The sequence below is a fragment of the Lactuca serriola genome, unplaced genomic scaffold, assembly GCF_051521515.1.
Source record: "Lactuca serriola cultivar US96UC23 unplaced genomic scaffold, Lser_US96UC23_V15 Lser_V15_Un014, whole genome shotgun sequence".
Lineage (NCBI taxonomy): Eukaryota > Viridiplantae > Streptophyta > Magnoliopsida > Asterales > Asteraceae > Lactuca > Lactuca serriola.
In genome coordinates, this window is record NW_027629680.1 from 69966 (window position 1) to 142054 (window position 72089).

The following is a 72089-nucleotide window of genomic DNA, read 5'->3' on the forward strand; positions in this document are numbered from 1 at the left end:
ATATGAGTTCTACGTGTTCTTAATAGGTTGCATAAGGGCAAACACCTTGTTCAATGAAAGTACATTGACTAGCATAGGTGAGCTGCTAAATAACTTGGAAGCAATGGTGGGATCCTTGATGGCAAGAAATTAAGTATGAACAGGTTATGTCCATAAGAGTTTGGATTTGTCACAAACATTATCTTGTGACTATGGTCATGACAAATTCACATGGATAGGAACACATGCACCATAAAATCTAAGTTTCATAAGGTTTCTCTCCTTCATGAAAATGATTATGAGGAAACGCTTTCACTAAGAGAGATTTTAAGAGGATAACGATTATGTATGTTGAATTCTCAAATTCGATTATGATTACGAAATCCCTCTTCATAGTTCGAATTGTGAGATTTGGCAATTGGTCTGAACATTTGGGACTTAGTAATATAAGCTCAAATTAGTTTAGACACACATGTGAGCTGTCTGAGGAAAGGTGTATGAGTTTGAGAAGCTTAGATAAAGGATTATCGAAGCACATCGTATTGGAAATATGAACTTTGGAAGTCAATAAGTATTGTCTTCTAGAAGTCTAACTGTTTTCTGAATACATGTCAAAGCTAGTAGGAGCATAAATGTTATGCTGGAAAGGATATAATCATCATGTTAGTGGGAGCATGATTATTATTTTAAGTATTGCAAGTTGGCAATATTAATTATAGAAAAACAAAAGTTTCACTTTGCAAAGTTACAGGGGTTGAAAAGTTGTTTTTGCTATAATTAAGGGAGAGAATGTTATACTTCTTTTTCCAATCTAAAAGCTTAGATCAAGAAATTTTAATTGAATTTAGTCAAGGATGTATTTATTAATTGCATTCTCAAAGTTCGATTATGATTACAGCATCCCTCTTCATAGTTCGAATTTTGAGAACACAACTAGAAATATTATGACAATATTATAATAAGAAATTGGTAATTATATACTACAAGAAAAAGACCCTTTTATGACGCGCAAAACACGACGCTCTTTGATCTATGTTACGCATTAGAGAGCGACATTAAAAAAGTGTCATCTCTTCAAAAAATTTAAGGATTTAGGTCGCGCATTACTGAGTGCCCTTAAATTAATGTCTCATGTAAAAATATTAAAAACACGGAAGGCACTTGTGCGTCGTCTGTGAATGTCATTTTATATTTTTTTTAAGAAACGCGCGTCTTAGAGGGAAAATGAAATCCCCAAATTTTTTAAACCCCCACCTTCTTCTCCCTCGTCTCCACCCCTCATCCACATCCACTACCTCCAATCCTCATTTCCTCTTCTAGCTAGCCTCAAACTACGGCGATGCACCTTCCTTCTTGAAAAACGCTTCATTTACCACCATCGTCCGATTATGTGAACGCAAGGAATTGATGGAGACGAAAAAGATTATGGATCAATTGCTTCACATCATGTTTAAGGTTAAGGGTTTGAGATTTCTTCCAAATCGACCCTCACACTAAATGGTTCGATGTCCTCTCTTTTTACCTTGTTCCCTCTACTAATGCCTCCACCTTCTACCATCGATGTTGATCTTTGAATTAGCAACAAGAAGCCCTAGGGCCTCCGCCTTCACCCACCTCCAGCGCCTCCAACAAGAAGCCCTAGCTCCCCTGCCTTCACCCACGTTCTCACAGTCGATTGTAAATCGGTTTTGATGTTCTTCCAAGATTCATGGCTTACACATCTCTCAATTCTCTTTCTGTTGGTGGATCTGCTCTTTTTTGCTCTCGATCGAGGGTTTTTTTGGCTTCAGGTCTCAGATTTCTTTTAGGCCTTCTTCAACTGTACTCATGCATAAATTCTTTGGTAAGGGTTTTTAATCGCTCTTTAATTTCGATTCTATGTTGTTTCCGTTAGTTAGTTTGCTTATTTTCTATTCAATTTTCGTTATTTAGTTGTTTTATTAGGGTTTTTTGGGCTTCAGGTCTCGAATTTCTTCTGTCACCATGTCGATGTGTACTTCCCCCCTCGATGGTGACACCTAATCAAGAAGCAATCGATACATTCATGAGCATCACCGGTTCATCTAAATCGGTTGCTATATAGAAACTCACGGTAATTACGCCAAATCTTCATCTAAATCGCATCACTGTTCATATAGCTTTTGTTTTCCTCTTCCTTCTTGATTAACTGTTATCGTTTATTTGATTTATTCTGGTACATATTAGCAGTGTTAATTCATGCTTATATGTTATATTGAGCTTGATTTTGATATTATAATAGAATATAGGGGTTAGTTTTTTACTATTCCATAATTTTTTGTTTGATTCGAATAAACTAATTCCATACAGATGTAATTTTGATTTACTATGTTATCGTAGAAAGGGCTAGGGCTTGATTTCAAAATTAGTACTTATATACACAAAAGTGGTAGGGTTTTCTGTCATATCAAATCTACGAACATTACTTGTTATGAAGTTCAATCAAGGTAGCGATTTTTTGTTGGTACGTGTTTGTAAGTAACTTGTTTGGCATCAAAAAGGTCAACAAGTGAGATTATTTCAAAATGGTCTAATTTTGAATTTGCTTTCTTGATGATTTGTTGCTTTGAGTATTTTTGCTTCATGTTTTCTTGGATTTAATTTTGTAAATTTCAAAGTTTACTAAGATATTTTCTATCTATATTTTTGTCAGGAGCATGGTGGAGATCTTAATGTAGCTGTTAATGCACATTTCACAGAAGGAGATAGAAACATCTTACTTTCTTACATATATTTCACTGATGTTGTTATAGAAGACATACAACCTCCATTGCTGCCCCACCTGAGGATTTCATGGACATAGATGATCCAACTATTCCACCTCAGAGACCTCCTCTCTCCCTCTTTCCTTCTGCTAGAGATATCAACATGAACCTATTATCTCTTCTTGATCCAAACTTCACAAGAAGTATGTTTGATAGTGGGCCAAGGTTCAGGGGTAGTGAACCATTTTTGCCTCATCCAAGAGAACTAAGACATATTCTAGTTGAGGTCGTGGATGGGCCAAGTACATAATCAAATCATTCCGGACATGATCCATGAATTGAAGATGTCACAGAAACAACAACAGAAAATGTCCCAGAAACCCGTGCACATGAGATAGCTGGTAGGTATCATGTTACAGAGTATCTTATTGTCTTATTAATCTTTATTGTCTTCTCTTGCATCTAAAATTACCATTTTACCCTTGATTTTTGTTTTTTCTCAGAACTGGATTTGAGGAGGACAAGAATTTCCATGTAGTTTTAAATTATGTGATAGCTGGTAAGTATCATGTTACAGAGTATCTTGGTTCTGCTGCATTCAACAAAGCTATTCAAGCACATGATCTTCACACTGGAATGGATGTGTGTGTGAAAATAATAAAAAAACAACAAACTCTTTTAACCAGAGTCTTAATGAGATAAAGCTTCGAAAATATATCAACAAAAATGATCCCAGTGACAAATATCACCTTCTCATACTTTATGATTACTTTTACTACTGAGTAAGTCAAATTCATAACTTTTTTTATTAATTTGATTTTCCCTTTTTGTATTATTAACTTGTTTATAATAAATACTTTCAGGAGCATTTATTAATCGTTTATGAACTTCTCAAGGCAAACTTATTTGAAATGAAAACAAAATTTGAATGTTTTCTCTTAAAAACAGGACAAGTCTTTGCGTGTTCGTTATATAGTTGCTAATCAATTGTACGAACTATGTGAAGGTGTGGGCCCTGAACCCACCAAGTATGTTCAATTTTCAAATCCAAAACAGTTTCTTTTCTTTTTTATTTTTCTATTTTCTTTTTCTATTTTCATTTTTTAACATTTTCCATCTAAATTATAACAGGGGTGAGTTAGTTCCAGCATACGCTGAGGCTACTTTGTGATAATGAAGCTGAAGTACGTATTGCAACTGCTGAAAAAGTCACCAAATTTTGTCGTATTCTTTCCCCACAACTTGCAATTCAACATATTCTTTCATTTGTAAAGGTACAATCTTTAATAAAAAAAACATGGTATCTTACATTTATATTTCTTGTTTTTTTTTCGTTTTTTTTTCATTTTTTTTCAGGATACCAGGAGAGATTCTACTTCAATCCAGGTGACATTGGCTTCAAGGTCCGTTTTTTATACAATCATACCCATGTTTCATATTAAATCGGCACTTTGACTTTTCAATGTAAGGGTAAGATAGTCATTTAGTCTTTTGATAATTTATATTTTATTGTGCAGGTGTTCCAAACCAAGTTTGCTAAGATAAGCATGGGTATGAATTTCTCAATCCTTTTACCTATTGCTCTCCTCCCAACACGTTAAAATTAATGAATTTTTTGATTTTTTTTTGGCACTAACACTTGGATGATGCTTACTTTGACTTGCTGTTGGAGAGGGTAGTGGAGTGGGCTTGCTGAGTGCTGATTGTGTGTTTGATGGATGAATTGGTCCTGATTTGTGGCTGGATACTAAAGGTGATGAATGCCACAAATTATTCTCATTATTGTTTGTTTTTTTATGTTAGTGTTGCGAGAACATATGTATTTAGCTTTCAAGGAGATGACTGCCTCATCTGTTGTGGGTCACGCTCCATATTACTGCTTGCAGCAGAAGCAGAAAACGGTGTTGATTTGTTTCTTTCTACTTAGTATTTCTTACTGGTTGTGAACAAGCCTCTCATCTCACATTTGAGTTTATAGGAATCAACAATCACTATGAAACTTCTAGTGTTTAGATTTCTTACTGGTTGTGAACATTTGTTTCTTCCCTTTCTACCCTTCACTTGTAGGTTGATGATTTGTCAAGAATGTTCAGACTATTTTCCAAAAATACCCCATGGATTGGATCCTGTCTCTAGTATGTTTAAAAAGGTTTGTGATTTAGAAGCTTTGGAGGAAACGAGACTCAAGCAAAAGTAAACACACAGAGAGTTGTTGGCACATAATAAGCTAGATAATGCAATTGTATATAAATGAGTTCATTTTTTATAACATTTACTCACTATTGGAATAATTATTTGTATTTGACATATTAGTGAAATGAATTATCTTTGTTATTTATGGTATTTTATTTTGTATTATGAGATTTTTAATGTATTATTTAAATTGAAAATTAGTAAATCTATAAATAATATTTTTTTTAAACATTTAAGATTATGATACGCAAAAATGTGTGTCATCTTCATTTATGACATGGCCTTTCTTGACAGGGGCTTTCTTGATACGCATTGCGTGTCATTAACACGCGCGTCGTAAGGTTATGACACGCGAATGCGTGTCGTCTTCCTTTATGACAGGGCCTTCCTTGATACGCATTGCGCGTCGTAAATGCGCGTCGTAAATGAGCGTCGTAAATGCGCGTCGTCTATAGACGACGCGCAAAAGCGCGTCATCTCTCTTTATGACAGGGCCTTCCTTGACGCGCATTTGCGCGTCGTCTGAGCCTTTTACGACGCGCAATGAGCGTCGTAAAAGGCTGTTTTTCTAGTAAAAGTATCACGTTTTTCCATTATGAATTGTATTCCATACGCTTCGGGTATAGGATCGATTGCATATGCTGTAATATTTGACCATTCTAAAATTTTCCAAATGCCTAGGGCATTTAGAGGGAAAAAGGAAATAGAACCGGTTTTGACTAAAATAATTAAACAACGGTCAAGGACAATCTAAGGTTCGCCAAAGATTGGTCGCTTGTGGACAATTGGAAGTATAGTCATGGATGGACCATATTGACATTATTATGAATAGATAAGATTCTATTTAGAATAAGTTGTCATATTGCAAATATGTAAATGTTTCCATATTCGAAGTTGGATATCGAGAATCAATGTCTAGATTAGAAACTTTTATGCAAGAAGGATGTTCAGAGGAATGTACTTTGAATGTGAGACTTCATGACTATGAAATTGTCTTGTAACAATATCCAATATAGCACTTTGTAATTTCATTGGCAAAGTCTTGGTGACTTTGGCACTGTGATATTACGAAAGGACCGTTGCATAAAATGTTAGAATCTAACATATTCTAGTAGCGGCGAGAATTTTGTATTCTTACACTAATGGATTAGGAATTGTGAAATAAGCATCATTGGAAATGTGTTAATTTGATCTATTTCACAAAATAAGGACCATAGGTAAACATAGTGTGCATGCTAAGAGCAAAGGACAATTGTTGTTATAATTCAAGTAAGATGTTGATTACCTGAAACAACAAATAATGAGTAATCAATATGGTGATTAAATAAAATGTTTTATTTATACTCAAAGGTTTGGGACCATATAAGATTAGTATTATTCTTGTGTTTCACTTTGCATGTTTTGACTTCTCGGATAATAAGATTATTCAAATCCTCCACAGTCTCTTATACTTTGGAAGTAGGTATGAATGAAGACTGTTATGAACCTGTCTGTAGATTGTCTAAAGTGTTTAGACATAGCACAAGTTTGCTGCAGATTTCATGAGTGCTGCTATAAGATTAGAGTATTGGATTAAACCCACGCTCACTAGGAACGCTTCATGGATTTTATAACGAGTGATTGGTGAGATGATAATATCTTATATTCTTGAAACCGAGATGTGTAAGTTGTATCTTGTGAGTTGGTTACACATTGATAATATGTAAACACACCAGTAACTTGGTGTTATAAAACGTATTGTTGTGTGTGATTCGGTGAGTGAGTACAAGCGAGCATTGACTCGAAGTTTATCCGTTCCTTTTACCCAAAGTGGGATAAAAGTCATATCTGTGGGCCCCTTGATGATTTAGTGATGACACCTTAAGTGCTTGGCCAAGCCGGGACTAAGTTGATGTGTTCAATTGTAGTCCGTTGTCAGTCGTCATAAATCGGAAATCGGGAAACAACACGTGAATAGAGAGTATCATTAAAATTCATGTCTCAGTTCATACGATATCTAGAATGGAGGAATAAATGATCCTTTATCTAAAGGACAAGTTGCTGATAAGATCAAAGTTCGACAACGGCTTTGAGAGCTACGATTACTAATCGGATTGTACTTACATTATAGTTACTAGACTTATCCAAGTGGGAGAATGTTGGATTAGTGTCTAAGCCCGTAACTATATTTGGTATGTACTTGACCCGGTTGTGCATGGTCCTTTTGGGTTGCCTTCACCAAAGCAACTTGATAGCTAGGATGATTTATGGAGAAAAAGGATTAATTATGATTTATTAATATATTATATGAATAATATATTAAAGGAGAAATCATATTATTTAATTTTATATTAGTCAAGAATTAATTAAGAATTAGTTTTGTGACTAAAAGACATTAATTAAACTTAGGGGACTAAAATTGTAATTATAAGATAGTTGCAATTGGGCGATGGATCACCTTGGAACATAGGTTGGGCGAATTCTAAGGGAAGACCATAAGGAATTCATCCAAGGGTGTTCTAAAGGGAGTCCATGGGCTAGAACGTTTTTGGTGAACTCTTTTGTTAGAACCCAAAAATGTGGTGAACTCTTTTGGAAGAACCCTAGGACGTTTTTGGTGATCCTCCTCTTTCTCATAAGTCATTCTCTTGCTCTTAGTGTTTGTAAACCATTAGAGGAGTGACATTTGTGACAATAAGCTCCAATGAAAGAAGATTGAAGAGATTCAAGCCATTCTATAAGAGGTAATCATCTAGATCTGTTCATATATGTCAATTTCGGAATTAGTATGCTAGATCTAGGGTTTATAAGTCTTGGATGAATTGCATGTACAATAGAGAAACCTAGATCCAAGCTTTAGGGTTTGCATGAGCACATAGGATGTTCTTTTGTATAAACCCATCATCATGTACTTCTGGTTCTAAGGGGAAGAGCTCAGGATGACTACATCGCACACACCATTGGGATTCTGTTATGATGTTTTACTATGATTTATGACAATTTGATACATTGGTTTATTTCAAATGTTTGGATGATATGGAAATTTACTATTTTATCTAATATTAAATTGAGAACTTTTGGGACCATATTTTTAGATGTTACAATATTGGTGTGGTATATTGGTATTCCAGTCCGATGACTGAGTGGGTTGGTTGTAATCCATCCTGATGGTTATGGATCCAAGGGTATTCGAGTCCGATGACTGAGTAGACCCGTTGTATATTAGCATTCCAATCCGATGACTGATTAGGTCGGGGGTAATCTAGCCCGATGGCTATGGACCCGAGGGTATTCCAGTCATCGGACTGAGTGGACCTGTGGTATATTGGTATTCCAGTCCGATGAATGAGTGGACTTGTTGTATATTGGCATTCTAGTCCGATGACTGATTGAGCCAGGGGTAATCCAACCCGATGGTTGTGGACCCTTGGGTATTCCAGTCCGATGACTAATTGGACCCAACATCCTTGTTTGTATATGTGTAACAACCCGAAGTTGTTCAACACCGAAAACCGTTCTACCCGAAAAATTCGCCGTTTATCAAATTCGTTCCGTTTTCGTTTTGGGTTAAGTTATTTAAACTTATATGTTTATTATAATCTAATGAGTGTCCAAACCCCTTTAGAAATATCCTCGCTGGGTTACGGAAACTTAATCGGGTGCGACCTAAAACCCCGTTTAATGCCGGTATCGGGTAGAATTCCACCATGTCCAAGTTTTGAGACCTATATAAACATGTTTAAACATTCATTTGAAGCTTTTTCTTCCTCTCTATACTCTCTCTCTAACCTCTCTCCTAAATCTAAGTTCAAGGGTCCAAAACTCAATTTTAAGGCCTCAAATCTCTAAGGTACCTTCCTAAACTCATTGTGTATCATATTGTACCTTCAAATTCGAGATTTATTCATGATTTAGAGGCTTATATATGAGTTTACGGCCCAGGATGGTGCTTAGGCCGTAAACCCATATTTAAAGGGTTTTTAAGCCCTAAAACCCTTCCAAACCACAACTAGACTTTAGATATGGCTAAATGACTTCATGGAATGGACTTAGAACACTTTAGACATGAATTTTGGGGGATTTGTATGAGTTTACGGCCAAGTCATGAGCTTGGGCTGTAAACTCCTCAATCATGGGTGTAAACTCATTTTCAAGGTGTTAGAAAGCCATCCAACACCACCAAAAGCCTTGGAATAAATCATAGGACCAACCAAAAATAGTTTAAGGGCTTTAAACATAACAAAACCTCTCATATGAGAGTTTACGGCCATAGAACATGCTCCAAGGCCGTAAACTCCTAAAAACATGTCATATTATGCCCAAAAATCATTTCAAGGCTTGTAGGAATTTTTAGAATCACATATGATTAACTTTGGAACCTTAAAAACACATATTCAAAGGAGTATGAGAGTTTACGACCATAGGCTCCATGCCAAGGCCGTAAACTCCCTTAAGTATTGTCATTTGATGTTTTAAATTAATTCCAAGCCTTAGGAAAAATTATTCCAAGCATTCCCAAGTGATATTAGCCATTTGTGACCCATTAAGCACCATAAACCACCCCACCATGAGTTTACGGCCGTAAACTCATGGGGAATGGGTGTTATAGACCAAAAACTCTTGTATGAGTTTACTCTTGGGGAGTAAACTCAAATTCCAAGTCCCTAGTGCCATTACACGTCCGTAGATGTCACCCGGGTCCCTCCAAACACTTGTAATGGGGTGTTTCCGCGACTAAAAGTGTTTGTCCCTAACAATTAAATAATCTAAGTCCTAATTAGATACAAATGTGAATTTTTGCATTATACTTAGGAACCTCGTGCGTTTGCAAGCCCCGAACCAACGTTTAGCATCCTAAATCGTCACGTTTCTCGTCCGATGAGTTCATACCCCTACGCTCTTTCCGTGTTTTTCAATGTTTTCAGGGGGGAATACAAGCAAACTATAACTGTTTTCGAATTATAATATTGATATGTTTCAAATAATATCTGGCAAACTTATAAACACTTTTACTCCTTATGTATTATGCTGAGCATAAGGGATGATTTATCAATTACAACTAAAGTGGATTTTAGTTAAGAAAATAACCAAACTAATCAAATTATTATGAGAATAATTTGGGGTTCTTTAGTTCTCGTTTATCATGTACAGATATGTATATAAAGTTATTAGATAAACTATGTCTGATTCAGTTTATCTCTGTATCATTTGAATGTATTGCCAGATAGCTTCATTGTGTGTATCTATATTCACTGTATTATGTTTCATAATCTTTTATATGTTTGATATCGTATGAGAACCCCGTGAATAGTTTAGTACTAGTTTGTGAGTTAGTCACTACCCTTTATGGATGATCAGTAAATCCTCCTCGGAAGTGTAACCAGAGTCTCCTGGAGGGAGAGCGAGGAATTTGTGAATAGATCTATTCGGGACTGACAATCCCACACCTTAACTGCTAGCTACAGTTAGGCGGGCACGCCTGGGGTGACAAATTCTGGATATCGTCCGACGTCTGACAAGCGTCAAGGAGGTCTCGTTGTCGTATCAGCATGGTTACCCGACTCACAATATGTATTAATATAATTTTATTCATGGTATCGCTTTGGGTTTGGTTTTGACTTTGATTCGATTTCATATCTACTTTCTATCTATAGTTTCCATATCTAGTACGGGATGGTAGTCCCATGGTGTTCAGTTTATTGAACTTGTATCTAGTGCGGGATGTTATTCCTATGGTTTTCAGTATGTATATATCTTATATCTAGTACGGGATGATAGTCCCATGATTTCAAGCTATATCTAGTACGGGATGATAATCCCATGGTTCTGAATCTATAACTAGTCCGGGATGGTAGTCCCATGATATTCAATCTATATTTTCATGTATATCAAACTATCTTGTATCTAGTTCGGGATGTTAGTCCCAAGGTTTTCAGACTACTTTCTATCTACAGTTCGTGTATATTAAAGTATTTCATATCTAATTCGGGATAGTAATCCCATGATTTTCAATATATAGTTTTGTGTATTAAACTATACTCTGTGTTATTCAATCAATCTTGTATTTAGGAAAATATGGGATTTTCCTGGGGTTAACATATAACGCGTAATTGAACTGTAATGAAGGATAACTAAACTGTTTAACATAAAAAAATATGGGATTTTCTTGGATAACAGACCTTTTCGGAAAACTAAAGGAAATTGGTACATTTTTAGAAAACAAACATCTTATGAACTCACCAGCTTTATGCTGATTTTCAAACCGCTTGTATTCTCAGGTCCAAGTTAGACAGGTACCCGGCGATACCTTTTGGTGAAGACGGAGTGCTCAGAAGACCCGTCTCAACTTTTGTTTATATGATATATGTATAAAACTTGTACAATTTACTTTTGAAACAAATGTAAAACTTTCAAATATATGTAATGTAATGGTTGTTTACTGTGATTACTATGTACATTGGATTTGATTCTCAACGTGGAGTCAACCCCGGAAATGTTTCCGCCTTTGGTTTTCGGGGTGTGATAATATGATATCAGAGCCCTTGTTTATAGTGAACGGAGTATACCAAACCTTACATGGTATAAAACTATAAACACTAAAGGGCCTCAATGCTCTGAACTAAAAGTATCCTTCAAACTATAAGTATTTTCAAAAGAATACAAGTATACCGAACCGTCGAGATCCGTAACTACAAGTAGAACAAAACATAAGTAAATGGGTGTTGTACGCTACGGTTAAACCTAGGCAGTTATGTAGTCGTGTCTAGGATCAATATAGCCTGTCCAACTATATTCATTCGAGACACGGCCAACATGTGCTTGGGAGTGACTGTGGTATGCAGCATGCCTAAAACTTACCTAATATCCCAAACAACGAGTCGTCGCTGCAGCGAACCATGAAATACTATTGGAGTATTTCTCGAGTCGATCCTTGGTAGAAAGTTCTCGTATATGCGTTGTTCCTTGATCATTCCTCTAGCGATAAAATGTTCTGTCTTGATAACTCCTTCCTGCTTTATCGCTTTGTATGATGTTATATCTGTCTTGATGAGATATCCTCTGTTCCTTGTCTCTTGATTCAATTTAGAGGACTTATGACCCTCTCTTTCCTGATCTTTTTAGATCAAGATGCCTCCAAGAAAGAGACTCAGCTCAAAGAACAACAGAAACCCTCCTTCGCCACCACCTCCTCCTCAATTTGATCTTGCATCGCTTCAGACAGTTCTGACTGCTGCAATGGTAGCAGCCATGTCACAAATGAACCCTGGTAACTCAGGAGGTGGTCCCCAGCCCCAAAACCCAGAAGATAGCCAGGGACACCAAAAAGGGGGTTCCTATAAAGACTTCATGAATGCGAAGCCCACATCCTTTGATGGCACTGGAGGTGTCATTTCCCTCACCCGATGGTTCGAGAAAATCGAATCAATCTTTGAAATATGTGCCTGTTCGGAGTCTGACAAAGTAAAGTTTGCCGCCTACACCTTCCTTGACAAAGCCCTAACTTGGTGGAACGGCCGAGTCAAATCCTTGACTCTACCTGTAGCAAATGCTATGGGTAGGGAAGCTATGAAGGAACTTCTACTTGCAGAGTATTGCCCTCGAGGCGAAATACAAAAGCTAGAACACGAACTCTGGAACTTAAAGATGAAGGGTTTTGACATAGCCTCTTATACTTCAAGATTCGATGATCTGGCGTTACTCTGTCCGGGAATGGTTACCCCGGAGAGTAAAAAGATTGAGAGGTTCGTCTGGGGTTGACCCAGCCAACCAAAGGGATTGTCTTAGCTGCAAAGCCAGACACCTATGACAGCGCTAAATGTCTTGCGAAAATTCTGATCGATCACGAAGACAACTCTGATGAGGAGGCTACCACCCCCGAGCCAGTCACCAGTGGAGGCGGAAGCAAAAAGAAATTCTGGAACAAGCGGAAGGCCCAGAGTACGCAAGGGTTTTCTAAGAAACAACAAACAATAGCAGTCCATGCTGCTACTGCCCCTGTTGCTGTTTTAGCTGTCGGGTCCACGGCCCAAACTCCTACCAGTGGATACACCGGTACCCTTCCTTGGTGCAGTAAGTGCAACTACCATCACCGTATTCCTGGTCCATGTCGCGAAAGAATCTGTGACAACTGTGGCAATAAGGGCCACCTTGCTCGAACCTGCAGAAAACCAGCCAAATCAACAAACCAATCATCTGGAGCGGGAATCAGTCCGGCCTTTACAATTGTGGCGAAGTAGGGCACTTCAAAAGGAATTGCCCCAAAGCAGCTACAACCACTGATCCCTCTGTCGCTGCAGGTATACTCCTCTTTGACAATTTTTATACCTGCAACTCTTTTCAATATTAGAACAAAAAAAAGGGAAACCTGTTACCCATCCATTCGAACATTTTCTAAGCTCAATCCTTCATTTGTAATCGAAATGCGCACCATCGAGATAACTAACCAGTGAGATAGAGAGCACTAACTTCGTACCTATAGATTGTATCCTCAGTCCGGAGGATTATTCTGTTCCATTCGATTTAAATGGGGGAAACTCTTCACGAAATACTTTGATGCTATGTTTGACATGAAATGACCGAGTCCCATTCATGTTGTTATCCTTGGTTTCGAAAGGGTCACTCGTCTAGATCTTTTCCTCGACCCGGTTCTCGTGATCTTCGGCATCAAACCTTCGTATCATTCCATGCCTTAAAGCTCAAAAGTTTTTCCCGATATGAATTACCACGCATCCCTCGTTTCTGTGATCATCGAGAAATGGGAAGTTAACAGCTCTTTCCTCTAAATGTCTTTCCCGAAGGATTCCCGAGAATTTCTTCCGAACGTCTAGCTTAGTCCCACATCAGGCCTTTCGAGATCTTCATAGAAATCGATTCTGCAATCTTCAAATTTCGGATGCCCTTAGAGCTTGGTAACATCTATCCGGTACATCACGTCTCGAATCCTTAGAAGTACCTACCCGACGAAACCCTAGTGATTTCCTTTGAGGAAAACGAAGTCGTCCAGGGTTGAAACTTTCATGAGAAAATCAATCGAGATCATAGATTGAGAGAGAGTCAATGTACGAAACAAAGACACGTCCCGATAGTGAGAGTTCGCTGGAACGCCCAGCGGAGACCCGATCCCACTTGAGAACGTGAAGATTCGAGGCGACAAATCCATTCGTATGTCATTCCAATTCATGATCTATATCTTATTCTTTGAATTTCGGGACGAAATTCCCTCTAACGGGGGGATAATGTAACAACCCGAAGTTGTTCAACACCGAAAACCGTTCTACCCGAAAAATTCGCCGTTTATCAAATTCGTTCCGTTTTCGTTTTGGGTTAAGTTATTTAAACTTATATGTTTATTATAATCTAATGAGTGTCCAAACCCCTTAGGAACTCATGAAATTAGCCCAAAAATATTTATTTCAGAAATTTTAGAAATATCCTCGCCGGGTTACGGAAACTTAATCGGGTGCGACCTAAAACCCCGTTTAATGCCGGTATCGGGTAGAATTCCACCATGTCCAAGTTTTGAGACCTATATAAACATGTTTAAACATTCATTTGAAGATTTTTCTTCCTCTCTCTACTCTCTCTCTAACCTCTCTCCTAAATCTAAGTTCAAGGGTCCAAAACTCAATTTTAAGGCCTCAAATCTCTAAGGTACCTTCCTAAACTCATTGTGTATCATATTGGACCTTCAAATTCGAGATTTATTCATGATTTAGAGGCTTATATATGAGTTTACGGCCCAGGATGGTGCTTAGGCCGTAAACCCATATTTAAAGGGTTTTTAAGCCCTAAAACCCTTCCAAACTACAACTAGACTTTAGATATGGCTAAATGACTTCATGGAATGGACTTAGAACACTTTAGACATGAATTTTGGGGGATTTGTATGAGTTTACGGCCAAGTCATGAGCTTGGGCCGTAAACTCCTCAATCATGGGTGTAAACTCATTTTCAAGGTGTTAGAAAGCCATCCAACACCACCAAAAGCCTTGGAATAAATCATAGGACCAACCAAAAATAGTTTAAGGGCTTTAAACATAACAAAACCTCTCATATGAGAGTTTACAGCCATAGAACATGCTCCAAGGCCGTAAACTCCTAAAAACATGTCATATTATGCCCAAAAATCATTTCAAGGCTTGTAGGAATTTTTAGAATCACATATGATTAACTTTGGAACCTTAAAAACACATATTCAAAGGAGTATGAGAGTTTACGGCCATAGGCTCCATGCCAAGGACGTAAACTCCCTTAAGTATTGTCATTTGATGTTTTAAATTAATTCCAAGCCTTAGGAAAAATTATTCCAAGCATTCCCAAGTGATATTAGCCATTTGTGACCCATTAAGCACCATAAACCACCCCACCATGAGTTTACGGCCGTAAACTCATGGGGAATGGGTGTTATAGACCAAAAACTCTTGTATGAGTTTACTCTTGGGGAGTAAACTCAAATTCCAAGTCCCTAGTGCCATTACACGTCCGTAGATGTCACCCGGGTCCCTCCAAACACTTGTAATGGGGTGTTTCCGCGACTAAAAGTGTTTGTCCCTAACAATTAAATAATCTAAGTCCTAATTAGATACAAATGTGAATTTTTGCATTATACTTAGGAACCTCGTGCGTTTGCAAGCCCCGAACCAACGTTTAGCATCCTAAATCGTCACGTTTCTCGTCCGATGAGTTCATACCCCTACGCTCTTTCCGTGTTTTTCAATGTTTTCAGGGGGGAATACAAGCAAACTATAACTGTTTTCGAATTATAATATTGATATGTTTCAAATAATATCTGGCAAACTTATAAACACTTTTACTCCTTATGTATTATGCTGAGCATAAGGGATGATTTATCAATTACAACTAAAGTGGATTTTAGTTAAGAAAATAACCAAACTAATCAAATTATTATGAGAATAATTTGGGGTTCTTTAGTTCTCGTTTATCATGTACAGATATGTATATAAAGTTATTAGATAAACTATGTCTGATTCAGTTTATCTCTGTATCATTTGAATGTATTGCCAGATAGCTTCATTGTGTGTATCTATATTCACTGTATTATGTTTCATAATCTTTTATATGTTTGATATCGTATGAGAACCCCGTGAATAGTTTAGTACTAGTTTGTGAGTTAGTCACTACCCTTTATGGATGATCAGTAAATCCTCCTCGGAAGTGTAACCAGAGTCTCCTGGAGGGAGAGCGAGGAATTTGTGAATAGATCTATTCGGGACTGACAATCCCACACCTTAACTGCTAGCTACAGTTAGGCGGGCACGCCTGGGGTGACAAATTCTGGATATCGTCCGACGTCTGACAAGCGTCAAGGAGGTCTCGTTGTCGTATCAGCATGGTTACCCGACTCACAATATGTATTAATATAATTTTATTCATGGTATCGCTTTGGGTTTGGTTTTGACTTTGATTCGATTTCATATCTACTTTCTATCTATAGTTTCCATATCTAGTACGGGATGGTAGTCCCATGGTGTTCAGTTTATTGAACTTGTATCTAGTGCGGGATGTTATTCCTATGGTTTTCAGTATGTATATATCTTATATCTAGTACGGGATGATAGTCCCATGATTTCAAGCTATATCTAGTACGGGATGATAATCCCATGGTTCTGAATCTATAACTAGTCCGGGATGGTAGTCCCATGATATTCAATCTATATTTTCATGTATATCAAACTATCTTGTATCTAGTTCGGGATGTTAGTCCCAAGGTTTTCAGACTACTTTCTATCTACAGTTCGTGTATATTAAAGTATTTCATATCTAATTCGGGATAGTAATCCCATGATTTTCAATATATAGTTTTGTGTATTAAACTATACTCTGTGTTATTCAATCAATCTTGTATTTAGGAAAATATGGGATTTTCCTGGGGTTAACATATAACGCATAATTGAACTGTAATGAAGGATAACTAAACTGTTTAACATAAGAAAATATGAGATTTTCTTGGATAACAGACCTTTTCGGAAAACTAAAGGAAATTGGTACATTTTCAGAAAACAAACATCTTATGAACTCACCAGCTTTATGCTGATTTTCAAACCGCTTGTATTCTCAGGTCCCAGTTAGACAGGTACCTGGCGATATCTTTTGGTGAAGACGGAGTGCTCAGAAGACTCGTCTCAACTTTTGTTTATATGATATATGTATAAAACTTGTACAATTTACTTTTGAAACAAATGTAAAACTTTCAAATATATGTAATGTAATGGTTGTTTACTGTGATTACTATGTACATTGGATTTGATTCTCAACGTGGAGTCAACCCCGGAAATGTTTCCGCCTTTGGTTTTCGGGGTGTGACAATATGATATGTTTATTGTGTGCTGGTACTTTGGGGGAACTCAGTAAGCGTTGGCTTACAATTTTAGTTTTGTTTCAGGTACTTAAGAGGATTGTGGCAAGGCGAAGACATGACCTTACACATCCTAATTTTTATGTTGTTTATCTTGGGAGACTCTGTTTTTTGAATAATGTTTAAAAACAATGGTTATGTAAACATTTCATTTAGTAAATGGGTTGTTTTGAAAAGTTTAAATTCGTTGTGATTTTTGAGATGTTACATTTGTGTAGGAAACTTAAATGGCATGGTTGTGATCCATTTAATGCTTGAGCATCATCTAGATATCGTTTATGATAAGATTGTGATTCAGGTCATAAAAGGTGTTGATCTCAAATATACAACAACTTGGAGAATGGTTTATAACATGGACCTTTCAAGCAATAAACTTAAGGGAGAAATATTGGTCGAGCTAACTACACTTTCTACGTTGGTAGGTTTGAATTTGTCTAATAATCATCTGAGTGGGGGTATACTAGACAACATTGGAAACATGACACAGTTATTTTCTCTTGGTTTCTCAAAAAACAAGTTGAACGGGAGGATCCCTTCGATCATGGCATCTTTGAACTTTTTAAGCCATTTGAATTTGTCAAACAACATGTCAGGACAAATTCTGATAGGAAATCAACTGCAGACACTTACCGGTCCATCAATATATGTTGGGAACAAACATCTATGTGGACCTCCATTGCCAAACAGTTGCTCAAATCATCAAGATCCAACAACAACAAGCAAGAAGAAACACAAAGTAGCTAAGCAAACCAAAGTATGGTTGCTTTATGTGGACATAATGAGTGGTTTTGCAACAGGGTTTTTTGTGACATTCAAGTTTTTGTAAGTTTCTCTTTTAGCCCCTAATGCAAATTTCTTTCAAAATTAGTCCCTTGGTTAGTACATGGGGTGTACTCAATGGGTACACTTAGCGTACTAGCCATAAAAGTGGTCGTGGGACTTAACCACGTACGCAGGGCGTACGTAAGGCTGAGACAAACCATAATATTTAGGATTTTCACCCTATTTAAACCTCATTATAGCCTCATTTGGAAATGTTAACCGGCCTACACCTCTCCTTGTCCTAGAAAACGAAACCCTTGAGTGTTTTGGTGAGTTTTTAGTTTGACAAAGAGATTTTGGTGTCTTAAGGTGAAGAAGAAGAAGAGGAGCACTTGAGCAGATTGTTTGAGCTTGTGGATCCAGGATCACCTCCACATTGGAAGCTTTTTGAGGTAAATTTAAACATTATAAGAACCTTTTGTCCTAAATTAAATACAAATGTAGCTAAAAATACTAGGATAATGCAAAAAATATATATATGAGTAAATATAGCAATATCATCCATGTGTATCACGAATTAATCCAAAGCCTATCCCATACACATGTACCTACTACATCTTTCCTTTTACATTGACCATTCTCCACATGAGTTCTTGAAAGTATTGCAATATACATGTATGTACCTAATGCATCTTTTCTTGTACGTTTCCATTATTGTTTAAGACCTCCGATATAACACAATCACCGGGATACTCTTCTAGAATTTCAAGATTGATGGCCCTGCAATGAGCTTCTACCAACCTTTGGCTGGTCCAATGGTCACTATATCTGCATGACAATACTTTTTAATATTTCCGATCATAACGAATGGATCAACGTCCCCAGTCACCGTCATTTCCTTTTCATTCATGTCAAAAGCTATGGACTCAATCCCTGTATATATTTCAAAACAAAGTTTAGTCGAACATATGGTACTCAAGTGAAAATACAGGAAAAACAAAACAAACATAATATTAACCTGAAAGGCTGGAAACTGCCTTCATAACCTTCAGTTTTTCTTTATGATCGTGTACATCCACTTTGACAACAACTTTCTGCAATGGAATACAAATTAATTACAACCAACCATGAAAGTTAAACTCGAGAATGAATTTAAACGAGGCTAAAACGAGTAAGTTTGGTTTTATTTTGGGAACATGGTTTTAGGCTTTCTTCTGCAGATAGAGACAACATGTTCTCATCTGTAATAGATAGGTTCAGAAGCAATTCTATTTACCTCTCCTAATTTTTTACTTCAGTTTTTGGACCATAGGTATATGATCCCACAAGTCAACAAGTTTTTTTTTTATGAAATCTCCAATTGAATATGTAGAGAATTAATTCACAAAAGTATTATATGTTGGAATGTTATGTGACAAAAGTCTTTTTCTTTTTGAAGTACTTATGCAGTTTCTGTAAAAAAATCAATTTTCAGAAAAACAATTTAATAATTTTTATAATTATCTGAATTCATTGTCATTAAATTATAAATGAAGCAGATAACTACTTATATTATGAAAGTAGGGCAATTTTGTCATTTACCATAAATAAATGTCAAATCCTTTGAAAGATTTACAAACCAGATCCAAATGAATGGACTTCAGTTCTATTCCAAATCCTGAGGGTGTCCAAGAAAACTAACCAAACCAAAAACCAAGTAACCAAAAATAAAAAAAATAAAATAAAATAAAAACGTATTTATTTGGAAAAACCGGCGGTTGGTAAGATTTGGAACCTCTAATGTGTTTGGTTGGTTGGATTTGAAAGATCCTACCAACCAAACACAAATCCTTCATCCTTCCGGTACCAAATCACTTGACAAGTTCTGAATCCCGCAACACAAACACCGCTTAAGAAGTTAAATGATGGTGGAAGAAACTGCTAACAGGAAATAAGCCTTAAAAAAAAAAAAAAAAAAAAAAAAAAAAAAAAAAAAAAAAAACACTACAATAGTAGGCAAAGCAGCAGGGAAATGGAGGCAATTCCATAATGGTCAAATATAAGGGAATACTGAGAAAACCAAAAACTTGTGAACATCTCACTACATTATTGAGACTAAAGTGATTCCTCTACCATTTACCTAATCATAATGGTAGAATCAAGGGATTAGTGGGAAACGATGGAAATGTCATTTTGTAGACTTCAGTTTTCACTTTTCAAAAAAGTACATGTTACCGCTGATTAATAAATGAGAACATGCAAAAGAATAAGTTTCCTACAGACCTGTAGGTAGTAGTAAGGCCGCCATAAGATCTCGACAGAAGACTTTGAATCATGTGGTCGGATTGTAAATGTGTTTGAACCATCTTCATTTTCCTTGTCCCAAAATAATTCTGAGCAATCTGTTGTGTGTCTCAGTGAACATATCCTACGATTGACACACATCCAACATATTCAGGATCTGCTGGTGCTTCACTAGACCCCTGCCAAGGCGCAGATAGAGTATCTTCATCTACCTCCTGCCTGATGATTATATTTATACGTGGATGTCTTGCTTTGGTAACGATGCATATTACGAACCCACAAAAGTCTTTGTACCAATCATATGGAAGACGCCGTGTAAATGTTGTCCCCCTAAACAGCCTACCTACAAACCCCCTTGGAATCATCTGATGATCAAGCGTGACACTGATAAAGTGATCTTCAAGAGCATGTCCTTGCCATGGAAAACACATTCAATTATTCTTCTTTATGGGTTTTATATGAAGAGTGAAATTCCAAAAACATAAAGATAAAGCAAACCTGGAGCATGGAGTGTAGTAATATGTTACAAACAAGTGGACCAAGATTGTTCGGCCCCCAAAGTGAAACCTTCCACAACCATATACAGTTTGAAGTATCTCCAAAGCTTTCAAGTGAGCTACAACCATCCGCTATAACAACAGCTATACTTGATGGCAGATCTGACAATTCTACAAGGCCTGTGCACCATGACACATCCACCATTTGAGCCGAGGAAGTCGCCAGCGACTAAAACTTAATCGTGAAAACTTATTTCCTTTTAGATTGAGTTCTTCCAAGTTGGGAAACTCCCAAACAGCAGAGTCAATGTCTTCATCTCCCAGACTGCAGTACCGGAGATTTAACTTTCTTAAGCCTCTGGGAAAAAACCGTAACACTGTTTTGTTGTTGCGAGGTAAACAAGGCTCCTCTAAACAACATTCTTCTACATCAACCAGGTCCTCTGCTGGGTTTTTAATTTCTGTGTCACCACCACATGTCCAACAAGTAACAACAAAGTTTGAAGAATACTTTTTGTAGGATGCAACTTCTTTCCCACTAATATTCGAATGAAGATGCAGTAGACCGCTCCTTTTGTGTTGGATCCCCAAGAGCTTAAAAAGTTTGGGGCAATCTGATAATGAAAGGGTCTCGAGTTTCTTTAGTCGCTTAATGGGTGGAAATATCTTAAGAGCGGAACAAAATTCTACAGATAGGAAAACAAGCCTTTCCAACTGTCCAATTGATGGCTGAATCTTTTTTAAACGCCGGCATCCACGAAGAATGACTCTTTCAAGATTTGGAATTTCACCAAAATCTGGTGTCATGATTAGGTAATTCAATCTAACAAGTTCCAAGATTTTCAGATTTGGCAGATTCTGTTGCATAAAAGTGCAAACAAGTCAGTATATCAAGGTAATAAGAATTTAAAGTAAAATTCAAAATTATATACACGTGAAACAAGTCAAAACATATGAATTATATATTAGAAAAAAAAGTATAATATTTGCAAAGTTTGGAATTCAGGCGGTCCCCCATTAAAAATACATAAAGCTGGGACTAAACCATTCGACCAGCTATTTATTTGGTTTCACCGGAAAATCAAAGAACAACGTAATCCAAATAACCAGTTTTAACAAATGAACTGGACACGTTATTTAGTTGACCTGAATCGTGAACACCTCTAACTTGAAGAAGGGAGATTCCTATTTGACATGATGTGGATTTTTTTAAACAACCCTTTAATATGACAGGTCTTTTTGGCCGTGTTTATCAGCACCACAAATATGTTGGTGATTTGTATTACCAATGCGTATTTAAATGTAATTGATTAATTAGTTGACCAAATACAATCTTGATGAACATTAAACAAGTAAGGGAGGTGCGGAATGCACACTTGTTTGAGTTTGTTCAAGATTCAAAGTACATTGTCATTTAGGGGCGAAGCACTAAATGAACGGGAGTCCGGGGGCAGCGCCCCTGGTAGCGGGGTCCAAGCCCCTGTCTGGGGTCAAGCTGGAAATTTTTTATTTGGGTGCACGAGGAACAAATGTCCAGGTACCATTCTTGAGTAGTGTTGCATATTCATCAGCAATGGCTTGTTGCCAATGAGGTTGTTTAACAGCAGCCGAGAAGGTCTTTGGTTCCTGTTCAGATGTAGTGGTTGTGTGAAAAGCTGCTGGATCAAATCGGGTCGTTTGTTTTGGATTCTATCGGAGCATAGCTGCTCTAACTCGGGTTGCAAAGGTGTCGGTTGGGGCATCGGTAGTTGGCAATGATGACAGATTCATAGCCTGACCAGTTCTGGTCTGTCTGCTGCGAGCATATGTGAAACGAAGGGGAGGAGCAGCAGCAGTCGGTGTCACTAGAGAAGGAGGTAATGTAGTAGCTGGTGGTGTTTGTGGTGAGGAAGTTAATGTAGTAGCTGGTGGTGGTGAGTCATCGTCAATAGTGGGAAGTGGGTAGGTGGAGATATAAGGGTCAGATGTGGAGGGTGTAGGCTTTATAGTGACAGGTATCAAAAAGGGAAAGTGGTTTTCGTGAAAACGAACATGACAAGAGATGTAAATCTTGTCTGTGGTTGGATCAAAACACCGATACCCATGACGAGAGGATCTATACTCAAGAAAGACACAAGGGGTGGAGCGAAAATCCATCTTATGACTTATGTTGGTTATAAGGCCGAAGATGCGGAAAGCATTGACACCCGAAAATCTTTAAAAAAAGAAAAATCAGAGGGTCATGAAAAGATGGACTCAAAGGATGAGGTATTAGAGGTGGTTCGAGATGGCATTCGATTGATAAGATAAACTGCAGTGTCAAATGCAAAACCCGATTGAGCGAGAAGGGTCAGGCCAGTTTCAACATGTCGATGGCGTCGCTCAACCAGGCCGTTTTGTTCACTTGTATGAGCGCAAGACAACCGATGAATGATGCAAAGAGAGCTAAAAACTAAAGAAGTTTTCGAAACTCACCCTCCCCCCACCCCCCAACTCAGTTTGAACCGACTTAAGCTTGGTTGAAAACTGACATTGAACAACTGCAACAAATTGTTTGAAAATCTCAAAAGCATCAGATCTGCGTTTAAAAGGGAAGATTCACATAAAGCGGTAAAAGTCATCAACAAACAACAAGAAATAATTGTGACCGTCACAAGAGGTCACAGGTGCCGAACCCCAGACATCACACACGATAAGATCTAAAATATGTTTGCGATTAAAATTGGAAGAAGATAAATGAAGCTTGCAAGATTTCCCAATATGACATGAATTACAAAAAGCATCAGACATTTTATGAGAAACAGGAAGACAATACATAGAACACATAAAATTGAAAAGTTGTGAATGAGGGTGCCCCATCCGTTGATGCCAAATGTCAGAAGGGGCTTTAAAAGTAGTGAGCGCAACTTTGGGAAGACTCTGAAGAGACGGAAGACGGATAGAGTAAAGACCATGAGGTTAGTTTTGGTAGTATTGTCCTTCACAACAAAAAAAAAGTGAAACTCAAAGAAAACATCATTGTCAAGACAAAATTGTTGAACTAAAAGAAGATTCTTTTGATTGTTGGAACATGAAGAATATTGTATAATGAAAAGGTTTTAGAAGTTGAATAAAAACGAGTAGATCCAATATGTAAAATAGATAAACCTGTACCATTGCCGACATCAAGAGAATCCTCCCCAAAGTAAGGAGTGTGACTGTCAAGAGAGGACAGATCATGAGAGACATGATTGTTAGAGCCCGTATCACGAAGCCATGTAGTGGTTTGAGAGTAATTTTCAGCAAAGTTAGCAGTTGGCTGTTGATGAAGACGAATGGTGATGGGGTCACGGTTAGGACATTGAGAGAGAATATGTCCAATTCCACAACGGTTGCATGCAACATAGACCGTGTTTTTGTGTAGAAGCCCAAGAGAATTGGTTATGAGTTCCTCCTGATGATTGAGAATAGCTACCGCTACCACAAAGATTGTTTGAGCCGCAACCTCGAGAAGATGAAGACCAGTTGGCGTCAAATGATTGATGTAATGTGGAAGGGGCTGGTTGAAGTTGAAGACCCAATTGTGACACGAGTTGTTGAAGAGCTTGTAATGTATCAGGTGCAGATGAAGATGCAGTAGTGGAGCGGGTTTTCGCTGTGGTGGCAAAAGCTTGAACCGGTGTTACAGTGGGCATATTTTTCTTGACCATGAAGTCATGGTCAGCGAGGAGCCCGTTCAATTCTAGGAAAGAGGTGGGAACTTGCCGAGTAAGAAGGGTGGTAGGGTAGGAGTGGGACATGGAATAGGCTCGTTATAGAGAGAGCCAAAGATCCTTTGTTGTCGTTCCTTGTGCATGAAGATAAGATGCTTCAGAGATGGTATATAACAGGAGTGTGTGCACATAGGCATCATTGGCCAGCCATGCAACGTAAGACGGGTTCGGTATGGGTTTAGTAGCGGCTTTGTCTGTGGCCGGTAGGGTAGGAGTGGGACATGGAATAGTGTCATCAACATAATGAAAAAGACTGTTGCTAAATACAAAAGGCTGGATCATTGTTTTCTAGAAACCATAATTGTTAGGAGAGAGGGTAAAAGGAAACTTATGAGAGTTATGTGAGGTCTTCTCGATTGTAGAGAAGGGAGTAATGGTCGTCGATATAATCATTTATGAAGAACGATACCTTACAGACAGATCTAATTGTTAGTGGCTAGGGTTGTAACCCTAGGAGGATCCGACTATGGTAGGCTCTGATACCACAATAAATGTGATGTAAACGTATTGTATTACTGATGATAACATAATACATGAGGGATATATATATATATATATATATATATATATATATATATATATATATATATATATATATACACACACTAAAATATAAGTACATAGTAGACCCTATACTAATATAACTTGTCTAATAACCCTTATCTAAAACCAGTTTTGTGATAATTTAGAGACAGTTTGGAAACTGCCTTGTGACAGTTTCATGTCGGTTTTCAGAAAATCATAACAATCTCATTCTTTGTTCTTGCATTTTTCCCGAGTCTTATCCAATTGAGATTTCGGGAGTACCATTGAAATACTTCAATTTGAAAGTGTTTTCATGGTTCTCGAATTCCAAACAATCTTTTATCCCTAAATTCTAACAAAATACAGAAGGTTATCTTTTATATTCAATTAAGATTAGTATTTCCTTAATAGTTATCTTTTTATATTGGTATGTTTTTGTTTTTGGTAAGTAGGATTTGACAAACATTATAAGTATGGTCTGACGATTGATTTTATGATTATGAAATAAACATTTTGAGTCTTAGACTTTTCTAGACCACTGTTTTCGAGTTACCCGGTACATTTTTGGTTTTTTTGTGCTTCTTTTTTTATAGTTCGTATCAAATTGGTATTAGAGCAACGATTCTGGCAGAATCATTGTTAATTCAAGAACTATTTCATTGGAAATATTGTTCATGATGATCTGTTCATCAGAAGAATTGTTGACACGACACTGTTCACAGCGGATTCTCATATCGAGATGTCCAACAGCACATCAAAAGTTGACAATCCATACAGAGGCTGAAGCAACTAGGAAGGAAAATTCTCAGCAATTTGGGGATATTCTGAAAGCCATCAACAACTTGACTGTGGCAGAGGATAGTCAAAAATGGAACAAGGATTCTGAAGTCAAGGAACCCTCATTAGAGTTTGGATCCTTGGATTCTCGGATGATGAAGATTCATGCACAAGGAAAATGCATGAGGAAGACAAGGCCAAGGGCCAAGGTCATCTCGTGGATGATTTCAAGAAACTGAAGGAACCTATCTTTGAAGGGGACGATGCTTATGGTTGGATCTACCGTATGACTCGCCCCGGCACACACCATGAAGACCCGAGGTGGTTCGATAACAGTTTCCAGATTTCAACCTTGAGGACAAGGTGCTTGTTTGGGTGGGGAGTAATGATAAAACTGGTTGTTTTGGTCATGTTTATCAGCGCCACAAATAAAGAGGGTTATCTTTTATATATTAATTAAGATTAGTATTTTCTTAATAGTTATCTTTTTATTTTGGTATGTTTTTAATTTTTGTAAGTAGGCTTGACAAAGATTACAATTATGACCTTAGGATCGTTCTTAAGATTATGGAATAAACATTTTGAGTCTTAGACTTTTGGAGACCCTTGTTTATCGAATTACAGGAACGTTTTCGGTTTCTCTTTGCATTCTATTTCTGATTTGTATCATCCTTATGTTTATAATCAGATTGTTTAATAGTTTAATTGTGCATGGCATGTAATGTTGAGCTTACAGTTCAATCATCACATTTATTCCTCTAACAATTTAATATTTCTCAGCAAAAAAAAGAAGATAATCCCATATATAACAATTCGCCATCCATCAAACTAAAAAAATAAAACCAGGCTAAAAACCAGAAACACGATCATAAAATAAAAATAGAGGTTTACTACAAGTGATATTGCTTAATGACACCAATGACCAGTGACATAACTATGTGCTCGTATCCATATAACTATTTATACTTTGCTCTCTGAATTAGGCAAGTCAGGTCTATGATTATTCATCCACTTTGTTTTAATTTGTTATTTAGATAGAGTATAAGAATTAACTTATAACCCCTCCAAAGTCGTTTCTGCGAGATGTCATCCAATATCAAACAACGAAGCTCCCATGGAGGAAAGTTAGTAGGAAATGGACTTGCAAGATCACCTCTCCAATCAATCCACCGGAGGTTTTTCAGGTTTGCAACCGAAGGAAGCTCTACTAGATCATAGCTATCGCATTCAAATCTTATTGCTTTAATCATGTCAAGTTCCTGTAATAAACGCAAAATGATGTCAGGATTCTCTTCTTCCAAACCATACATATATAGCATGTAAAGATAGCTTAAGCATTACCTTCGTCACATCCATAGCACAAATTTTTAGAACATCTTCCTTCTTCCAAACTCTACTATGTTTTTCTGGATTCTCAGGGTGTTCCCCTCTAACAATGTAGTGTCCCATTTCTTGCACCAAATCATGCATATCAAACATTCCATCTGAAATAGTTATGAGCGCCTTTTCTAACAACACCTTTATGCCTATATCAGGGTAAAAACCACAAGCATCAAGCATCGACATTATCCCTTCATTTTTATACCGACCTCTAAAGAAACATGCAATATCAAGAAACAGCTCTTTCTCAACCGCTGTAAGTCCATCAAAGCTGATTTTTAGCTTTTCCACAATATTTGTATCTGGGATGTCTTTCAATCTGGCTATTGCACTCCTCCACCCATTAATGTCTTTTCCACATAGAAAACAACCAAGAACTGTAAGTGCTAATGGGAGTCCACCAGCATAAGAAACCACACTTTTTGAAAGCAGCTCATAATCTTTTTTATGTTTGTGACCACATGGTGCATGCTTGCAAAAGAGCTCCATAGCCTCATCATTGTTTAACAAACTAATATTGTGTATCTCATCTACTCTAGGCGCAGTAGTTGATATTACATGTACATCTCTTGTTGTGATTATTATTCGGCTTCCTTCACCGAACCAATCATGTGATCCAGCTAATGCTTTTAATTGGTCGAGCTGATCGACATCATCAAGAACTATCAGCACCTTTCTACGGCATAACCTATGTTTTATCATGTGTTTTCCTTCCTCAACTCTCTCTACCTGCACTATCTTCTCTCTCAAAACACCATAAAGAATTTTTTGTTGCAATTCTTCTAAACCTTTCTTACTTGATTTCTCCCGGATATTTTCTAGAAAGCAACAACCATGAAACTTTCTAGATATTTCCTCATAAACAGAAGATGCGAGAGTAGTCTTACCACCACCTCCAACCCCCCATATTCCAATCATCCGCACACCACCTGAACCAATTTGTAACTTCAATTTCAAACTTTGCACACGAGACGCTATTCCAATAAGGTTGGTATTTGTGCTTGGACTTACTAGCTGCAACCTCTGTGAAATTTTTTCAACAATTTCTATGATAACCTTTGATTCATGCCTACATGTTGAAATTTGGACATACAACAATAATTAAAACATGCTCACATTACAATAGAGGTAAATTTGCTTTATGCTCCATGCTCCATTAAAATGAAGAAAAGGAGTATTAATCACCCTTTATATTTCTTAGAAGTTGTAAAGTCAATAGCTCAAGTAGTTTGTAACTATTTTCTTAGGAAAAGCAAATGATATCAAATAGTTAAAAGTAAAGCAAGATGGGTTTGTTGTTGTAAATTGAAGCAAGGGATTAAATACAGAATTAAAATTAGAATTAGAACTCAATTAAGTCTATAACAGTTCAGGTAGACCAGGATATGCTGGAGTTTTGGTTGAGGTTGCTGCTGATAGAGCACACATGATTTAAGCATAAACAGTGCAGAAAGAGAAAGAAGATTACCCGTTGGCAATGTGCTTTGGTTCCCATCCAGAAATGTTACTTGCATCCACAAGTGCTTTTCTCCATGATTCAACCTTGGTTTTGTTCTCCAACTCATGCTTAACAAATGCTTCTCCATATTTTTGTTTCTGTTTTCGAACTTCAGATGGATCAACGCCATAAAATATGGGTATAACTATTTGGTCTCTCATATCTTTGCATTTCATGATATGTGCAAGTTCATCTAAGCACCATGAAGAATCTGCATAGTTTTCAGAGAATATGATGACGCTAATCTGTGACTCTTCTATAGCCTTCATAAGAGATGGATTGATCAATTCGCCCCGAGGAAGTGTCTTGTCGTCTTTGTAAGTGTATATCCCTTTTTGTACAACAGCTGTGTAGAGATGATCCACAAACGTCTTGCGAGTATCTTCTCCTTTAAAACTAAGGAAAACATCATGATTCCATGATTGAGAAGAAAAGGCCGGAGATGATGATGAAGATGCCATTGGTATGTTGATTTGTTGTGAGAGAATGTATGCAGTTCCAGCACCTCAATGAAACAAACTATGTCTGTAGAAAGAGAGAGAGGGAGAGAGAGATGAGTTTCCAAGAAATTTCCAATTAATGAAAGCTCAAGAAATATCTCACCACTTGACATGTTGAGATAGCTATAATATATACAAACACACACACACACACACATATGGAGAGAGAGAGAGAGAGAGAGAGAGAGAGAGAGATTTGAGTTTCCAAAAGAATTCCAATTTCCCAAAAGCTTTAAAAAAAAAAGATGAATCGAGTTGATTTCAGATTGATGATATGCCAATATAAGCAGGGCACTTTATTTATTATCCACATTAGCAAAAACTTACATTTTATTCACCAAAATTACCCAATTTGTAATCTAAAACCTTATAAGATGATATTTGGCCCAAGTTGTTGTCATTTCATCCTCCACATCGTTTTCTAAGTATACAAAACATGATGAGGAACAAAGTTCTACAATTCAAATTATCTTAAAGTTATTAGCATTATTATTGTTATTATGACTAATAATAAAAGGGTTAGATACTTATTTATGCAACGATGTTTTAACTTTTTTGGACCTCATGCAACATTGTTAATTTTAATACAAAATAGACAATAAAGTTTCATGTTAGTGCCAAAACATGCATTATGATCTTCTAAATCGCTTACTTTTAATTTTTTGGCTCGTAAAAGAAATCCACCTCTCTATCTCTCTATCAAGGAAAACGGTGAAATAAAAGTGTCCTTAAATTTAGTAGGAGGATTCATGGTAGGGAAACAAATAGGTGGTGGTACTAATTGATAGTGGGTCATCCCATAACTTCACTTTAATGAAATTTTAGTGGAAAAGGAGGGATTAGCAATCTGGAGTACCCTCCAATGGGAGTGGCGAGACGGTAGAAAGCGAAGGCATGTGTAAATCCATAAAATTTTGGATGAAAGGGATCAAAATGCTAAACGATTTCTTCCCTCGTTGCTCATTGGCTTGCATTGTCATGGGGTTTCAATAGTTGGCTTCATTAGGTTCGATTCAAGTAAAATGGAAAACATAGGGAATGAAGTTCGAGTGGAGAAGTGAACATGTAACTTTGAGAGAGAGCACGTCGTTAAGGAGATCCTTGGTCTCATAAAAAAGTTTATGGAGGGGCACTATGAAGAAACGATAGTATGTTCTAAGAGATCGGGGGTATTGGACGCATTTGATGAAGTATTTCAAATCCCCAAAGGGTTACCATCCAATCGCGGATGTAAACATGGAATTGTATTGAAGAACATAAAAGAACCATTAAATATCCGTCCGTATTGATATCCTAATTTCAAAAATATGAAGTAAACGATTGAAAGAAAGGCTAGTAACAGAGTTGTAAGAGGCGGGAATGATTCAGTATAGATGGGGCGCTTTCTCGAGTCCATTTTTGCTAGTGAAAAAGAAGGATGGGTTTGGAGATTTTGCATAGATTATTGTGCTTTAAATAAATAGGTTCCCAATTCATATAATCAATGCATCATGCATTCATTATTTTCCATTTGTATAGAGCTATTAGTCGATGCATTTCATCAAACCTTATTCCTCCACAGCTGATGCAAGAGCTGGAACGCATGTGGTAAATCAAGTGGCATGATTTACCATTGTTTGAAGCTTCATGGGAGGATTTTGAAGCATTGGATATGCAATTTCCTCATTTCCACCTTGAGGACAAGGTGAAGGTTTTGGGCAGGGAATTGATAAGCAACAAATACGGTTCACATATTCAAGAAAGCCAAAGACTGAAGCGGGGGTAGATCTGTCATTGTACCACATCAAATAGATGATAATTGGGGAGGTGGTGACACTTGGTTTAGGCCTGAAGAGTGCAAGTGAGTGTCAGTTTCAGCTTTTTCAGGTTAGTTAGGAGTGCTGAGATGTGTGGGTGTGTGTGTGTGTGTATACGGATTAGAGAGGGGAGAACCACTTTTTTTGTAAGAAACTTTTGGTGGGAGATAGAGAGTCAACCTCTTGAAAGTTGACAAGTTTTTAGATACAACTATTTTCCTTCTTTTATCCGTTCTTATTCTTTTATCAATTTCTTTCTGCAATTTGCAATCAAATTATATCAGACTCTTTACCTATATATACCAGCGCCATAATACAGAATGTTTGTAGTTATCTATCAATTCCATCAAAGAACATCATCATGTGAATAATAAACAATTTCCTATAACTTACTATCATTATTGAACTAACGATGCCTAATGTTTCAATTTTGAAACACCGTATCATTCAACATATGTTAACAACAATCTATCATGTGCCTATGGTTTAGGTATTATTTATGTTTTTGAAATAAGACTTGCATCATATCCCAATCAAAAAAAGAGTATCTTCGATCTGATTACAATGTTATGCACTAATGATATAATCCCCAATTATCTGGTGCTTAATCCCTCCAATTACATACCCTTATAACATACAAATCAGCATATTAACTTCACAAATTCTTTAATTTTATTAATCTAACAATAGAAATTAAAAACTTCACAACGTTTGACTAATTTGGGCCAAAATACGCTTCTCACATTCCAGATCGACATTTTTTAACTCGTTGATAATTTAATTAGTAACTCATATAAAATTCATTAACACTTCAATTTCATTTTCGATGACTTAAACTTCATCAAGTTATCAGCTTGAGGAACGTACCTCAAATTCTCAGCAATACCTAGTAGACTCCTTTTCTGCAGTCAACTTATTGGCAAGCTTATACGTACTTCAATTTTCATAGCGTTCTTCCTCTAGTTTCTTTCAGCGTGGATCGATACCTTTCCTCTAGCGTTGACTTCTTTCTCTCAATTCTCTAGATCAGTTATCGAGGGGATTAAATTAATGAGAAAGTAGTTATAATTTCCTTTATGTATTTACTCAAGTTATGGAGTTTCAATATCTAGTCCCTAGATTTCTGTATTCAACGTTCTCGCCTCCAGAACCTTAAATTTAGATAATATATCCTTAGAATTTTGTTTTGCCCTATCTATTATGCTAATTTGTAAATTATTTAACCTTATATATACACCTCCAAATTTCATTAGTTACTCCGGCTCCGAATTTTATAAAAACCAATATAATTTGCAACCTTTTTTATTTAACTAGGAAAATTTTATGTTTTAGTTATCAGATGAGACTTAATTTGTTCTATATCAAAAATTTATTTTTTTTATATCGTGCTTGATGTAAAATGTAGTTTTGGTTCCTTTTGTTTACCAAAATTCTAAATTTTGATCCCAGTATTGGCTTTTTTGCTATTAATGGTTCAGGATTTTTGGTAACACTAGCACGGCCGTTCCAAGAACCGTTTGGCATGAAGCTCGTTTATGAACAAAAAATATCGTTTGTTTAGTTTAACGAACGAACATGAACAATGGTCTCGTTCGTTTAATTATATTCATAAACGTTCATTTGTGTTGTTCGTTTATTTTCATTTATGCTCGTTCATTTAAGCTTCTTTTATGTGCATACATGTTCAATTGTTTTTATTACATTACTCTATTATATGTTTGTTTATGTTCATATATGTTCAATTATGTGTGTTTGTTTCCGTTTGGTTATGTTTGTTTAGTATGTTCACAAACATGAACAAGAAACTTGTTCGTTTGTTCGGCTAACTTAAATGAACATGACCATGAACAAACCCTCATTTGTATTTGTTCAATTCGTTTACAGTACTAAACACCGTTGGTGACCTTTGAGACTATTACCATCCGTTAAGCTTAATTACTAACATTATGAAAGGACTAAAATGCCCTCAAGCTATATTATGGAAGAAGGTAGATATTGTTTTCTTCTTCCTAACCACATACATTCAAACCTCTCAACACCACCATAGGCTTTGATCATTTCCTTTATTATCCACCTCTTTGTTAAGCTCCACTAAAGGCATGTCGACATCACCACTAACACGCCAACCTCTTTCGTCGATATCAACAACGGTCACTACTACTCCATCTTTGACTCAACATGGTCTTCACCAAAACCAAGCTTGTCGACCCCAATCACCTTCTCCATGTTTTCAATCGACCGATTCATCAAATTGATACTACTCAAACCCTAAAATCTTTCTTTATTCTCACTACACTTCTCTGTAACTCCAGTTAGTCAAGACATGATAGTATTATGTTGTGGAAAATGATTAGAACCAAGGTTCTAAAAGGCGCGAGGTATGGCGTGGCGGCAAGGCCGAGCCTCAAGCATAACGAGTTATGGCGAGCCATGTCGTTTTTCAAGACGTGATGTAAGGCGGCGATTTTGTATTAATTTATAATTATATATATGAAAGACCCTAACTTTCGTATTTATGAAAGACCCAAACTTTCATACTCGACAATATAGTTACTCCAAAACATGCTACTTGCATATTCATAAAAAAACAATATTTTACATTGATAAAGAGATTACAAACTACTAGATACAAACTGACTATTTTAAAGTGTTATATATTACATAACTTCCCAGGATTCTATAGTTTTATACATATGGGAGTGCAAAATACAATAGTTTCAAACTATTCATAGGCTTCCATCGATACAATAGTTTCAAACTATTCAAAAATCTTCTACCAGTATATAACTATACTAGATGTTTATCTCCTACAATTTGTTAAACATCAAGAGGGTAAGCGGACACGCTTAGTGAGTTCAATAATAGATACAATATAACGTTATGCCATATATATACTTTAATAGGGCAGAAGCAAAGAGGAACAAGGAACAACAAGGGCATATGTGAATCATGTGACAAACATTCCATATCGATCATTGATTTGATTTAAAGATATACAATCAATGAGACATAACAATTTCCGTGCTTGATATACATCAATAAAGCTTTGGCCCAAACGGCACAGAAGATATACAACTTCGGATTAACATTTCGGTAGATTTCAGGCTTATAGCCTTATCTAACCTTCTGCCACTACCATAGAATAGAATTCATTCTCTTACGGAGACATGTTCCACATGGCCAGAGGCTACATACCAGTACCAACGTGAATCTAAGTCCTTTCACTGATCACATGGTCAAAGGTATTTCTTTGCTATTAAAAATAGCAATTAAAAATAACCCGGGAAAATAACCCGGAATAATAACACTGAAAAGCACGTAGCACATATAACACATAACATATAATTATTTCTATATATTAATTTGGGCAGTACTTCGGCTCTAAATATGACTTTCGTCGTTGAAAACCGGGGGTTTTCTTGAAAAACGGGCTCTGCGAAGGTAGAGCTTCGAAACCGAAAAGATAAATTTTTCGGGATTCTCGGGAGTCTCGGGGCGTGTTTCGGGCTTTAGAATCAGTATCGGGGCTTTAGGGGATGTCGGGATCGTAAAAATATTGAAAGAGGGGGTGAAAATGCCAAATTTCTAAAACTAGCCGAGAGGGCTCGCACCCCTTATATAGGGCTGAGGACCGGATCCGAAGCGAAGGGAAGGAGACAGGCGGCTGCGAGGTTCGGACCAGATGGCAGCTTCGCAGGGCTCCAGCGAGGCTCGGATGCGAGGAGTCATTAGCTTCAGGCGCGTCATCGGCTGGGTCTTCGGCTCGGTCTTCGGCTCGGACAGCAGGTGGCTCGCAGGTGGGTTGCGCATGCGAGGGAGGCCGATGCGAGGCGCGTCGGATAGCCATTGGACCGCACCCTCGGTCGAATCAGCATGCAACACGCGAGTAGGGCACGAGGCAGGCATGCGAGAACCACGTGACGACTTCGGACTCCTGTGCGACACGCGTCGCTTCTCGGGCATTGCCACGCAGCAGCTTCGGATACGTGGCCAACTCCGAGCAAGGGTGACGTGGCATTTCACTATTCATGCGAATTTTCTTGAAAAATGTGCAAAAACTTCTAAAATCCATAACTTTCGCATACGAGCTCTGTTTTTGACGTTCTTTATATGTACGCGAAGCTAGAATTATGATCTACAACTTTCGTTTAGACTTCGTTGGCTAACTTTGACTTTAATTTTAATATTATTATTTTTAACAGACCGGGACAGGAAAATCCGTTAAAAATTCATAACTTCTTCATCCGACGTCCGTTTTCGTCAGACTTTTTACCGTTGCACTACTAATGACGAGACCTTCAATTCTCGTTTAGGTTGTGTCGGCTAAAAATCACTCGATCTAAAATTCGAGTTTTTAGCTGTCTACTGCTAAGCTGAAACTTCGAAAAATCATAACTTCGTCATACGAAGTCAGATTCAAACGGTCTTTATATGAAAGTTGATTATTTTCACGAGTTCTACAGCTTTCATTTACATCACTAAGGCTAAAAATTAGTTTATCGAAAACTAATTTTTTACGCGACAAGGTATTTTCCAGATTTATCACGGAACTTCGTTTGGTCATAACTTCTTCGTTATAACTCGGATTTCGATGAGGTTTTCGCCTAAATGTTTCCAACGAGATTATCTATAACTTTCAATAATAAAATTTTACTTATTCCAGATTTTATATTTTCGCTATATTTCACTATTTGGCTTTTAATTGGAATCTTATAAGACTTCCAATACTTTCTGAATGATTCTAAGCATAGTTTTACTTCAATTCTAGTAAAAAACTATCTGTTAGAATTCAACATTCAAATTCACATAATATTTCATAATATTATTTACTTAAAACACGATTTCAAAACGTGTATGTTACAATATAGATAGATTTATATCAAATATAACTAGTTTTTAGAAGTGTTACATCAACAAATAATAACAAAAAGTTAACAAAAACACAATACTTGTATGTCCGATTAGAAAAGGTATAAAAAAAGAGCAAAAAAAGTGTCTCAAACTGATGGGATTAAAACAACTTTTAATCTATGAAGATCGATTAGATCTTGAACAAGTATATAAATATGAAACAGTAAAAACGCAATGATAAGAACAAAACAGCTTGAATCAAACGTGTCGAATGATTAAATAAAATCCTCAGAAGAGCTCGATTAAGAACATCAACTGTAGAGGATTAGAAGATTACAAGAACGATTAAAGAAAATATTGTACTCTGTATGAATCGCTATGACGATAATCTCTAAAAACGTTAACCTAATATGCATGCAAGCATTAACTTAAATACTATACATAAAAGGCTCTCGGTTGGACAGGCCCAAACCGGAGAATACAAGGCTAAACTAACGAGCCCAAAAGACGCAACATCAAATAAAACTTCAGCCCTACAATCTCCCCCTTTGCGTCAATTTGGAGCGAGACCTTCACTTCTTACTTGGGCCGGCAGCTGAAGCTGGTACCTTCTTCTTCACGGTGCTAAACAGACACTTGGTTATGGAGAGGATGGTCTGTCTAAACCGGATGTACCAATTGATCATATCATTGAAGTACTTGATGTCATCAGCTGAATTGTCCTTACACCGCTTGATGATTGATAAGACGTGTTCCAAGCAAGCTGTGGTGTAAAGGTGCTTGTCAGCTAAAGCGAAGAGACATTTCTGTCCTTCGGCTCTGGTGAACATCACTGAGTTTCGCCTCAGATCTATCTTACCCATTTGCATTGTGTTTAGATCACTGGCCGATCCCACTGGTGCTACTTTCGGTTTCTTTTTGAAAACAGTGGCGACCTCCTGATCCATTTGGGCAACCTCCATGATGTAGCAAGCCAACATCCTTTTGACATGGTCTATGATGGGACCATATTCAGATTCATTTGTCAGCAGGATATTGTACAAGACTATCCAGTCATGAGGATTCAGATTCGGCAGATCCGCCAGGGTGATGATGTGAGCAGTTCTTGCAGATCCACGAATAAGCTTGAACTTAACATTTGTGAATCTCCCCACGGCATAAGGCTTCAGCACCCGAACATTAACAATCTTCTGGGCGCTCCATGTAAGGTATTGAGGGCGAGCGGCCTCCAGGTAGAATTCAATAAGCTCCCTGTCAAGCTCATCGTTCGGATGCGGGACTTCAAAAATGTTAGAGAAGGCGTGGAAGATGAACGCCTTTCGAGTCAGCGGCATATCAAACTGCGAATCGATAGTGTTGTTGCAGTCGAAAGATATCACCGGCTCGAGCCATAATATGCTTGGAGTTTCTATGGCCTCTTTTATCATACGATCCCTGGTCCAGGCAGGGAAGAGCAACTTTCGGCTCTCAAGGAGATCGTGGGCTTCTTTTTGCTTTCGTTCGGCTTCTTCAGCCTCACGCGCCACACGACTGGCATCATCATCAGCATTGCGACTGTTCTTTCGTTTCAACATGTCGGCAATGGTCTCCCTGTCTTCATCTTCATCTTCATCTCCTCCCTCAGCTATATTTTTGCCCTTGTTCTTCACACCCGAACCCGAGGCATGACCAGTTGGGGGTGGTTCGGTTGTGTGAGTAGCTTTGGAGGAAGGAGGTGGTTTCGATCCTTTCTTCTCATCTCCCCCTTGTTTCGGAATGGACACGAAACTCGGTAGGCCTTCAATCTTGCTTAAAAGGTCCATGGTCAGAGAGAGTTTTTCAGCGAGGGTACGCCTCACCGAATGGTTCAGGATGGGGTCATGTGCTTCCAGGATGTTTGATAATGCTGCGTGGACATCCGAAACACACGATTTTATTACCTCCCATTCAGATCGAAGAGCTTCCAGTTGTTCTTGAGAGTTGGAAAGCTGCGTGCTCTTGACCTTAAGGGCGGTAGTCTTACTCGCCAAAACGTCCATCAGTGAATTTTCTGCCACAAGATCCTCTTGTAGCTTTGCCAGGCGGGCATCGATGGAGGCACGGAGTGCCGAGTTGTCGTCGCTAAGATGTTGTCTGAGAGTAGCGAACGATGACAGCTCCGTCGAGACAAACTTGGCCAATTGTTGAACAACTGGTTCCAGAGTTGTCTTAGTGGCTTCGGCGCTCTCCTGCAAGGACTGCAGCAGGACAGAATCGTCATTGAATAGTTTATCGACTTTTTCGGTCGCTGCCTCACAGGCTCGGGTGGAGGCGTCGATAGCAGCAGTTGCTGAAGCCACGGAATCATGTTGAGCCCTGGAGAAGGCGTCAACGATCTTCTGAAGGGCAGCTTCAGACAAAGATGACTGCTGGTTGGAAGAGGAGGCGAGAAGTTGATCAACCTTCTCGTTAAGCTCGCGAAGATGCTTCTTTGTCACTGGAGCATCATCCTCCTCATCACTCTGAACTTGAAACGGACTATAGTAGACCGAATCGAAGTTCATGTGATCACCACCAAGGTATTGATCACCGCCATCGGAGGCGTCTTCTGGAGATTGAGGTGGTGGTGAAGCTGGGGGTGTTATGGGTTTGGTTGTTTCAGGTTGAGTGGGTGGGGGGTTAGTTTCGGGTGGTGGTTGTGTATGGGTAGGATCGGTTGTATGTGTTTGAGTTTGTGGTGGTTCGGTTACAGGAGGGGTTTCGGTAACTGGTGGTGTTTCGGTTGATGTGGTGAATATGGGTGGAGGTATAGGGAATGAGGTTGGGGGAATAGTGGGGTTTATGGTGGGAATGGAAATAGGAATTATGGGTGGAGGTGAAGGAACTGGGGATGGATGAAGTTCCATCTCTGGGGTTGGGGACCGAGGTGGTGTGTTGCCTCGTTGAGGAGAGTCGTCTCCTTGTGATCCTTCAGAGTCCGAACTCCCACCTTCGGATTCGCTTGAAGAGGAGGGAATAACGAGCTTTCGCTTCTGTTGAGTCTTCCTCCTTTTCGGCTGTGGGGATGAAGCAGCCTTCGGTTGTTTTCGCTTCTTGGGAGAAGGTCCCTTTGGAGCTTTGGACACTTGCTTCCCCTTGTCTGCCTTTTTGCCCCTGGCTACCGGTTTATCGGCATCATGAATCGATCGCAGCATGTCCGGTGTCAGTTCCCTCGGACCAGTTGGCCTAAACTCCTTGATCGTCCTGATGAGTCTGCTATCAGCGGGCACATCGGCATACATCGACTCCGGGATAGAGCCAATGAATGAGAATTTCGAGGCATCGGATACGATGATCTTCTTGGTATGAAACGTACCAATAGAAGACATCGATGCACCATCGGCTGTTGGAACATTGAACTTGTCCATGGCCCATCTTGTGATCAAGATCCAAAACCGGGCCAACGACACCTCAGAGTGTCGGGAAGAGGAAGAGAGGCTCTGAATCAGCTATTGCCAAAGGACAAACCCATAGTCCAGGTTTATCCCATTGTACACCCCATACATTATCGAAAGGAAAAGACGACTTGCACCGTCAGATCCTGAGCTCCTCTCTGACAGTCCCTTGAAGAGAACTGTAAATAACCCATTCCACTGGGGCGGTAGGCAGGACTTCTTAAACTTGGCGACGGAGGTGAGAACCTCAGTGTAGCCCATGTTGTAAAACATGTTGTACAACATCCCAATCGGAATCGTCTCCGGGTGAACTCGCGATGGGTCAGCAACAAACCCTAACATAGTGCAGAAACGAGGGCGAGAAATCAAGGTCTTGTGTTCTGCCACTTCAAAGAATACCCTGTCGACGGTCTTGTCGTAGTAAGCCGTCGCATAGACCTGAGATAAGGCCACCATTGGCACCGTTTCAATCCGAGACAGTGCAGGAGCAAGCTGGGAGTGCTTGAGGCATTCTATGACCGGCGACATGTATGAATCATACGCCAGTGGGTTCAGATCAATGACTAGGAATTGTTGGGGTCGGATGGGAAGAATCTGAGAGGTTGCATGAACAGAAGAAGAGTCAGCCATTGTTGCAGGTTTGGAGAAGAAGATGACCGGGAGAGAGTTTGGAAGTATTTTTGCTTTGGAAATTATGGAGGCAGTAAAGAGGTAAAAGGTGGTGTAGACGGCCTTTTATAGTGGGTGATAGGAGAGAGAAAAATCGTTTCAAATCTCTTATGGAAATACGAAACGGGTTTTTGAGTGACTGATTGGTGACAGTTGGGGCATGTGATGATCACGTAGGAGAGAGAGTGTCAGATTCCTAGGATAACGCCGCCCAATAAGCGCCGGTTCAGAGAGAGGAACCGTTTCCATTTCCACACGCGCCTTTAATGCCAGATTGATGACGCTACAATATCGCACACGCGTCCATAAGTGTCAGAAAAAGCGCGGCCGTTTCAAATTCACGCGCCCTCCTTTTTACCGTCGTTTGAATTTCTATCCATTTAACTCCCGCCGAATCAGCAACTTTTTGTCTTTTCCCCTTTTAAACGGTTGTTTTCAATTAATGACCCACGTGGCTAATTTTTGACCACAACTTCATGAGTAACCATCCAGTAATAATCCAGCCTGTAAAATAATTAGTAACGGAGTTTTTGAAAATCTAGGATTTTCGTGCAAAGAGTGTAAAAGAAAAGGAAATAAAGTAACTCTTTTTAGGATATTCTGTGATGTCAATAATGACACGAAACTGATGATCCCGGGCACGAATCTCTTCCTTCAAGGTCAAGAGAGACCTCAAAGTGTTAGTGTGGAATCCCGTTGAATTACGATCAAACATTTATTAATAAATGTTGAAAGGCTTCTTTTAATAAGGCTAATTAAGGGTGGTTTCGCTTTGATTCAACAATTCAATTCTTGATATAAGAACGAAGGTGAACAAAGTACTTGTGAGACCGGTGTAGTCTGTTGAACAAGTAGGTTGGAGTTGATTTTGTTCTGGCTTGGATTAATATGAAATCTCATATGAAAATTTAAAATTGGATCCCTTGGGAAGAAATGTTATGGTGTGTAACAATTTCATGGGAATCACTCAAAAGGAAAAATGAGATTTCAGGAGGGTACATTCGTCAATTCATTGGTGAAATCTTGATCAAATTAATTGGTCACCGTCAATTCGTTGGTGTTGAATTTTGGGTTTCACTTAGCTCGTAGTGGCACGAAACTAAGATCATAAACACAGATGTTGTGTAACCATAAACCTCAGTGGTAGTTCCTGAGAGTCTCAAGGGTTACATTGATGAAACGAATGTAATGGAGAAGGATAATGGGGATGGTGTAAGAAAACATAGTACCTCTGCTGCGAACATAAGGACCAAGCAGGAAACTCTTAACTCATGTGAGAAAAGAGTGAGGTAGCTCACGATTAGAATAAATATGTTAGCCTTATTGGGAAGACAAGGTTTGTGTTTACCAGGTCATGAAGGCTATTATTCAAAATCTTATGAGGCTTGGGACACATACAGCAGCATGCTTCTAGGGACACTTAAGCAAGTCATCAAATATATCCCCATAAATAAATGAGCACAAACAAAAAAAAATATTTTTGGAGTTTTGATATTTTAATAAAAATAAGATTAAAAAAAATAAGACTTAAAAAAAATAAGACTTAAAAAAAATATAAAGAGTGAAAAGATAAAAATACGATTTAAAAAAAACTTGGAAAAAATGAAAAACCGAACCCGAACGTTCGGTTGGTTTCGGTTGGGAAAAAGTTGAAAAACCGAACCCGAGCGTTCGGTTGGTTTCGGTTCAGGAAAATTTTGAAAAACCGAACCCGAACCTTCGGTTGGTTTCGGTTCAGGAAAATTTTGGAAAACCGAACCCGAACCTTCTGGAGGTTTCGGTTTTGGAAAATTTTAAGAAACCAAGGAGTTTAGATAAGCAATTTGGAAAAACTTTTTACACAAAGAAAAACAAATTTTGTACAAAGAAAATATACAACTCAGAAAAACTACCTTTGAAGTAATGAGCGAGTCAGATGATTGAACCGAACCCGAACGTTCGGTTGGTTTCGCTTCTTACGTTTGAGTTGGAGAGGTAGTGTGAGGTACTGACTCTGATTCCATCATACCTAGCCCTTGCAATATTTTATTGAATGATGCTTCAGGAAGAGCTTTGGTAAAGACGTCAGCCAGTTGATCAGTGGTTCTTACGAAGTGAACTTCGACATTTCCATCTTCCACATGATCTTTGATGAAGTGATACCTCAGTGCTATGTGTTTGGTTTTAGAATGTTGCACTGGGTTATGACAGATCCTAATTGCACTTTCAGAGTCGCAATATAGTGGGATCTTCTTCATATTGAGTCCACAGTCTCGAAGTTGACTCTGGATCCAAATCACTTGGGATGTGCAGGATGCAGCGACAATGTATTCCGCTTCGGCAGTAGACAGCGACACACACATTTGTTTCTTGGATTGCCAGCTGACCAACTTCCCATCAAGAAATTGACAGCCACCAGTTGTGCTTTTACGGTCGAGTCCACATCCTCCAAGGTCAGCATCAGAATAGGCTTGAACGAAGAAGCCTGAATTGGATGGATACCATAGACCTAAGGAGGTGGTTCGCTTGAGATAGCGTAGGATGTTCTTTACTGCCAACATGTGAGGTTCGCGTGGGTTAGCCTGAAATCGAGCACAATAACACACAGAAAACATGATATCAGGCCTGCTAGCAGTTAAATACATCAGTGAGCCTATCATTTGACGATAGAGCGTGATATTGATATTTTATTGAATGATGTGAGGTACTGACTCTGATTCCATCATACCTAGCCCTTGCAATATTTTATTGAATGATGCTTCAGGAAGAGCTTTGGTAAAGACGTCAGCCAGTTGATCAGTGGTTCTTACGAAGTGAACTTCGACATTTCCATCTTCCACATGATCTTTGATGAAGTGATACCTTAGTGCTATGTGTTTGGTTTTAGAATGTTGCACTGGGTTATGACAGATCCTAATTGCACTTTCAGAGTCGCAATATAGTGGGATCTTCTTCATATTGAGTCCATAGTCTCGAAGTTGACTCTGGATCCAAATCACTTGGGATGTGCAGGATGCAGCGGCAATGTATTCCGCTTCGGCAGTAGACAGCGACACACACGTTTGTTTCTTGGATTGCTAGCTGACCAACTTCCCATCAAGAAATTGACAGCCACCAGTTGTGCTTTTACGGTCGAGTCCACATCCTCCAAGGTCAGCATCAGAATAGGCTTGAACAAAGAAGCCTGAATTGGATGGATACCATAGACCTAAGGAGGTGGTTCGCTTGAGATAGCGTAGGATGTTCTTCACTGCCAGCATGTGAGGTTCGCGTGGGTTAGCTTGAAATCGAGCACAATAACACACAGAAAACATGATATCAGGCCTGCTAGCAGTTAAATACATCAGCGAGCCTATCATTTGACGATAGAGCATGATATCGACAGCCGGTTTATCTAGTGAAGGGGTAAGCTTGGTGCCGAATGCCATTGGGACTTTTACTTTTGAGTCTCCCATCATTCCAAACTTCGCTAGGAGAGTCTTCGTGTAAGCTTCCTGATTGATAAAGATGCCTTCGGGTCCCTGTCTTATATTTAAACCAAGGAAAAAAATTAATAGGACCCATTGAGCCCATTTCAAACTTAGTCTCCATCAACTTTCTGAATTCAGTTGTTAAGCTGGGATTCGTAGAGCCAAAGATGATGTCATCGACATAAATTTGAACTATCATCAGGTGGTTACCTTCCTTTTTGCGAAAAAAGGTTGGGTCAACCGAACCTTGTTTGAATTTAGACATCTTTAAAAATTTTGTAAGCGTTTCATACCAGGCTCTCGGAGCTTGTTTGAGGCCGTACACAGCTTTATCCAGAATATAGCAATGATTTGGATACTTTTCGTTCACGAACCCAGGAGGTTGCTCCACATACACAGTTTCTTCGAGTTCTCCATTGAGAAATGCACACTTGACGTCCATTTGGAAAACCTCAAAGTTTTTGTGAGCAGCATAGGCCAGAAATATTCGAACAGATTCTAGCCTAGCTACTGGAGCGAACGTCTCTTCATAATCTATCCCTTCCTCCTGACAGTATCCTTTGACCACCAGACGAGCCTTGTTCCTTATGACATTACCTTCCTTATCCATTTTGTTCCTAAAAACCCATTTGATACCAACAACCGAAGCATCTGGAGGAGTTGGAATGAGGCGCCAGACTTTGTTCCTTTGAAACTCGTTCAGTTCGTCTTGCATTGCTTGAACCCAATCAGAGTGATCGAGGGCAGTGTTCACTGTCTTCGGTTCAACTTTTGATACGAATGAGTTAAACATACAAAACTCAACCTTTGAAAATAAGGATGTCTGTTTTGCCTTCAGTTGAGATCGGGTCAGAACCTTTTCAGACACATCACCAACTATTTGAGAGATGGGATGATCTCTGGTCCATTTGGTAAGAGGAGGGTAATTCGGATCAAAGGTTGGGTCTAATTCAGCGTCGATCATTTCTTCTGGCTCAGATTGGCTATCGTAATCAAGCGTCATATCATCATGCTCCCCCTCAATTGATGAGTCTTGAGAAACATGAGGTTTAGGGGTTTCTTGTGGTGCTGGACTTTCAGGCGTTGAAGCACCTTCGTTTGGAGGGGCATCTTCGGTTGGAGAGGCACCTTCGGTTGGTGAAGGACCTTCGGTTGAAGTCGTAGAGTTTGGCTCCCCCTGGACTGGTGAGCTTGGCTCCCCCTCGACTGAAGCATTGTTGGATGGAGATTCATCAGTGGGCGATTCTCCTTCATGCATTCTTCTTGCAGCATCTTCGACAATCTGCTTCATATGATCAACTTTGTTGTCAGCTGCATTTGCTTCTGAGAGAGAAGCTTTTTCCGGTTCGTCAAAGAGTTCCATAAATTTCTCGTATAAATTGGCGATCGAGACTGTGACTTGGCCAGTTTGAGGAAAGATTTCCCCGGCAGTGTCTTCTATGGCATGTAGCTTCTTGACATAGCTATCGTCAAAGGTCACATAGTATGTCTCTTCAATCCTTCTTGAACGTTTGTTTAGGACCCTGTACGCCTTGGATGTGAGTGAGTAACCCAGAAAGATTCCCTCGTCGGCTTTGACGTCAAACTTGTTGCGGTGTTCTTTAGAGTTAAAGATGAAACACCTTGAGCCAAACACATGGAAAAATTTCACATTGGGTTTTCTGTTATTTATTATCTCATATGGTGTGAGCGTGAATCGCTTATTGAGATAAGACCTGTTCTGTGTATAACAAGCAGCAGAAATAGCGTCAGCCCAAAAATAAAGAGGTAAGGAAGCGAAACTTAGCATAGTTCGGGCAGCTTCACACAGGGATCGGTTTCGTCTTTCGACTATTCCGTTCTGTTGTGGTGTGTAGGGAGCTGAGAAATTGTGACTAATTCCCTTTTCTGCAAGAAACTTTTCAAACTCCCTGTTCTTGAATTCGAGACCATTGTCGCTCCTGATGTTGCGAACGACCTTCTTGAGCTGGACTTCAATTTGCTTGATAAACACTTTCAGCTTTTGAGTCGCTTCAGATTTGAGCTTTAGAAAGAACACCCATGTAAATCGTGAAAAGTCATCAACGATAACAAGAATATACTTGCTACCACCGATGCTTTCGATAGATGAAGGACCACACAAATCGATATGAAGCAATTCGAGTGGTTCAACAACTTTTGTGTTGATTACAGATGGGTGACTTTGACGACTCTGCTTTCCCATTTCGCATGCAGCACACAAATGCTCTCTGTCGAACTTGAGCAATGGAAGACCCCTAACATGACCTCCAGTGACAAGTCGGTTGATATCTTTGAAATTGAGATGTGAGAGCCTTCGGTGCCACAACCAGCTTTCGTCGGATTGAGCTTTTGATAACATACATATGGCTGGGTTTCCTTTGATGGGTTTCATGTTCAGAGGAAACATTTCACCCTTTCGCTCTGACTTTAGAATCACTTTCTTTGTCTTTTTCTCTATGATTTCAGAACCTTCATCATCGAATGAGACTTTGAGACCTGTACCTCCAACAAGCTGAGATACACTGATGAGGTTGTGTTGGAGTCCTTCCACATAAGTCACCTTCCTTATTGTAAAGTCACCATTCGTTATCATCCCGTATCCCTTTATGGTGCCGAAAGAGTTATTTCCAAACTTAACGTTGCCACCATTTGCAAGAGATCTGTATTCCCTGAGCTCCTCTTTCCTCCCTGTCATGTGACGCGAGCAGCCACTATCGATGTACCATTCTTCGTCAAACTGCTCGTCACTTATAACCTGAAAAAATTAAGTAGATTTAGGAACCCAAAGTTTCTTGGGTCCATGTGAGCTTTTCATGGGAACGGGAATAGTAAGAGAGATGTCAACTAGATATGTTCGTTTTATTAGAGTTGTTTCATCTTTCTTTTTAATGGTAAAGACTTTAATTTTGTTAGGATTGGATGTGTTCGTTTTGGACTCTGGTTTGGATTCATCGACCTTCTGCTTTCCCTTCTGTTCAGCTGTTGAATGAGGTTTTTGAGGAGAAGCGGGATTAGCTTTAGAGCAGGATGGAGATGAATTGGTGGAAGTAGAAGAATTAGAAGAACGAGAAGAGTTAGAATGAGAGGTTTTGGATGGAGAGGACTTCTTGGTTGGTGACTCTAGGTGACTCTTTTGCTTTTGATCATTGGAGGGACTGACCTTAGAGTCTTGTTCTCCTTTGACTTCAGAACTGAACCTCTGCGTTTGGTTGGAGTTGTTCTTGGAACCGAACATTTGGTTTCGGTTGAAGTCCTTTTCAGAACCGAACCTTTGCCTTCGGTTGGTATCTTCTTGTGAACCGAACCTTGGCTTTCGGTTGGTATTTTCTTGTGAACCGAACCTTGGCTTTCGGTTGGTATTTTCTTGTGAACCGAACCTTGGCTTTCGGTTGGTATTTTCTTGTGAACCGAACCTTGGTTTTCGGTTGGTATTTTCTTGTGAACCGAACCTTGGCTTTCGGTTGTTGGAACTTTCAGGCTTTCTTACAGGATTGTCTTCATACTTCAGATTCTTGTCTTTGTGTGAATAGTATGCATTCTGGAAGTGCCAGAATTGTTTCCTTTCAGAAAGATTTTTCCTGTATCTTTGGTTCCTTTTTATCTTCTTATCCCTCATTTGCTTAGGTTGATGATGGACGTTCGCTTTCGTTTTTGTTGTCACCTTGGCTGGTTCCTTTTGAACTTTAGGAGTTTTACTTTGAGCCGAGGGAGCAGAGGGAATATCCGAAGAAGATTCAGTTTGCACTGAGGAAGTGGAAGGAATATCTGATGAAGTTTCATTTTGAGCTGTTGGAGTAGAGGGAATGTCTTCTTTTGCCGAACGATCATCCTCTTGAGGAATATCTTTCGTACCACTGGTGCTTGGTTCACTGAAATTATCAGGCTTATTCAAGGGTTCAGGTATGTATCTCCCTTTTCTCATCCAGGAGGTTCTTTCAGATAGGCCAACGGTTTCGTTTCCATTATCTATTGGAGCTTCCCAGAAGTACTCATCACAGCCATCATCATTGTCTTCGTTTACAATATCTGTGAGCTCAGCTGTTTGATGTTCGGTTACTCCAGTCACTTTGTATACTTGATTTGGAGTGGTCCTGACCTTTTGATACACAACTGCTTTTTCTACTAATTTCGGGGACTTTTGTTGGGACAATCTAGCGAATTCCACAGAATTTTCAGAAATAAGATTTTTGTGGTTTTCAGATTCGCTTTTAACAAATTCTGAGCAGTCAACCGTATCCTCTACAGAAATTTCACTCATGTTTTCATCCTCGTTAAGCTCAGATGCATTTTCAACATCGATTTTATTTTCTGAGCTTACGTTGGCGTTTAGAGAGTCAAAATTTTGCATGGTTTCGGTTCTTAGTTTAAGTCTGTCATTTTCGTCCAAAAGATTTTTGAGCATGTCCTTGTAGTCTTTGGATTTGATGAAGGACTCAATTTTGTCCAGTCCATACATATAGGTTGGGTTGACATCATCAGACGATATCACACTCTCATAATTGTAGGCTTCGGCATCGATTTCATCCTCCTTAAACTCTAGGAAGGGCAAAATCATGCGATGGATCTTTTGACCTATCTCACAGTTTAAGTGAAGTTGAGTAATATTGGAATATAAGCGTTTAGCAATTAAACAAAAAACATTTCGTTGTTTTAACAATTTTAAATTGTCTCTCTGCAAATAAATGTTTTCGTCTTTAACTTTAACTAATTCCGACTCTTTTAACTCAATCCACATTCGCAGCTCCTCACTCTTCGACGCCACCCTGCTTAATTGATCAGTCAGGTTAGAATTGGTGACTCGAGTTTGAGTTAAGCTACTATCTAAATGAGAAATTCTTGTATTAACGTTTTTTAGTTCTTTCTCATATGAGGATGGTGGTACTTTAGATGAAATAAAAACAGATTGTACCTTCTTTATCAGTTCATCGAGCTCATTGAACTGCTGGCTGAGTGGTTTGGCCGTAAAGCACATATCCTCCTGTACCTTCGGTCCGTCGCTTCCTCCATCGGTGTTGTATCCCCTCATTTGTGATATGTCAGTCACCATGAAGCATTTTCCTCCACTGCTTTCTTCCTTAGCCACATACGCCTTTCCATGGGTAGGCTTCCTCACTTCTTCATCTTCTGAGTCAGTAGACCAAACTTCTGTGCTACCGAACTCATCGTCATTAACCGAACCCTGCACAATAAGAGCATTAATAGAAGGGTTAGTTGTAGACTTCTTCTTTCTCAACTCATCCAATCTCTTCTGCAGCACGGCTTCCTCATCATTTCCATCGTCCTTTTCAGCCATCTTCTTAAGAACACAGTCCTTAGCATAGTGGTTCTTGCCACCACAGTAGAAACAGCTTACTCCGGAATCGCCATCTGCCTTCGGTTCCTTCTTGGGCTCCTCAGCCTTCGGTTCATTGTTCACTTTTTCAGAGCTGTAACTCCCCTGCCAGTTTCGGTTTTTGTTGCTGGGGAATCTCTTCTTTATGAACCTCTTAGGATTGGACACCATCATGGCATAATCCTCAGACGTGAGATCATATTCCTCCAAGTTAAGCTCTTCATCCTCCATCACAGCTTTACTTTTAGATAGAAGGGCCAACGAACCAAGACTAGAAACAACGTTCTTCTCTTGTACCACAATCTTCTCTTGAGACTTTAGAATGCCCACCAGTTTCGCCAAAGAGTATGATTTAAACTGCTCATGGGCTTTGACTGTGGAAACCACTGTTCTCCACTCAGACCTTAGTCCGTTCAAGAAAGTAACCTTCTGTTCGATAAGCTTTCTTTCAATGCCGTGTTTGATCATCTTGCTGAGAAGATGATTGAAGCGATCAAACGTCTGGGTCACCGTTTCTTCGGCCCCTTGCCTGAATTCTCCAAACTCAGATAGAAGCAAGGTTTGGATAGAATGTTCAAGATCTTCGTCTGTGGAATACAGTTCGCGAAGTCTATCCCATACTTCCTTCGCCGTAGTACATGAGCTGACCAGTCTGAATGTGTCTGACTGAAGGGCGAATCTGATCAACCTTAATGCCTTAATATTACACTGGAATTTGTCTTTCTCGTCTTGTGCAATATCCTTCACGTCCTTAAGCAGATCGTTGTACTCTTTTTGTGTCTTGATGATTCTGGATGTAGCAGAATGAGAAAACGGTCCATTGATGATGGCTTCCCATATGAGATAACCATTGTCCTCCGATCCAATCACATAATCTTCAAAATGATGCGCCCATACTTCATAGTCATGGGTGTATAAGATTGGAATCTTTGTCGTCGAACCGATGCTGTTGGAAATATTAATAGGGTTTGATTGCGTTGCGTCCATAATGATCGTGAAAACCTGTTCAAAGATCAGACTTGTAATAAAGCAGATTAGGGCAAAACAATAAATATTAAGATACGTCAATTAAGATGACGGCTCAATAAATATCGATGATTGCGGAAAACCCTAATGGAAATCTTTTTCACAGAAAAGATGTGTATCGATTACACAGCCTCCTGCTCTGATACCAATTGATGGGATTAAAACAACTTTTAATCTATGAAGATCGATTAGATCTTGAACAAGTATATAAATATGAAACAGTAAAAACGCAATGATAAGAACAAAACAGCTTGAATCAAACGTGTCGAATGATTAAATAAAATCCTCAGAAGAGCTCGATTAAGAACATCAACTGTAGAGGATTAAAAGATTACAAGAACGATTAAAGAAAATATTGTACTCTGTATGAATCGCTATGACGATAATCTCTAAAAACGTTAACCTAATATGCATGCAAGCATTAACTTAAATACTATACATAAAAGGCTCTCGGTTGGACAGGCCCAAACCGGAGAATACAAGGCTAAACTAACGAGCCCAAAAGACGCAACATCAAATAAAACTTCAGCCCTACACAAACGAAAAAACATGCAACATAACACGATCTTTGGTGTTGGGAACTTGATGGCCATGTAAGATCATAAAGTTGGAAACTTTATGGTCAACGACATCATTTTGGACTTAGATTTTGAAATTGGACTTAAGGGCTTAAGGATTAAGCTCTTAATGAGTGGATTGCAGTCAGTTGCGTACGTTGGGCGTACAAGGCGTACGACATGCGTACACAATCAACAAGCACGTGCCTGGTCAACCATCGAGTACGCTGGACATACATATAAGTACGTTGGGCATACTCAGTTGGGTTGACTTAGTTGACTTTTTGGATTTTTGAGTTTTACCTGAATTTGAACAAGTTTGATCTAAGGGTATTTTGGGTATTTTGGATTGTGTTTAAGAATTGGTCATTCAGATGGATAGGTGACCTATAGAGGGGTGTACTCAACTAACCTTGGGCTTTGACTTTTATTGACTCCGTTGACCACCGACTTTTGACCAAGTTTGACTTTAGGTCAAACTTGATGGTTTTAACTGGTGAATAAGATTTTATATGGTTCTGATGTTAATGAATCTGCGGGAGCAAGCAGTGTATCAGGGAGCGTATCACAATGTTCTCGGGTTCCTTCAATTTAGGTGAGTTTCACCTCATTGTACCGTAGGTCGAAGGCACCAATGTCAGCCCACTAATTCTGGTTATATGTTAATAGAAGGATGCCTTACGGACTATATATAGTCATGTAGGATAGACTGAGGACTCTTGGTCTAGGCTCTCTTACATGTTCCTTGTTTCGTTGTGGTTCTAAAGTAGGACCACATGTTTGGGTGGCTATCTTACCTCTGAGTATATATGGTTATCCATTCTTGGTGCGGTAATATTTAGTATGTTGCTATGTTGTAGTGAACTGCTAGATCTGTATCCTTGTATCGAGTATGTTACTATATTGTAGTGATCTGTTAGATCTATATCTTGGTGTGTAGGATGTTATTATGTTGTAGTGATATGTTAGATCTATATCCTAGTATGTAGGATGTTCCTATGCTGAAGTGATCTGTTAAATTGGTATCCAGGTATGTAAGATGCTGCTATGCTATAGTGATCTGTTATATTTGTATCCTGATATATATGATGTCGTTATGTTGAAGTGATCTGCTCGTTTGTTATGCTAAAAGACTATTATTTAAATAGGAAAAAATGGTGAGGTAGGTAAGGTAAGGTGAGGGGGTAGGGTTGGGGGTGTATTTATTTAAGTAAACAAAAAAATCAAGGGCAAAATAGTCTTTTTAGGTAAGACATGGACCAAAAACGTAAAAAAACAAACAGTAGGGACCTTTCGAGCTAAAAAACAAGTTAGGGACCAAACACGCAAATTACCCTAAACCATAGGGACCATTGGTGTAATTTACTCTAAAAATAATTTTCGGTGATTTTCGATTCGATCTTCAACGATAGATGATTTTAGTAGCTTGAGACATTCTGAAAGTAATTATGAATATGATATCTTTAATATACATTATAAACATAAGATTACATACAATTGGTCCTTAATACATAGCGATTCGTGGTGGTTTGACCATCGAACACTAACTAATTTTTACCAATTGTTACAACAGCTGCCACACACTGGCAACCCTTGCCCACGCTGTGGCGGTCCAATAAAATATATGTGCTTTTATTCAATGCCACGCTGTGGGCATCCTTGCACCATGCCGTGCCACAGGTTTTCCCCCAAAACTCCATCTTTACCTCATAAAAATATAAAGCTAAACTAGTCTTGAACACGGGTGTTACAAAGGTCATGATTTCTGATCAATATACTTACACAACACTCATAGATGGGCTATCCAAAGCAAAGAGATTGGAAGATTCAAATATGGTTTTAGAAGATATGTATATTACTTTTTTTGTGGCAGATTTTTGTGATGATTAGGAAATTTGTGGGGCAGTGTTGGTTGTGATCGTGGCAAAAAGAGCAATACGGTGGTGGTGTATGGCTACATGATGGGGATTTGGAGACCCTAAAAGCGTTTCAGGTAGCTTCTATTTAAATAATCAATGAACTAGATAACTGTCTTATTTGAAATAATATTATTTTATGTTCAAATCATGGTTTCTACATGTCTCATACTCAACTATAAATAGAACCTTATACATTGGAATTTTCAAGTACTCTATTTTTAGATACTAGATCCAAAAATTGATCCTCTCTCGCCTCTCTCCTAATCTTTCTACGGTTCTTGTGTTGTGGGTGTGAACCATTAGAGGCTCGCACACAAATAGAGTTTGTTTTCAAAGATAATTCTAGATTGCTTTGTTGGAATCAAAGATTTGTTTACAATAACAAATAAAAGGTATGCAATTTTGTGAATTTTGTTTAGGGTTTAGAAGATTTGATGTTCAATAATATGTTGCTTACATAGTGTTATGCCATAGATCAAAGTAGGCTGCACGTACCCTTAAGAATATAATGATTTTTCATTACATGTAAAACCTATCAATATCTTATATAAGTTAACAATAACAAAAATATGATTAAATTCACCAGATACATTACTCGTTTGATATGGTCCTAAAACATAAGATTTCATGAATATATCATATAATATCCTAAAAGGAAACCTATTATAACTTTTAAGATGGTAAAAGTAATATGATTATTTGTTACATGTTTTTTATTCATTTGGTGATGATATTACTAGCTTATAAAAAAAATCTATTATCACAATGTTTTTTCAATCTTATTCATACAACAAGGAACAATGCCCAAATTATTCATAAATAAATTTCATTAAAGTATATTTCTGGTATACCCGAAAATACCTGACCCGAATCATCAACCCGGATACCCGAACTATAAGACCCGAATTGTAAATAGTTCAGGTTTCGGTTCATATTATTTTATGAAAAAACTCGAACTACCCGAAGCTCGAAAATTTTACCCAATCAACAGACCTAATTAGTAACAGTGATTAGTAGTAGATAATAAGCAATAAAGAAAAGATAAAAGCGCTATTTTGGCAAAACCATAGGGACCAAGATTGTGTTTTACTCTAAAATGAATTAAATATATATTAAATAACGGAAATATGACCAGATCTCGTATCAGATGAAAACGAGGAAGTTCGAGTAAAGCGAAAGACGAAGGAAGGAGAATTCATGAAGTAAATCAGTGAATTGAAAATCATAGTACAGTCGATTTAAGCATATGACTTGTAATATTGAGGAGAAATCATTCTGGGTTGAACTGGGTGCCGATTTAGTCGAGGTATGTTGATTACATTTGTAAAGTTTGCTTAAGTTGTGTTAAATTAATGGTTGTAAGATGTTTAGTTGTTGGGATGTATGCTAAATCAAGACATAGAACTAACTTAGAAGAAAGTTGAGTTGAGATTGTGTTTCCTGACCTAATTTTGTCATTTTCTCGATTAAAATGGGTAATGGTGATTTGAGTGAATTAGGAAATGTTAAGTAATGAAATTGAGAATATTATATATATGCTAAAACTATGGGATGATGTCAACTTAAGTAAAAAAGAATCAACTAAATGATGAGGTGACGTATTGTGTTGCAGGTTTTCCATATCTCGGTTACTTGCAACAATATAATTTCTTCCTTTAATTTGATAACATCAAAAAGATTGGGGTCCCACATTGACACAAGCTCACCAGATCTTTCAATTGCCTCAGCTACTGCATAATTGCATGTTCTTTTTCCCCAGCAAAAGTAACCTGATTTTTAAGCACCATGTTTCTAACCCAAGCTCTCTTAAAATCCTTCTCCACTCCATTTATATTGATAGATAAGCACTCTAACATTGTTTCTTTTTCATTTATATTGGATTCAGAGAGTTTTGATCCCCAGACACTTCAAATACTCTTTCTTTTACTTTCCCTGAAAACATCTCCTGCTTACACTTTTTTCCTTTGAGGTTGTGAATGTTCTTCATTTTGCTTTCCTTATTTTATAAATGTAGTAATGCTTTGTTGACAATCACTTTCTTCGAACCAAACTCCACCACACTATGTGCTCTAGACCAATGGGATAAATGCAAGAAGTAGCAACCTAGTTTCATTTGTTTGTTTATACTTTATAGCATCCCATCTGCTGCTAACTGAAAGTGCTTAATTATGCTTTTTCTAGAGCCAATTAGACAGGTTATTGTAATTACTTTTAAAAACAAGTAAGAAAGCATTGAGTCAATATAAGTAACATAATCAACCATTCAATGTTACATTCCTATAACACTATTAGTTACCAAAATATAAGCATATCTAGTAAGTAAGACAAGAGAATAAAAGAATGGCATCAATTAGTAGAAATGCTATATATAATTATAATGTTTTGCTGGAGATGAGATTGAATTCAATACCTAGACAATGCCTCTGTAGTACATACATGAAGTTTCAATTTGGTTTTAAGAAAGGGAGGGCTTGAATTGAGATACACTTTCAGATGGATTAGTCTTTAGTGGAATGTCTTTGAGCATTCTTTTTGTTATAATTAAGTAGGTTATATTATGGATGGAGCAGCAATTACTGTAGTTTATGCACACATTTTAGCTATCCAAAACATTCTAATTTTGTAGGGTTTTTTTTATCATTATATTTATGTTGGTCCAACCTACAGAATTGAGATACACTTTCAATTTATATTGGATTCAGAGTCTGAATTCCAGTTTTGATCCCCAGACACTTCAAATACTCTTTCTTTTACTTTCCCTGAAAACATCTCCTGCTTACACTTTTTTCCTTTGAGGTTGTGAATGTTCTTCATTTTGCTTTCCTTATTTTATAAATGTAGTAATGCTTTGTTGACAATCACTTTCTTCAAACCAAACTCCACCACACTATGTGCTCTGGACCATTGGGATCACCCTCAAAATTTACAAACTTTTCTGTTTGGACCAACTTTATCTTTTTTGCTCATAATTACCATTTTAACCTCTCTTAAGTATTGGAAACCGAGATAATATAACAGCTTCGTAGCAGAACAAGTGTTGATATAGAACCATAAAGTGCCACTATATATGTTGTTATGCTCAAAAGCGAAAGGGATAAATGCAAGAAGTAGCAACCTACTTTCATTTATTTGTTTATACTTTATAGCATCCTACTTTCATTTCTTTCAAAGAAACATACCAATGTTTGGACCACCCCCATCTGCTGCTAACTGAAAGTGCTTAATTATGCTTTTTCTAGAGCCAATTAGACAGGTTATTGTAATTACTTTTAAAAACAAGTAAGAAAGCATCTGCTGCTAAGGTACATATGTAATTGTAGTGCTACAAGTTGAGAAGCATGACTTTCAAAGTCTTCAAACCAAATGTGTACCGTACAACTCTGGTGTTTGACTTGCGTTGTACTGTGAGTCTACCAAAAACAAAAATTATAGTTGTCATATCCAAAAATGTAAAACAAACAAGAAATTACTAAATATTTAGTGTTTGGGTTATTGAAATTCAATTTTATCCCAACAAAAAAAAGATGGAACAACGTGGGAAATAGGTGGGGAAAACATGTATAGGCATTGCTTGTTAGGTTGGATAACATACATAGTTTTAGTTAATTCTCTCTCTCTCTCTCTCTCTCTCTCTCTATATATATATATATATATATATATATATAAAATCAGAAAATGTTAAAAACTTTAGGAACCAATTTTAATTATTTTATTAATGGATTTAATCTTAGTTTGGCATGGAACTTTCCAAAGCTACTAAGCATGATCCCTTCTTTGTCAGAGCTTCATTTGTCAGGTTGTGGGCTGGATAAGACGCATCTATCTTCTCCACATCTTAATTACAGTACACTTTCTAACATCCAGCACCTCGATCTTAGCAATAATCCACTTGGAGGTATATTTCCATCTGTATTGACAAACATGAGCTCCCTAGAAGTCCTTGACCTTTCAGATACCATGCTGAATTCATCGCTTCCTATTATGCCTAAACTTCTAGAGCTTCATCTTTCTGGTAACAAGTTTAAGCAGATTGAGGATGTTGGAATCTGGAGACAGTGCCACCTGAAACAATTGAGTGTGACAAATAATGTGTTCCGTATGGAAATGACTGACCCACCAAAAAACGCATCAGAATGCTCCCAATATTCTTTGGAGTTGCTGGAATTAAGTCGGAGTTTAAAAGGTAGAATTCCAGAAACACTTGGAGGACTGGCAAACTTAAGAGACCTTGATCTATCATACAACAAACTGACTGGTTCAATCCCTGAATCTCTAGGAAGATTAAGATTTTTACAAGTACTTGATCTATCTGAAAACCAATTGAATGGTTCAATTCCAGAATCCCTTGGAAAATTAGCATCTTTAACAAATTTGGATCTAGGATCTAATTTATTAGACGGGACTATTCCAGTTTCGATTGGGCAACTTGCCAAACTCCGTATTCTCTCTATCTATAACAATTCTTTAGAAGGAGCGGTTACCGAAGCCCATTTTGCTAATCTTTCAGTGTTGAAGGTCTTGGATGCTTCTTCTAACACTAAGCTGACATTCAATGTTTCACGTGGGTGGATACCTCCATTCCAGTTGATATCTCTTAGTCTCAGCTCTTGCAATATCGGGAATGGATTTCCGCAGTGGCTTCGACATCAGAGGAAACTTGAAGAGTTAGAGTTGTCCAATGCTACACTTTCAGGGCCGCTGCCCACATGGCTGCGGAAGATGCCCATCATTCCTGTCTTAGATCTCTCTCACAACAAACTCAGCGGATCTTTGAAAAACCTTCCTAATGCAGGAAATGGTGATGCATATTGGCCTTCACCTGTATTACTTCTGGAATATAACCTTTTCAGTGGGTCAATTCCACGGTCATTATGCAGAAGAACAGATTTGGAAGGGCTTGATCTTTCAAGAAACATGTTAAGTGGGAAAATTCCCAACTGTATGGGGAATCTGCAGGGTTTGACTATCATGAGTATAAGCTCAAATCAGCTCTCTGGTGCCATTCCTAGCTCAATTGCTCTTATTTCATCATTATTTTGGTTAAATTTGAACAAAAATAACTTTACTGGTGAAGTTCCTCCAGAATTAGGGAATCTACAAGGTTTGGGAGTCTTAGATTTGGGTGACAATAAATTATATGGAAATATACCCAATTGGATAGGGAAAAAACTTACATCTTTGGTAGTTTTGAGTTTACACAAAAACCACTTCACTGGTAGAATTCCTCAATCTCTTTGCAAAAGTTCAAATCTTCAAATTTTGGATCTTGCATACAACAACTTAACCGGAACCATCCCTCCGTGTGTAGGAAACTTAAATGGCATGGTTGTGGGTCACTTGATGAATATGAATTTTTCAGATATCGATGATGATAAGAATGTGATTCAGGTCATGAAAGGTGTTGATCTTGAATATACAACAACTTGGGATATAGTGTTTAACATGGACCTTTCAAGCAATAAACTTGTGGGAGAAATACCGGTCGAGCTCACTGCACTTAACAAGTTGGTGGGTCTGAATCTGTCTAATAATCATCTGAGTGGGGGTATTCCAGAGAGCATTGGAAACATGATAAAGTTGGAAACTCTTGATTTCTCAAAAAACGAGTTGAGCGGAAGGATCCCTTCAAGCATGGCAGCTCTGAACTTTTTGAGCCATTTGAATTTGTCACACAACAACTTGTCGGGTCAAATTCCAACAGGAAATCAACTGCAGACGCTTATTGATGATCCATCAATTTATGCTGGGAACAAAGGTCTATGTGGACCTCCACTGCCAAACAGTTGCTCAAATCATCAAGATCCCACAACAACAACAAGCAAGAAGAAACACAAAGCAGCTGAGCAGACCAGAGTATGGTTGTTTTACGTGGACATAATGAGTGGTTTTGCAACAGGGTTTTGGGGTGTTATTGGAGTTCTGTTGTTCAAGAAGCATTGGAGACAGAAGCTTTTCATGTTTGCTGAGGAAATGGTAGACAAGATATATGTTGGAGTCATGGTAAGAGTTGCCAAAATCAAGAGAGGAAGAGAAGCTGCATAGATCCTCTGGAATGCAAGTAGTTCTTGAATGTATGTTATTAATAATAGTTTTGCTTTTGAGATATGCTATTGTGCTTAGTCCAATATAATACTATTTTGATTTTGTATTTGTATGGCCTTTGTAATATGAGTGTTGTTTAGAGGTGATAATTTACAAAATTTCTATTGTATTTGGTATTTATACATGATCAAGTTGTAGATTTAGATTACTGTGTATTTGAGTTGTAGGATTTTTTTTTTCTTGTTAATTCTGCTCTCTTGCTCTCGACTTTGACTCATTTGTTTCTTCATTTGTAAATTTTGTAGTTTTTTCTTTTATGTAAAGGGGGGTGTTTTGGTAAAAGGTGGAAATTTTTTGTTGGATTTGATATTTAGATAAAGATTATTGTCTTCTCTCATGAATCTGCAATGGTAGTGGTCTTGGTTGATTATTTGGTTCTGCTCATGAGTCTGCAAGTTATGAGAGACTAGATTAGGGTTAATCAGTATTGACCTGCTTGTGCAGTGAAAAGTGAAAACATACTGGAACATATTTTTTGAGATTATTTGGTCACCTATGTATTGATTTGACAAGTATAGTTGTATTATTACTATTTCCTTGAGTGCTGGAGCCCTTGATGTGTCTTTGAGCAATTTCTTGATGTTCCTTTTTATTTCTTTCAGCTCAAATATGAGTTGATGCATATTCTTCTTTCTTGTATCTGTTTTTCCAATTATTTTTACTTCTAGTCTGAGTTTGTTCAGATCATCGACGCCAATAGCTAACAGTAATTATATGTTTCTTGTACGTCTTCCAAGGTTGATACTTTACATGCTTCTCCAATATTACTTTTTTCTCCTTTAGGCTCTGTTTCTTATGCAGTACATCAACAAAAAAGGTTGTACTATGTTTGGCATCCATTAGATTATATAAAGAATGTAATTCCTTTTTCATGCCAAAAGGTGGGGCTCTCTTCACTTCTTGCCTATGCAATGACAAGAGTTCCAATCTCTTGCAGTTTGGTTTGAATTATGTCCACTCTAACAAGCATAAGAAGTGCAGCCTTAGTACTTTCATGTTTGTGTAGTGTGTACCATTCGATCAAGTTTTGGATTCAAATGGCAAGGGTTAAAGAAAGCACCAGATTGCTCTTTCATATTAACTGAGCCATGAGTCCATGATGAGTATTTGATTGAGAAACTTTTTTAGAGATTATACACATTTAGTTTGTCTATGTCGACAGCCTTCATATCCTTTGTTTTAATTTCTTATAGATTTTAGCAATGAGCCATTGAAGAACGGTCTTTTGCTTGATTTAGTAGCGATATAGTTCATCTCTGAGATCGTGTTTCCTTGTTTCTTTTGAAGCATCTCATCATTTTGCTCAATTTCCTATGTGTAGGTCCCAAAAAGAAGCAAATTAACTTTGTGTTTACAGCGTTTTATCCATATAGATGTCATTACTCATTGAACGACTTTATACATACATGACTTAATAGGAAAAACCAAGCCCTTAAAGTTAGTTAAAAGCACATTAATTAAAGCTATAGTTTCTCTTACAAATTACAAGCATACTTCAGACTTAGGATAGGTTAACTCTTTGAAGCAGGGCTTATGGTAACCAGAACTTGAATCAACAAAAATAACTAATATGAAGGAAATTATATGCATTTGATAGCATGATGGGAAAAAACTTAACTAATTACCAAATTACCTTGTGTTTGGTTATTGGAATGCCACAAGCATAATACACAACAATGACCATTTCTGTATTTTGATTAACATGAATGAAATCCCATTTTTGATATACCTTTAAAAAAGACAAAAAAAAAAAAAACGCAGCACTTATTTTTAGATTATACTAATTTTATTTCCAAGATCAGTATATGTTCTCATCCATTTTTTCTCACGATTTTTTTTTTTTTTCATTTTACAGTTTCGTTTAATAATTGCATAAGATTTCCTTTTAATTGACCGGTATTAAAATCAAATTACTCATGATCTACAAAAGATTACTTGACGTAGTACGAAGATCTATTAAAATAAACTTAAATCTATGATTTCCTCTTCAAGCCACCATTTTCTTCAACTTCAAACGAGATTCCAAAAATCAAAAATCAAAATGAATGGTATTCTTCTTGATGATGAACGAGAGGAGAAGGTAGGACCAGATTTCGTTTCGATATTGTTCCTAAATCTACAAGAGAGAAGAAATTGCCATGATTATTGTTTATTGACATAAACTAAAGAAAGATTTTCAACTTTATTTCCATACATTAAGCCCTCTATTGGCTCCCAGTTGCCTTCACCCTTTCACAGGATCCAATCAACCAAAATAAAAAAACACTCAGATGACCAAAATTGCTATGCACCCTCTTCAGTCACGTTATTTTATATAGGGTTAATTTGGCAAAATTAGCAAAAAAAGAAGATCTTAGTAGTGGAGGGTAATTTAGGTACTTTATCTTATTTTGTTTGTTGCAGCCGAGTATATAAGAGGGTAGTGGGTGTAGGAATTAAATCACTTAATTCTTCGTGAATGAACTTCATACAATAATCAATTCACTTGATTCTAATAGAATATCTCAAGGAAAGAAGGAAATCTGAACACCGATTGACAGGAACATAAAACTTGAGAATCAATTCACTTGATTCTGGAAGAATGAAGCAAAATTTAACAGCGCATGAAAAGAAACATATGAACAGGGTAGAAACGAAACAGGGGAAAACAAAACTTGCTTGGAGGCTAAACAATTACCAACTAAAACGTGTTTTCTGAATAAATTAACAAAGCAACAATTACATCTATATATATACTAAATAAAATAGTATCCTAGTCAAACTCTAAAACTGGAAGAAAATCTATTTAAATAAAAACTTCCGAAAATACCCCTGGGACCAAAACTGTCCCCGTTTCTGAATTAACCCAACATTTTTTTCCTTAATTCAGAAATAGTCACCATTTTCACCTTTTCTGAACATCTCTAGGCCACCGTTCACTTTGTGATTTTTTTTTATCTTTTTCCTCCTCGGCTTCTTCTCTTCAGAGCCTTTTGTTTCAAAACCATCAAACAATCATCATCATCATCTTTGTTCCTATCAGTGAGCTTTCTTTCTTCATCATCATTGTTTTTATCAGGAACATATTCTTGCCAATGAGATCCAGTTCAACTAGGCGGAGACACACTCCAGTTTTCCCCTCCCAGGGTTCCTGGGGGAATGGTATCGGGTTCTATCCGTGTCCAAAGCAGTGAAGCCCCTTAATGGGAAACTGGGTTGCTAAGGATGATGTTGTTATCTCTTCGGGAGGGATGGAACCTAGGTCCGTTGGGTGTTATGGCAAACTGCCCTATCGGAGGTCACTGCCTGTTGCACCAAACCAATGTTCAAACAAAAATTAGGAACATATTCTTCATTTTGGGTATGCCAATTTGCATTGTTTTGAACATCCTCTTGAGATGCTAACTCATACATTTCGTGCCTAGCTTTTCTCCTTAACAACCTCCTATGAGTACTTCAACCAACAACAAGCCTCCTATGAGTACTTCGACTACACTACTAGAAAAACAGCCTTTTACGATGCGCAATCAATGACACGCGCTGATAGAAGACACGCATTTGAGCGTGCCCTGAAAATTGATGTCAGTTTTCCAAAATATGAATAATAGAGGGCACGCATTTTTGAGTGCCCTAAAATTAGTGTCTAATAAAAAATAAAAATAAAAACACGGAGGGCACCTTATATAAAATGTGCGTCGTCTAACCATGTCGCTTTATAAATTTTAATGAAACGCGCGTTTCATCCGAGGGGGAAATGAAATCTAAAAATTAAAAAGCCCGCTTTATTTCCACCGGCTGAAAACCCTAGCTCATCCCCACCGAAAACCCCCTTTCTTTCTTTCTTCTCTCTCGGTTCTCAAACCTCCATTCACCTTCCGTTATCTGCTGCTTCTTCGACCCTTCTGAGTGTCTCCCACCGCCGTCGACTTCCAATGAAAGACGATTGTTCTTCCCCATCACCATCTATCTTCCAAATTACTAGACTAACCTCACCGTCTTTTTTCTTTACAGTTCAGAGCCAAAACCCTCTCACCACCACCGCCCTATAAGAAGCCTCTAGAAACGCAACCCCGACTCCATTATCGTCTACTTCTTCCCAACGCCCATTCATTGGTTAAGTCCTAAATACATTCCACCGCTTACTACTTCGTCTTCTACCTCAATCAAATTGAGAGCCGCCGGTGTTGTAGAAAGAGAATCCTCCACCGCCGGTGTCATCAAACTCAGAGCCGCCGATGTTATAGAAAGAAAATTCACCACCACCAGGTCGCCACTCTAAAAGCTTCTGGTTCGTCTCCATCACCAATTCGGAATCGTGTTCTTAGGTCACTCGAAAAGCACTCATGGTCGATGAAATCATCAATCACGTTCTATCACTACAAGGTCAACTAGAGGTAATTCAATAATTTCAAATTCTTGTAAATAAATCCACCGATTACAGTGGTTTTGATTTATGATACGAGCAGCATGAGTATGTTTACTGTCAATTTCTTTGCGCACAACAACTTTAAAAAATATGAACTGCGATTTTGAAGTTGCTGAACTCATACGACATTATATTTTCTTGCATAGAAACAGTTGTAACAGAAGTTGGATGTGAAGATTACTTTTTTTTTTCTTTCTCTCATGCTTATTTTCTTACTTGCTGTGGATTACAGAAAAGCCATTAATGGACGGATTTCATATAGTTGTGGGTGTTGGGAATGGAGCTGGTGGTTTTTTTGTTGTAAGTTATCTTTTAGCATGTGTAGAATTATAGACGATTTCAGGATGACTCTAAGGTGGCGGAAGTGCTGGTTGTTGGTAAATTAGTTGGTCGGATGAGTGGTTGGAGAGATTTCCTAATCTGTCCATGATCGAGACAAGTTATGCTGATCTGAATGGTATTGGTCGAAGGTTTTCTACAAAGCAAGTTTGAAATGATCTTTAATATGGGCCTGAGATAAAAGTTAATTGGTATAAGATAGTGTGGTTTAAAGAGAATATTCCCAGAAATGCTTTTATTTTATGGATGGCTATTTTGGGTCATTGAAAACATAAGATCGGGTCAAGAGCTGGGAAATAAGGGGAACTCATGAGTGTTCTTTCTGTAGTAAGGATATGGATTCACATAATCATCTTTTCTTTATGTGTGAAGTTCTTTTATTTCTTTGGCACAAAATAAAAAAGAAGGCAGAGATGGGTGATTGCCCTGATAACTGGACTGGAATCATTTAGTGGTTCAGTCATAAGGTATGTAAGGAGTAGGGTGTGGTGAAATTGAAAAACTAGATTGATAATGGGAGTAAGAACCAGGATTTTAATGATGGCTTTGATCATTAGTTTTGGGTATGAGTGTGTTGCTAAGTTTATTGGTAGGGGGACTATTTGGAAAGGAGCCAATAGGAGTATTGAGGGCAGTTGGATGTGGTTGCTTTTGTTGACTATTAGCAGAAGGAAGGGTATAAAAGGAATTGACGGATTGATCCTTATTAATGGGATTTGTTTCTAAATACCCCTTTTGTCCTCTTTGTCCTGAAATTATATGGTAGCTCCATTTCAAATCCTTCCGTAGAACCCAAGGAAAACCAACAAATGCCTTTCTCGTATTAAAGTAACCATAATGGAAAGTTGCCTAGCCTGATTGCCGAGTAAGTGTATCACTGTCCACATTACTTGAGTGTTCCTGCATGATACTTTGTTCTTTTGTTGGTAATAGAAGTATAATCTTTTGCAAAATGCCAAAATTACAATAATCCCCCTTCCCCTCGACCGATATCTGTTTGCCACTCATAAGCACATTGGACTTGTTGATTTTTTAAGAATGAGATTCACGAAGTAGGGTAATTTCTGTGTTACATGTGAGAAGGAATCTAACTTAATTGGAAATTTGGAAAGTAATAGACATGAAGTTGATATCTCCAGTGTTTTCAAGATTGATCATATACTGGATTTGATATGAATGCATAGTTATTGATGTTCTTTCATTAATCAGAATTTTGTAATCAAACTGTTTGGAGATATGGGCTCGCCTCATGAGAATGATCAACAATGCAGATGCGAGACAAGAATCCAACATACCATCCGCACACACATTACATACAAGAGCAAGAACAGGAAGTCATACATGATTTAAGTAATGGGAACATGATTGAGCATGAGGATCCGGATGATATTGGGTCTGATCCAGGAAACCTATCATCAGATAACCATAATGCAATGATGGCACGTGGAAGCATTGAGGATACAAACCAGCTTACACTCTCTTTCTAGGGTCAGGTTTATGTGTTTGATTCAGTCTCTCCTGAAAAGGTATGAACTTTTATGAATCTGTTTGACTTATGAGTTATGAGTGGTTATGTAATAAAAAGAAATGAAGTCGTGTTGTTGATCAGGTTCAAGCTGTTCTTTTACTACTGGGTGGGCGTGAAACATCCTCAAGCATGCCTTACATGTCATTAACCCATTATCAGCAGAGTAACATGGTATATAACTAATATGTATGAGTCAATGATACAGTTTTAGCTTTTATTTTATTGGGCAGAGTGGATGAGACATTTCAGCATGTGCCAGGTTGGCACAGTTACAGGTGTCATTTTTAAAATTTGATATCTTTTTTAATTTCTTGTAACTTTGTGTGACCAAGATGAGAGTAGGTCACTAGTTTCAAGGAACGAAAGTTCATTCCCCAGTCAGCCTCTAAAATTCCTAAAATACCCCTATTAGTTTATAATAACAAATTTTTCTCCAAACAATACATATACATGGTGCTTTGCTGGACTTGGTTTTCTCTCATGGTACACAGCTGGATAATCCAGCTTTTAGATACTGCAATTATAATGGAATTTATGCCCCCCTCCTGGTTGATAACATCAAGGAGTTTCTCAGAGTTTTTTCATGTACCGACTTTGTTGGTTTCAGGTACTTGATTTAATCACAAAACTAGTTTTCAAAGTTGATCAGTTAAAAATATAACACTGTTATTGATTAGGTCTTTCTAATGCATTCATTCATGTATTCTCTTTGATGGAACGAATAGTATTGGACTGCCACATAAGGAATCAGTAGTAGCATGATGTGATGAAGTTGACTCCCTTGCTAAGGTAATAAACTAAGAACCAAGCATAATATAAGCTAAGTGAAATTAAGGCATTTATTTGCAATCAAAATATGAAAAGGTTAAAGCTGATTCAACATATTCTTTTCTGATTATCAGTCAATGGTTACAACACTGATTGTGATGCTTGCATTACCGCAATAGAAGATGCACTGCGAGGTTGGTAGCATTATAACTTATATGCAATGATCATATATTTTATTATTTTTGAATCAGTAATTCATGTTTATTGATGAACAGAGATCGGGTTTCAAATGGGGATGTAGCAAATGTGTCCCCAACTAAACTCATAAATACGGAAAAAAAAAAAAAAAAGAATTCATGTCCTTCCAATTTATACTCTAAATAAATGTATATCAAACATTCAGATCAAAAAAACTTAAATGCCATATAACTTAGGTAGTTGAGAAATTTGTTAAAAGTAATAAATTGGTTTGTTTATCTGATGTGATGGAAGCAGTGTTATGGTGCATGGTATGGATCAGTCCCTGGTTTAATTCAATATATTTTATATGTAATAATTCACTCCATTACAGAGTGTGATTTGATTTGTTGCAGGAATCGTGTGATGCAATTTTAGTATTTGAGTATTATTATTTACACAGTTCAGGTATTGCCTTATCATTTACATGCATGTTTTCTATTTAAAAGCAATGTCTAATTAATTAATTCATTCCATTAAGTGTCGTATTTAGATCTTGGACCATGTCATAATTTATTAATTTATTGTCACATAATATATTAAAAACACAAAAGTATCATATTTTAATTTTCTTTACACTCTGTTGCTTAGAGACTCTACATTCCAACCCATTATTAGATGTCATTTACCAATTTAATGTAACCCATTTATGACCCACTTTAGTCATTCACCAACAATTTTCATTACTTGTCATGTCTTAATAGCTATTAACATAACTTGTCATGTCTTAACAGCTATTAGGCATGAACATTCAATGCATTAATCGTGAACGCCTTGCACGTTTTCAGGCTAGGTTTTTCTACTAATTTTCAGTTCACTGCTTTTTTTTTAACTTATTTATCATATTGGGTAAGTAGAAGAGAATCTGTAAATATATTTTTGAATTTATGCATATTAGAGTATTAGTACAGCAGTCTTTTTGTTGATTTGGGAAGTCCGCCATACTATATCTATTATTCATATCAGTTATTAATCTTTTATGCAGATTTTGAGAGACTTGAAGCATGCTTTTTGTAACAGCCCGGATTTCCAGGTATCTTTTATGCTTATGTTTTTAATGTTTTGTGAGGGGACTCGGCGAGTTGGAGCTCAGACTCGCCGAGTAGGATCGCGGTTCAGGACGCGGGTTCGCGCCCGGACTCGACGAGTCCAAGGGATGGACTCGGCGAGTCCTCGCTGTTTAATGAAACCCTAATTTCCCGGTCTTAAGCCCTATTTAAAGGACCTTATGGCCCTTCATTGTGGCTACCTGGATCTTGAGAGCACCAAAACAGCTGGGGGATTCGTGTGAGTGAGAAAGAGGCCATTGTTCACCAAATTTGTGTGTTTTTGCAAGAAAGGAAGAGGAAGGGCAAGCTAGAAGAGTTGGGGAGCTTGGATCTTCTTTCATTTCATCAGAGGAGGCTTCTTGAGGTATCCTTCAGAGCTTATTTTCGTATTTTGTTGATATGGTCAAATCTAGGGTTTCTTCATGCCTTATTTGCTTTGTATTGGAAGTGTGAGAGGTCCCATGGGGATATGGTGCCTAGATCTGGACCTTAGCAGGTCCAGAGAGTCCCTAATGTCATGCTTTATGTCCTCCCTTTTGGGTTGGAGGCTAGGGTTGCCATTCTAGAAGTCATTCCTCCAAAAAGAGCCTTGTGAGTGTTGTATGGTAACCAAGATATGAACTTTGCGTGATGAATAAGTTTAGGAGGGCCAGATCTGTGAGTGGATGGTGCGGATCTGACCTCAGAAGCTAGTTTGGGTTGATGCATGGCATGGACTTGCTGAGTCTGAAGAACAGACTCGGCGAGTAGCATGAAGATTGTCCTTAACCACTCAGCGAGTGGTCTTGCCGAGTTAAGGGTCGACTCAGTGAGCCAGGGAGAGTTAGAGAGGGTGGACAGTTAGACTGAGTCGAGCTGGGACTCGCCGAGTTGTTCTTGAGACTCGGCGAGTTGAGTCGTGGTGGCCCCGCGATTCATGCCAGGTGGAACCCGTCGAGTCAGGGGAGTACTCGACGTGTCAAAAGAGAATCCTAGAGAGTTGGTGAATACGTATAGACTCGCCGAGTTGCCCTAGTGCACTCGCCGAGTCCGGTCAAAGTTGATCGTTGACCAAAGTTGACCAGAGTTGACTTGATAGGGGTAGTCAACCTTAGTGGTAAAAGTGTTAATCAGAGATGTATGATGTTATAGGAGGATTATAGCTCGGAGGATCGAGCACGAGTGTTTTCCCGGATTCGCGAGTTATCGAGATATACGAGGTGAGTCTTCTCACTATACTTTACCTTGAGTAGGTAATCAGAGTTATGTGTCAGAGTATGTATATTATGTGTATGCTATGTGTTGTACTGCATGATATCTATGTGATTTATGTTGTGCATGTTTATAGAGTTGGAACCGGAAGGTTCCTAGAGTTAGAACCTGAGGGTTCACAGAGCTTGGGTGCACGGACCCATAGAGTTATAGCATCGAGTGGCTAATATATGTTTATGTGGTATTTTGGGGAACTCACTAAGCTTTGTGCTTATAGTGTTAGTGTTGTTGTTTCAGGTACTAGCGATGACCGTGGGAAGGCGCCGGCTTGATCTGTACACACGCATGGGATTTTGATATACATATGATCTTGGGATTTTGTATAATGTGAATTGGGATTTAAACTTAACGTTTTTTATGAAAAGTTAATGAGAAATGTTTTTATAATTTTTGAAAAATTATTTTGAAATTCTCGGTGTTACACTTTTTTGGCCTTTTCAAGTTGACCAAAGTAAAAGCCCATTTCGAAGATTAGCAGAAGCTGCTAACTGCTCTGATAGATCTGCATATATTGAAAAAAGGTCCCTTTTAACTCCTATTACTCTTTCTCTTAGATAATAGATGGACAAAAATTTTCATCATGAATCCTGAACTGTGTTTTTATATTTATTTATTTATTTTGGGTGTATATATAATTTACAGTGGATCGGAGGTGTCTAAAAGCTGAAAACTCTTACATGCTTCTTGTTTTAATATTTTATACAAGTATGGGCTATATTGAAGCCTGGATGAAAGTGGAAATCCCTCAAGATACAGAGCTTGTGGAGCCGCTAGATGAAGCTTGTATATGGCGCCAAACAAGAGGCGCCGCCATTGAAACTTTAGGAGCCGAGAACAAAGCTGAATCCACAGAGAAGGTTCAATTACAATTTACAAATTTGGCCTTCTGTTTTCTTAAATATTATCATATTTGTGAATCTTAACAGTAGTTGTTGGTCTTCCTCTTGGTGATCCATCAATGAAATGGCCAACTTGCATCATGCAATAACATTTTAGGCGAAGATGTAGGTATATGTTTTTTGTAATGAATAATGTAATCATATGTATGAATATGAAATAAAGTTTGTTATTTAGTATGCGATAATCATGTATAGGGAGAAAACTTCTATTGATTTGTTTTATCTTTCCATGGATCGATTATTTGTATGACATTAAATTTTATGCAATGGATTGTATTTTCTGTATATGGTATTTTATTTTTTGTTATGAGACATTAAATGCAAATTTAATTTGAAAATTAGTAAATCTATAAATAATATGTTTTTTAAACATTTAAAATTACGATACGCAAAAAGGTGTGTCATCCTCATTTATGACATGGCCTTTCTTGACAGGAGCTTCCTTGATACGCATTGCGTGTCATAAACACGTGCGTCGTAAGGTTACGACATGCAAGTGCGTGTTGTCTATCTTTATGACAGGGCCTTCCTAGATACGCATTGCGCGTCATAACCGCGCGTCGTAAATGCGTGTCGTAAATGCGCGTCGTCTCTCGTTATGACAGGGCCTTCCTTGACGCGCATTTGCGCATCGTCTGAGCGTTTTACGACGCGCAATGAGCATCGTAAAAGGCCTTTTTTCTAGTAGTGCTAACAACAGGGAGCCAATCATCAATCTCATCGGCCACATATAGGATCTTATTAGCATCATTCCCTTCAGTGTTTTTAAAAACTTGTTCTTATCCCATGTGTTTTTGCATAGATGACCATTAACATCATCAACAATTTCATTACTCTTTATCAACACAAGAGGATCAATAGTGGATTCATTCTCGAGATTCACTTGATCTTTAACAGCTCTAACATCAATATCTCCTGTTATTGCAAAACCATTAACATACCCTTAGATTCCAACACTAACGGATCAACGGGTAGTTCCTTTTTTTTTCTAAACTTAGCTTTTCATTTTGACATTGGTCAACTTCATTAGCTGAATCAGATTTCGGAGAGTTGTTTCCAGCTTGTGTGCGTAGTTCCATGTGAACTATCTTTTCTGCCAAGCATCCTTCATACAAGCTTTTGGTGACATCAATCTTTGTTTTTTCACAAAACAATCCTTCTTCGGACATTTGATTGAGTATAGGTTCTTCAACTTCTTAATAATGTGTAAATATTGTATCTATCTATCTATATATATATATATATATATATATATATATATATATATATATATATATATATATATATTCCGATGTAGATGTAATACAAGGAAACGTGATCACGTTTCGTTGTATTACATTGGAAAAAATATATAGATACAATATTTACACATTGCTACCATAGTTTACATAATTGATTTGCTAGTCTAATGTTTATTATAGCAGCATCCTTCAAAGAATCCAGCCTATACACATAGTGAAAAGAGAAAGATAATAATTTGTAACATAGAAACAACTAAAGTCATCACATAAGAGAGGAGTCATAATCATCTTATACAAAACAGCACTGACAATGTCATCTTCTTCGTCTGTTGGCGAGAGCTTAGTAGATCAGATTTGTTGTGTAAATTCTATCTAGTCCTAGATTAATGGTTGTATCCTGTATTGTAGGTGATTTCTTAGCTCCTATATTGTATATATATATATACATGTACCATCCAATGAATAAATAATATACCGGGAAATTACTCCACATCTGTTCCTGATCTCATAGTTTTTCATGGTATCAGAGCAGAATAGATCCTAAATCATCGAATCATCAGATTACTAAAGGACCATGGGAAACGAAGGCGACTCTTCAGGACCATCCAACTCATTTGTGATTGTGCAGATAATTCATGATGCCCTATTCCCTACTGGAGTATGAGACAAACTACAAATTGTGGTCTCAATTGATGGAGATGCGTATCGGAGCTCGGAGCAAATCGGGGCTCCTTACCGGTACATCGACGAAACCAACAACGAATGAAAAGGCGATCGAAACTTGGATCACTGATAACAATAGGGTCAAGAGTTGGCTCGTTGACTCAATGAATCCAACCCTAATGCGCCGATTTATTCATCTCCAAACAGTAGCTGAAATTTGGGAAGCAGTGAAAAAAACCTTCTATGATGGGTCCGATGAAACCCAGTTGTTTGAACTGAACATAAGGTCCTTCAATACTCGTCAGAGTGGGAGATCCTTACCAACTTACTACAACGAGTTGGTAAGTATCTTCCAAGAGATTGATGCTCGATTAACCCCTGAAGAGGACACTGTGGAGTCTACGGTAGCATCAAGCAAAACTCTATCAAGATTTCGAGTCCACATTTTCCTAGCAGGTCTGGATCAGGAGTTTAACCAGGCTAGGAGCGAAATCCTAAGGAAGGATCCACCCCTCGATCTTGAATCATCGTATGCCTACATTCGCAAAGACCATAGTCAAAGACAATCAATGGAGGAACCCAAGCCAGAACCTGACAGCATGGTGCATTTGGCCTCACGAAATCGAACTCAGAACACCAAAGGAAGAAATAACAAGGGAAATATGCTTATGTGTACTCACTGTGGCGAAGATGGACAATCAAAAACCAAATGCTATGAACTTATTGGCTACCCGGAGTGGTGGGATTTCACAAAGAAACCTAGAAAAAAGATTGGCCAAGCTGCTACTGTCAAGTCTTCACAAACTGAGGAAACGACTATTCCTATAGCAGCTCACACTTCTACAAACACGGGTATGTCCATTAGTAACCAAAACAATCAAAATAACAGGTGTATAATTGATACAGGTGCAAAAGATCATATGACGAATGATCCAGCAAAATTAATTAAGTATCATACTCCAAAACAAGCAAATGTTAAAACCGCAAATGGGGAAATGGCACATGTAGTTGGTGAAGGAACTGTAAAAGTAACAAACTCTATGGATCTTGATTGTGTTCTTGTAGTTCCCTCACTATCTTCAAATTTACTATCCGTCAGCCAAATTACAGAAGCACTAAACTGTTATGTAATTTTTTGGAAAAAATGATTGTGTCTTTCAGGATATGGAAACTCATCAGACTCTTGGCTATGGTACTAGGCGTGGCAGGTTGTATTATCTTGAAGAAAATCATCAAAGTCAAGCATATCATGAAGGAGTAGTGGAAATAAATAAGTGTGGCAATGTTATAGCATCGTAGGCTAGGACATTTATCTTTTGGTTATCTTAGGAAGCTTAAACCTAATTTACTTTCAAATGTAACGGATAGTGATTTCAAGTGTGGTATTTGTGAGTTAGCAAAAAACACAAAATT

At 37.9% G+C, this 72089-nt stretch overlaps 4 protein-coding genes and 1 long non-coding RNA gene across 10 annotated transcripts; 3 read left to right on the forward strand and 2 right to left on the reverse strand.

Moving 5' to 3' along the window:
* Nucleotides 1–18569: 18569 nt before the first annotated feature.
* LOC145077761 (heavy metal-associated isoprenylated plant protein 39-like) lies at nt 18570–21600 on the reverse strand. 2 transcript variants are annotated; one of them, XR_013693381.1, is made up of 5 exons: nt 20794–21600; nt 20275–20707; nt 19594–19688; nt 19031–19106; nt 18570–18945 (listed from the first exon to the last, which is right to left on the reverse strand). XR_013693381.1 is itself a non-coding variant. In XM_079023031.1 (4 exons), the coding sequence occupies exons 2-4, from the start codon at nt 20434–20436 to the stop codon at nt 18806–18808; spliced, it is 378 nt and encodes a 125-aa protein (XP_078879157.1). In that variant the 5' UTR covers nt 20437–20707; nt 20794–21600; the 3' UTR covers nt 18570–18805. The 2 variants fall into 2 exon arrangements, 1 of the variants encoding a protein (XP_078879157.1); XM_079023031.1 differs by lacking the exon at nt 19594–19688.
* Nucleotides 21601–26627: 5027 nt separating this feature from the next.
* On the reverse strand, nt 26628–32046 carry LOC145077759 (disease resistance protein Roq1-like). Its single transcript, XM_079023030.1, has 4 exons — nt 31867–32046; nt 28674–29228; nt 27167–28274; nt 26628–27084 (listed from the first exon to the last, which is right to left on the reverse strand). Exons 2-4 carry the CDS (start codon nt 29162–29164, stop codon nt 26830–26832), a joined length of 1854 nt encoding a protein of 617 aa, XP_078879156.1. The 5' UTR covers nt 29165–29228; nt 31867–32046; the 3' UTR covers nt 26628–26829.
* A 20138-nt stretch (nt 32047–52184) lies between these two features.
* LOC145077753 (receptor-like protein EIX2) lies at nt 52185–58439 on the forward strand. 4 transcript variants are annotated; one of them, XM_079023022.1, is made up of 3 exons: nt 52185–52268; nt 53342–53500; nt 53807–58439. In XM_079023022.1, exon 3 carries the CDS (start codon nt 55870–55872, stop codon nt 58234–58236), a length of 2367 nt encoding a protein of 788 aa, XP_078879148.1. In that variant the 5' UTR covers nt 52185–52268; nt 53342–53500; nt 53807–55869; the 3' UTR covers nt 58237–58439. The 4 variants fall into 4 exon arrangements, with proteins under 4 accessions (XP_078879148.1, XP_078879150.1, XP_078879151.1 ...); XM_079023024.1 differs by having other exon boundaries at nt 55926–58439; XM_079023025.1 differs by having other exon boundaries at nt 55976–58439.
* Nucleotides 58440–65546: 7107 nt separating this feature from the next.
* Nucleotides 65547–68946, forward strand: LOC145077755 (uncharacterized). 2 transcript variants are annotated; one of them, XR_013693378.1, is made up of 7 exons: nt 65547–65845; nt 65930–65981; nt 66559–66606; nt 66914–66986; nt 67754–67821; nt 68111–68394; nt 68516–68946. It is a non-coding gene; the product is annotated as an uncharacterized LOC145077755 (long non-coding RNA). The 2 variants fall into 2 exon arrangements; XR_013693377.1 differs by having other exon boundaries at nt 65547–65981.
* Nucleotides 68947–70705: 1759 nt separating this feature from the next.
* On the forward strand, nt 70706–71824 carry LOC145077757 (uncharacterized). The gene has a single exon (XM_079023028.1). The coding sequence runs from the start codon at nt 70706–70708 to the stop codon at nt 71822–71824; it is 1119 nt and encodes a 372-aa protein (XP_078879154.1).
* Nucleotides 71825–72089: the final 265 nt, after the last annotated feature.

Excerpts from the sequence above, each read along its gene's own strand:
- LOC145077753 (XM_079023022.1), top strand. The coding sequence starts at position 55,870 with ATGTTAAAAACTTTAGGAACCAATTTTAATTATTTTATTAATGGATTT.
- LOC145077757 (XM_079023028.1), top strand. The coding sequence starts at position 70,706 with ATGGAGATGCGTATCGGAGCTCGGAGCAAATCGGGGCTCCTTACCGGT.
- LOC145077759 (XM_079023030.1), bottom strand. The coding sequence starts at position 29,164 with ATGGCATCTTCATCATCATCTCCGGCCTTTTCTTCTCAATCATGGAAT. Across the intron at positions 28,275-28,673 it reads CCAAAGCACATTGCCAACGG|GCATGAATCAAAGGTTATCA; the intron begins GTAATCTTCTTT and ends TTCAACATGTAG. Across the intron at positions 27,085-27,166 it reads GTGCTATGGATGTGACGAAG|GAACTTGACATGATTAAAGC; the intron begins GTAATGCTTAAG and ends CGTTTATTACAG.
- LOC145077761 (XM_079023031.1), bottom strand. The coding sequence starts at position 20,436 with ATGTGTGTCAATCGTAGGATATGTTCACTGAGACACACAACAGATTGC. Across the intron at positions 19,107-20,274 it reads GGCCTTACTACTACCTACAG|AAAGTTGTTGTCAAAGTGGA; the intron begins GTCTGTAGGAAA and ends ATTCCATTGCAG. Across the intron at positions 18,946-19,030 it reads GGCAGTTTCCAGCCTTTCAG|GGATTGAGTCCATAGCTTTT; the intron begins GTTAATATTATG and ends AAATATATACAG.